The sequence below is a fragment of the Ruditapes philippinarum genome, unplaced genomic scaffold (assembly GCF_026571515.1).
Source record: "Ruditapes philippinarum isolate M1 unplaced genomic scaffold, ASM2657151v2 ctg5816_1_1_1_1, whole genome shotgun sequence".
Classification (NCBI taxonomy): Eukaryota; Metazoa; Mollusca; class Bivalvia; order Venerida; family Veneridae; genus Ruditapes; species Ruditapes philippinarum.
The window spans coordinates 1-55131 of record NW_026854333.1 but is presented as its reverse complement, the minus strand read 5'-3'; the positions used below and the strand labels follow the sequence as shown (position 1 = coordinate 55131).

Sequence of the window (55131 nt, the reverse complement as noted above, 5' to 3'; positions counted from 1 at the left end):
ATAATTTATTATTATATTTGATGATATAAACTTGAATTTGTTATCTTCATCAATACAGAAGAGATTATTTAAACGTTAATGGTGTTTCTTATTATTAGTTTTCACACTAGCTAAAAACCCTTAAAAGTCAGCCTTGTAAGCTTGGTGGCTTACACTTTTAAAAGGATATAAACAGCTTCATGCTATAAATTATTTATATAATTGTTGTTATTCTTCAAGGATGAGTATTTCAATGTGAGGTCACAAGGAACAATGAACACGATTTACATATTTTATTATTCAGGGTGGATTCAATCAAAAACATCATTTTATGCAAGATTGGTTTCATTCGAATGACAGATCTTTAACAAAAATGAACTCAGGAAAAAAGATGTACTACTTGCGGATTCAAGTCATACTGGTCGACGAGGGACAATGGTTCTCAGAAAAATCTTTGACGAGAAAACATCTCCTCTGGCAGCATGTCTGAAGCAACACCAGAAAATCTTAAAGAAGCTGTCATAGAGAAACATCATCAACAAACAACAATATGTTTTGCTGTCATCCAATGCCCCGACATCAGCAATTTTTTATATTTCCTTGCTATCTTGTTTACTAAGGAATATTTGTGGGTTGCAAAAAAGCAACGACCCATGCTGGTCAGCACCGCCAGCACCGACTGATACCTCCATTGAAGCAGACCTAGTGCGTTTCAAGGCATATCGTAATGAGGTAAAACCCCAAAATTTCATTTGATACAAGACTTTAGTATAAACTTTATAATTCACTTGTGTACTTAAACTGACGAATACAATGTAACTTTCAAATGATTTTTGATTGGGTTTTACGTCACACAGTATAGGTCATTTGACGACGTTCCAGCTTTCCTGGTGGAGGAAGACTTCAGGTGCCCTTCCGTGCATTATTTCAGGCACGAACGGGCACCTAAGTAGAACTACCGACGTTCCGTGAGCTAGCTGGCTAGCTTCCCCACATGAAAGAATCCAAAGTCCCTGTCGGGATTCGAACCCACAGCGGTGAGGGGCAAGTGGTTTGAAGTTAACGACCTTAACCAATCGGCCACGGACGCCCCAACTTTCAAATGAATGAACAGTTTAAAAACACTTAATAGCTTAGGGAAAGTAAATATAATTAATATTTTATAAGACAAATGTATTGCATTAAATTCAAATAAAAAGGGATTTTTCCAGTTTGCTCATACATCTTCAACATCTGCATTAACAGAAAACGACTTCAACACGAAATGGACAGACATAGTGCAGGTATGATCATTATCATTGTAAATAATAGCAATATTATAATACTTAAACAAAAATATCATAAATACTAGTTAAATCATCAACAAACAACAATATGATACATGATAGATTATTTCATTCAGCATATCATTTTAAGCAGATTATGAACATTAAAATACAAAATAAAACAGTGAAGATCCTTGAGTTGAGTGTGAGGCTTGCATTGTTTATGTGTGCAACGGGACCTGGCTTTAAATGAACAACTTTTCTATAATTCCATAAAGCTAAGATAGCGGCATAGTGTGACTTGAATGATAACAAAAACAGATAAACAAATAAAAAACTGAAACAAGTACAAATTATTTCTCATTATTACAAGAAAGTAGTCTCGTAAAAGTCAATTTTGTTACAAAATGATTATAATAATTACTTCCAAAACAATTCGGCTTTCGTACATAGCAATATATTATATTAACTCATTCAACTGTGATATAATAATGCTTCACAATAGACATAGACATTGCTGTGCAACCGACATCTCATAGAATGGAGAAAATAAGAATCACTAAGAATCACTAAAGAAAGCCCAAAACGGCAAAATTGAAAATGTTGCAACAGTACCCGACAAACGCGAACAGTACCCGATAACTTTATCATTATTCTAATGCTACTTACAGGTTCTGATAAGGCTTAATACTCATCTTCAAAACGGTGTACCAAATCTTCAATTAGAACTAGACAATATGAAAACAGCCCCATTGGATGAGGAAGCCGAAAAACGCTACCAGCAAGAGATAGATAGATGGCAGCAGATGGACAGTGCACAAACTAGAGATATAGAAATCATGGCAAACGAGTTAAAAGATCTTAGTGCAAACTTTAAGACCATCTCCGTAGAGAACAGACAACAATTGGCAGAAATGTCGGATAAACATGATGAAGTTATAAAGCATGTTAAAAGTATTCCCAAAAACAGTAAGTTATACTATCAAGTGATTCACATTGTTGTAGCTCCACTTCACGAGTGTAATATGAATTTATAAAAACAGATAAAGTCATAAAAATCCATGCTCATGCTAATAACGCGTTCGTGTAGTTATCAGACGCGGTTCATTCGGGGATGGGGTAAAGCCACCCCAAGACGCTCTGGCATGTAGATTTTTAAGATCAAAATATTAACATAAATAGTAGAATAACAGTGACAACTGGCTTACGATAAATGTACCATTTATAATTGCAGCCTGGATTCATACGGAACTTCCCGTCATAAAATAATGTATTACAAAGCATCTTGGGTCAATTTTGCTGTACATCTTTATATTTGTCTTGATAGGTGTAGATGCAGAATCAAGCATCTGCATGATGAAATACGCGATACTGATTAATAGAAATCTACTTTTAAGTTTCAGAACACTTCAGTTTGAGGATGACACCTGGACAGAAAAATCTTCATGGTATGGCTTTCTTGAAATATCTTTTTTAAAATATACATATATGTGAAGAGTGGTCGTGTTATTTGTGTGATTACGATATCATTCTTGTTTTGAAAGATTAGTCTCTTAGATATTTAATTATGACATCTACAACAAATTGAATGATCTATTGTCCTTCCTAATAATACTTCTTGTCTAAGAAAAATGTAATCCTAAAGATCGTCCAAAAACGGCAAAATTGTGAATGATGCAATCTCTGTTAAGGGACGGTAGGGTAGGTACAAGCTAATGTTCGCTCCTCCTATATACCAGCTTAAGCAGAACTAGCCATTTTAAACATGTAAATGGTAAAATGAATCCACAGTTCAAACGGCATCGAATATTGAACCTTAAATGGTCTATTCCACATAAAGCGCTGTAAGATCCCTAAGTGAAATAATGCATGAAGAACGAACTGAACCAAATAAATGATACTTTTAAGGGTATATAGACTATCCTCACAACACGAAATTGCCTTTGTCTATAGATATAATTAATTTATTTATTGTACCTAAATGTGTTTCTTATCATTGGACTGATACATTTTAGATTTTAGATGATTGAAGATTAGTAGATTTTGATGTTTACACTGCTGTGTTGATTGACGATATATTTGGAAATGCTGTACTGGACGAAAATCTGTTAAAAAAGTGGGAAGTTTTCCTTATTGACATACGTAATGCAGCCAATCAAAGAAAGTTGTCATTTGTGATAACTACTCGCCATTATATAATGCAAGAAGCAAAAGTAAAACTGCACGATCGAGCTGATATGTTCAATGGGAAAAATGTCACCATTCTATTTTCTTCCAGATTAACCCCAGAGGAGAAGTATTAAATTCTGAAAGCACATCTTATGAAAAACAAAAGGAAAATTGAAACGAATTCATACATGCATGAATCCATTGAAACACAGTGGGAAAGGGTCACCAGGACATCAAACAAAGTTCTCACTGTTGGATTTCCAGAATGCGCGTCCATGTTTGCATCATCAGACATTTGTTCGCCAAAGATATTGAATTCTTTTCCTCCCCTCTTGAGTTTTTTCAGAAATTTATTCAAGATATTTCCAAGGATGAAGACGAATTTATACCATTGGTTCTTGTTTGGTTGAAGACACCAGAAAAACTTGCGATAAACAATTTCAATATTGGTGATAACAGAAAACAATTACAGAAGCTAGAAGAAGAATTCGGGTATCCATTTCATAAGAAGGCAAAAGAAATAAAGAAATGCTTGGATAGCCATAGGGACGAATTCCTAGTGTTTAGTACTAAAACAGGTGAATACTCGTTCAGTCATAGTGTGATTAGTGATGTAGTCGGAATTGTTTGTGCCAGAGAATATGCTGATACCATTATAAAGCATGCATCTAAAGATTTCGTAATGAAATACGTCAAGACCACCCTACCTTGTTTCAAAGACGACCTGATCATTTATATTGAAGAGTACCAATTCAATGGGCTCATTGAGAAGTTTAACCAATTGTTACATATGGCAGAAGATGATACACAAGACTTCCCATTTGACAATGATTTCTTTATTAAACCTCGCGTGAAATATGGCGGGATCGGTAACACAAGAATATGCTCACACTTCCTAATGAACAATTCAGTACTTAAACATGACGCATTCTACAATAAGGATTTCATTAAAAAATTTGTCGAAAACTGGGTGAAAGGAGAAAAGGACAAACGTGTAAATAATTCACTAGTCTACGCATTTGAAATATTGAAGATTAAAACTTGCATCAAGGTTGAACGACATGAAATGGGAATGTGTCTGCCATCTATCCTTTTGGCAAAGAAAAATGAACTTTTGGTTCAAGAATGTCTAAACAAGTCAGTTCTGAATGAAAATGAAAAATATATATCTTTGCTGCTAGCTACGAGAGATAGAAACAAAGGTTTAGTACAGAAACTAGTTCTTCATGGTATGGGAGCAAATGAAGATGTCTTACAAATAGCAACGGTCAATGAAGATTTAGAACTGTTAGACTTTTTGTTACAGAACCAGAACGGATATGATTTCCCTTCACATATTCAACATGGAAATAGTCCATTAATCACAGCAGCTAAAAGAGGTTCTGTCGACCTTGCTGAATGCCTGCTCAGGAGTGGTGTTGATGTCAATTATAGAAACAAGAATAATGTATCTGCTCTTGACAAAGCTGTGATATGGAACCAAGTGGAAATGTGCCGCGTGCTTTTAAACCATGGCGCGGCTGTGAATGTAAAAGGTGGAAAGTTTCAGCGAACACCATTGAACATTGCAGCAGACATGGGGCGTAACGATTTAGTGCAACTATTACTTAACAATGGGGCAGATGTCAATAAACGCGACCATAAAAATGACTATCCGTGTCAATCAGCGGCTGTTCTTGGACATTCCAAAATATTGAAAGAAATTATTGAAAAGGACATTTCTTCCGGAGCTTCACAATGTCTCATAATTTTAAGCCCATTTCAAAAGGCATGTCTTTGTATCATATAGCTGTAGTTAAAGATAACCAAAGCATATTGCGAGTTCTGAAAGAGGTTGGTGTTGACCCTAACATGAAAGATAAATATGGAAGGACGGCCCTTTATCTTGCAGCAGTATATGGAAAAACTGCACTCGTTCAGTTGCTTCTCGATGTTGCAGATCCAAATGTATTTGAGAAAAATGGGTATACACCATTAAATGCGGCTGTTTACAAAGACGATTTGGAGATTGTCCAGCTACTGAGTAATCGGCAGCAAGTTATCGTCAATCTACCAGACAAACGCGGATACACCCCTCTTCACCTTGCATGCAAAACAGCAAATTATGATATCATCGTCGAACTATTGAAGATGCGGCAAGTAGATGTGCGTATGATGACGAAGAAAGGCGAGACAGTTCTACACATACTTAAAGCCTCGACAAGGAGAACCAAAAATTTGTCAAAGTGTTTAGAGGCAATACAACAAACGGACCCTTACTTTGTAGAACAATCTGGGATAGGGATATCCTTCGACAACTATGAGAACGAAAACTAAACATATGCAAATCGCAGGCTCAGTGTATGTGTATATTCGGATGTGCAGTGTATGTCAAGCCCGTAGCTGAGTACATCCTTACGGAGTACATAGTCTTCAACACTTTAAATATTTGTATCAATGATCATGAAGGACCAAACAAATATAAAAAACTGTGATTATAAAATGTAAATGTTTTAAAATCGTTAACGATAAACATTTGTTATTGGTAATCCATTTGTGGAGTTTGAAATTGATACATCCAAAACCATTTTAGATATGCCTCAGAAAAAGTAAATGTATAAAACATTATCAAGACAATTGCTAAAAAACATACTTTTATATTATGAAATGCACGTCTCCTAAATAAGAGCTATCCATTTGTGAAATTTTAGTACTATCTCAGGTCTTTCTTCCGTTGAAATAAGCCCCGAAGAAAATTTAGGTATGAACAATTTCGAAGGGCAACACTCTTCAAATGTGCAAAAGTTTTGATTTGTTGTCAAAGATTTGTGAACACTGCTCTTTTCACAATGTGATTTAACCACAAATAGAGCTGATACAGTTTAAGTTTAATGCCCAAACTTGTGACGTATGAACGTAAGGTCAACGGAAGAAAGGAACACGGCAAATAAATATCTTACAGCTTTCAGAGGTGATAAAAATTGTAGAAAACACATAATAAAAAACTTTGATTTTTTTATTTTCATGCAAAACAGGAAATTCACAAAATATAGCAAACGTCACATCTTTTGATATTTAAAATTATATTTTAATCAACAAAGTATGATCATCATCATCATCATCTGATTAATAACAAGCGTTTAAATTCCATCTAAATTAGAGAAAACTAAGTTCTTCTTACAAATGATAGGACAAAGATACCGTTGACTGTCAATTTCTTGTATACTAGAAACAAAAAGTCATCACATCTGCATGTGTTAATTGTAGGTTGATAGAAATAAATGGCAAAAAACTAGCTGTTCAATTATGGAATTATTGGAAACATTCATAAAAATAACTGGAAACAGCGTATATGGGCTACTACCAAAATTGAAAAGCTTATCAACACTATTCATCTTAATCTTAAACTTTGATCTTAAGATAATTTTCCTGAGTTATGGTGATAATCATCAATAAACATATCTAACAATTAGTTTTGACAAAAATATTATATGTACATGTATTTATCGTATTTATCTAAGCATAGTTCATAAAGTTATATCTTGGCTGTTCGTAATTTTCCTGATGAAAAATCATTGCTAAACGGTTAAAATCCTACTTAAAACTGAAGAATAGTATATGTCTCCGTAACATTTTATTATGTCTACATATAAAAACAGAATTATTATACATTCATTTCAGTAAATAACAGAAAAATTTACTTTAAGCTGCACACCCCACCCCATGAAGTATTAAAAAATAATTACAATTATAATGTTACAGTATTTTCTCTTCCATCTTAGAGTTTACCAAACAAATGAATACTTTTTTTGTATTGTTTAAGTCCACTTAATTTGAAGACTTTAATTTTTAGAACATGCAATTAATTTTCATAACACGGTATCTGCTGCCGTGGGGGGGGGAGAGATACAACCACTTCCTATTGTGTACAGACAGACTGACAGACAAACCCATACAATATGAAAGTTATCTGTCTGTCTGTCAGTCTGACATAAAACTAATCTTGTACAAAATTGCTGATATCTTATTTTCCTTAATTTTAACCAAAAAGGGGACACATATTGTCTTATTTTTAGCAATGATTTATGTGTGGTTAATGTCTACAAAAATTCTTAATCAAACTGAGGCTGTAAAATTTTCATTTTTTTTTCATATTGGTCAGACTTTAATGATTCTTTTTTCAATAATTTCTATATCTCAAAAGACTAACGTTTTCAGTTTTTGTCTGTAAGTGAAACTGTAATAAATATTATAATAGCTCTTTGTTTAATTTTGAGTCAGACCTCAATGGTCCCAGTTTTAAATAATTTACATCTTCAAATATGCCACATTTACAGTTATGTTCCAGTAAGTCAAACATAACTGGTTTCTTTCTCTCTATTTCTTTTTAGTAAATTTCAAATATGAATCATAGTGTGCAGGAGTTACAAAAAATATTTACTTTTCCATAGTAAAACCGATATAGAATTAGACAAGATACACTCAATACATATTGAGGTTTAAGTTACATATTATGCACTTAGTTATGTCAGACTCTGTTATATGTTACCATTATAAATCTTATCACAAATGTTATGCAAACAAACTGGTTGTTTAAACTTTGACACTGTCTCAAGTGACATTTTGACCATCCAAGGGTAAAACGTGAGTGAACAGGTGGAAGTCCAAATAGTTTTGAATTACATTTTGCCATAATTCCTTTTAGTTTTATAATTTGCTTCACATTAACGATACAAAACTTGTGTTACAAAGAGAAATTTCTAGAAGTATCAATCAAAATTTACCTAATAGATTTCATTTATAATAAATATTGGGGCAGTCTTTACATATTATACATATAGACAGATTTATACTTTTTCAACATTTTTCACTATTGGTGGTCAATTACCGCAATCATTGTCTTAGTGTAATAACAGAAAAAGTCCTTCTAAATTTAAAAGCAGTTAATCAGTTATTGCACTAAGGTGATGCTTAATACCATTATAACAGTCAATCTTTTGAAATATATAGTTATTCAGCGATTTACAACGAAAATATGAACATAATGTCACTTAAAGAACATACAATACAATACAATACATACGTACAATAGACAGACAATATCATTATCATTACCATTAATGTAAATATATCCTTTCACTTGAAATTTCAAACTGACACTTTACAAAATACTAAAAAGTCTACAATACTATACACAAATCATTAGAAAATATAATCAATACAAAGAGGTACATAATATATATTCACGGCTACTACATGTACTATTGTCTTAGCCTAAGAAACACGTACATTTATATTCTAATGTAATTACATACATAGTGTTACATCATGTGAACATTACACACACATTTATGTTTGACCATTAGTGCACAACAATCACACAGTGTTTACAAAGACAAATATAGTGAAAGCCCTACAGAGTAGCCATCTGTAGAACAAAAAATCACCTCTTAACAACAATAATATCAACTATTCCCAATATATGACTTCACAAATTATTTAAATCTCTACAACACATCTTAGCAACAACAAAAAAATTTTCTCTCAAAGGGTGTTGCTATGCAGAAATTGTACAGTATGCCAAAGGACAAACACTTTAACCCTCCCCTTCAGTATCTTTTGAGATAACAACTTACAAGCAAAAAACCAAAGAGTGGTGGTGATGCCAATGCCAAGGTAAGTACAGTAACTCTCCCTATTCTTTGAATAATGAAGCTTAGAATGTTGTTTCTTATAATAAACAGGCATAAAAAAAAAAAATCAAAACACTCTCATAATGCTAAATAAGAGAGGTACAATCAAAGGGAAGTTATATATGGAAACTGTTTTACTGGTATCACTTGTCTCCCTTTTCAGAAAAATATCAAGTCGAGTAACTTCTCCATTTACAACTTTGAAAGTCTCTGACACTGAAGCATAACCTTCATACTTGACCTGAAACATATGATATATATATATCAGAGTTTATATTCTTAAAGGCACAGCTGATTCAAGCCTTTAGAAATGCTATCATTTTTTATTTTTCAAAGACTTTTTATTTTTGGTGTCCTGATACCGTTTCCAAAAACTTACTTATTTGTCACACACAGCTCAGACATCTTTCGCTTCTTTTGCGTTTTAGCAGAGTACAATTATGGTAATTTAGTATTTTGTATGGAATTCAAAATACCGTTACTACTTTGTTTATATTTTGCAACCTTTATGACAAATTATATCCCATTCACTTTTTTTCAAGTAATGATAAGCATCTCACATGTTCTAAATCTATCATTGCAACATGTAAAAACATATATATGTCCTTTTTGCAGAAGGAAAAAATTAATTCATTTCAGAGGGCCTTTAAATTTTTTGTTGAATTATTGCAATGAATATTTTTATGTGCTGTGTATTATTAATTTACTTTTACATATAAATTTTCTTAATTATAAAGAAAGCGTCATCAGTCCCAACTACTTTACAAGCACCACCATTGACTTTGCTTAGTACTTTGTAGGAAAACAAAAGTCATGTACACATTTACAAAGGGTAGAGTTCATTAAAATTCTAGGCTTAAGTTATATATCTTCGTAAGTTACCAACCATTAAAACCACCATAAAGGCATTTAAATAGAATACCGTCTTTGGTAAATGAGATATTATCCAAATGTTATATACAACATACTTTTTCAATGTTTTTTGTGGATTTAATTTTTGGGTTGGGTTTTACATGTATGTCACACCATCACAGAATAGGTCATATTTGTAACTTTCCGGTTTTACTGGTAGAGGAAGACCTTAGGCCCCCTTCCATGCACTATATCCAGCACAAACAGGCACCTGAGTAAAACCACCAACGTTCCCTAAGCTAGCTCACATGAAATAATTCAAAGTCCCTGGCAGGATTTGAACTCACAATGGTGAGGGTCACATAGTTTAAAGAAGACAACCTTAACCACAGATGGCCAACTTCACATGTTGTCATCACAGGTAAGATTACCAGACCCATTATGGGGCATACTGTCAGACAATAGGACTCATACCAAAAGGCTAATTCACTTATTTTTCCCAATCTTTCAAAAAAACATTATCAAATGGAACAGCAATAACTAATGTGAAATGACAAATATGCTGTCATTCTAGAATAAAAACATACAGATTTTCCTCTCGTTTTATTGTCAAACTTTATTGTATTTGTTACATCTTTTTGTTTATATTTGTGTCGCATGGTAGGAAATAAAAATAGTTCACACCAATCAAAATATAATGCCAGAAGAGCCTGAAAGAAGGTTTAAAAAGGCATACATGCCATAACGTCCAGGATGTCTGGGACAGTCCCGGAAATAAGATGTCTGTCCCGCAGGTGTCCCGGAGATGATTAATGTCCCGGTAAAAAAAAAAACGAACGATTTTCCCCTTACAGCATTGCAATGGTGACACTTATCCTTCGAGTGCCCCTTCCAACAAACAATTATCAGCAATAATTTGGATCAATTAAAAGATAAATTGTTTACCCCCTGTGGCTTCCTGAGCGAAGGTGTCATACACTGTAATTAACAACTGGTCAGTATAAATCTTATCCGCCTGGAGGCAGTTATTAATGGTCAAACACCGTGAAAATTACCGCTAAATATGAGGTGATGAAATCTACAAGATTCAGCGAATGTTTCAGGTAAACGACAAGGCTTATTGTCTTTACTTAACATAGCTTTATTCTATTCTGTGACTGATTGAATTAATGATGCCTAAATACTAAAAACAAATCGAAAAACTGTTAATAATTATTGACATTCTGTCTTTTGTTTCTGGTGTCATTAAATTTGCACGTTGTAAATACCGGTAATATAGGTTGTATGCCACTATGTAAATTCTAAAAAAATACGTTTGCTGATCAATGCCCCACCTCCAAATGAAAAGTGTCCCGGAAATGAGTCTTAAAATTACGGCTTGTATGAAAAAGGTATCAAATATTTTTTCACAATTAAGCAATTTTATGACTCAACTTTCCCACATTGGACATTCTTCCTATGACACATATTACCAAATTTCATATATTTCAATTTTATTATTAATGAGCCGCGCCATGACAAAACCAACTTAATGCGTTTGTAAGCGAACAGCATGGATCCTGATCAGACTGCGCGGATGCGCAGGCTGGTCTGGATCTATGCTGGTCGCAAAAGCATTATGTTGATTTTGTCATGACACGGCTCATTTAATTAAAGGAATTACCAATTACTAAAAACCGACAGATATTTACCAGTATAGTGTGTGTGCCAGGCATAAGTATCCTGAAGTATTCACCACGGTTCCTCGACCTGAAAGAACAGATTTCCTCCCTTTGATAGCAAGCTCTACACCTTCAACTGGATTGCCATCTTCATCATAAACAATGCCTTTTACACCTACAAGCAGTGAGGGGCAAGTAGTTAAATTTTATTGTGAAATGTCGTGACAGGCAAGTGTGAAATAGATTAACACTTTAACCTAGGTCATTTTTAAACATAGTTAAGATACAATCATGCTGCCTGAATTAAAACTTAAAAAGCCTGATTATTCAGATAATAATTCTAGTCAGAAAATACTAAATACTTTTCACATTTTTATGTTCCTTTATAATTCTTTAAATATTGTGCCCCTAAACGACAATTAACAGATTAACATGTCAGATTATTTATTGAAGGTCAACCTCTATGATTGGCCCATACACACAAGAAAGGTATCAATGTGCTGCACAATAATTGATTTCTTTTGTTCCTCTGATATATGAATTCAAATTGCATTGGTATCTAGTATTTATTTTTTTGAAAATTGGAATAAAAACAGACGGTGATATAGACCAATTATCTCCCTCGTATTTCACAATGCAGCGTTCTGTTACAGAAGAGCAAACTACTAGTATAACTACATATGAGCCGCGTCACGACAAAACCAACATAGTCATGATAGTGGGTTTGCAACCAACATGGATCCAGACCAGCCTGCGCATCCGCGTTGTCTGATCAGGATCCATGCTGTTCGCTTACCAACTCTATAACAAGTAGAGAAACTGATAGCGAACAGCAAGGATCCTGATCAGACTGCGCGTGCTGGTCTGGATCCATGCTGGTCGCAAACGCACAATGTTGGTTTTGTCGTGACACGGTTCATATGAAGTGTTCGGGCAATAGGAATTGATGACGTTGATAAAGTAGACTTTGACATGCAGGTAACGACAGAGTGACCAAACGTTGACGTTGATGTGACCAATTTTGGGACCAAACATTTTCATTATTTACAAACAGACATATTCATAATATTTTGGAACAAAAATATTAATTTGCAAGACATTTCTTATTTAGAAATACTTGGCAAATAGATAAATCTAGTGATTTTAATTAAAAAACTTATGCATATTAGTATTATGAAAACGTGAGGTCTAAATGAGCCCTGGGTACTACTAAGTCCCCTATCACGCACGACCAGATTATTATATTCCTGTGCTTCGCTCATGCATAGCATATGTAATGAGGGTAATGATCGGGCTGTAATGATATGTACTTTTTATTTTTATTATAATATTCAGTTTATATTCAGTACTTTTGTGAACTTTAATGCACAAATACGTATGAAGAGCTTTCCCATATGTCTCTACAATGATCGTGCTGGAGTTAGTCGCTTTTTGTGACACCCTCCGATATGACTAATTACGCACACCAGACACTCCGGACCTCGGTAGAATAGTTTGTTTTAGCGGTATATATACCGTCGGGAGTTAATACTGACAATGCATTGGGATAAGATTTTGCATATATTGATTGCACATAATATCAAGTATATATTTAAATAATCAAAATTTTACTACCAAAAAGATAAGTAAAATCAAGTAAACTTTCTTTAGTTTTCTCATGATATATAAATATTCAAACCAAAAGACCAATTTTAATTTAAAATCATCAAAAATCGAAAAATTATAGCTGATATCTTAAATAAGATTTCTTTTTATAGACTTAAACTTAATTGCTTCAACACTATAATAAGAATACAAGTACATGTAACAATACAATGAGTTCACGGTGTTGCAACTTTGGGGATCAGATTTCAGTTTGGAAGAAGAAAAAAAAATAAAAGAACAACTTGGTTAGCAGAACTGTTTGCCAAAATACCATTTCAGTATGACCTTGAATGTATACAATAATGTACGCTATCAAATCAATCCAAACAACTTTAAACGAAAGACTTTATTTAAATATAACGACCGGATCAATGCAGTGTGCAATAGATTTTTGATTTACATGATTTAAATGGAATATAATAAAATATAATTAAATACATTTATACATTTTGGAATACAGATAGATATTTTATCTCATAGCTGACTTGATATTGTGATTTTCTGTTTACAGTAAAAACTATAAGACTGCTATCATTGTATTTAACGTACGTTGTAAAACATGCAATGCAATAAAAAAACGTTCGGCAGATAATAGGGGATTTCCTCGCTATCCACTGATAGAGTGTTAAAACAAACTAGGACAACAAATGGATTTATATATGAGACAATTTAGAGGTAATTATGAAATAAAAAAATATCGGTAACATTTGAAGATATATACGCTATATGATTAAAAATACACTATTTCAATAACGAAACTATAAATTTGGCTTCAGTTATAGAATTAAACATAAAATATTCTTCTTTATCATTTACGTCTATAGAAAATAGAAACTCTTCAATCCGTTGAAAACAGTTTTGTTTTACAATAAACTTTTTTTTTTAAAGAAATGTGTCTGCTTTGATAATAGGATATAAATAATTAAATATAATTTTCATATTTAAAATAACTGATTCTGAAAATTTGCCTGATTATTTTGGAAAAAATAGTCAATGTTTGCTAGCAAAGCGAACATAGCCTTGAATAAATTTTTTAAATGTTTAGTCTTGCAGCTTTATGGAAAATGTATTTGATGACGTTTCCGTTAGAATTCAAATTCTGTTTCATAAGCTTATGTCGTCTCATATAAATCTAATAAATAGTTTACCTAGAAACAAACGCTTTTTATTAGTCATTATGCAAACACAATTAATTTAGAAAAAATACTTCAATTTTTACGCGAAGGTCGATATGCCCGGGTGATTTATTACAAAGCATTTGAATGGTAACCGTGCATCAAATTATACTGCAATATAAAATGTACAAGTTAAATATTGATGCTGCACGTCAAATACGCCCCCAAATGATGTGAACGGTCACATGTAATGTTGACAATTATTTATTACACTTGAATATTCGAAGAACTAAGCAATTGTTCTTAGCATGTGCTCGTTCGTTAAATAAGTTGTAATTTTTTGTGAAAAAGTTAGAACCTTATGCATAAATTCACAAAGTAATATCATGCTTGATATTCTGATTAAATCAATATTTGTCTGTTGCGACAGATTCGCGTTAAATATTAACATAATCAACCTAGCCTAATCTGTCCACAAATGCGCTCCGACTGAGACTTAACACTGCATTAAACTCTTCAAATCAATCCCTTTTTACTTTAAAAATGTAAGTTTACACTTATTCGTGTTGGTTGTTCATTACAGATGTTCTATCTATAATGACTCTTAAAGACATGTAGTCAACAATCGGTTGAAAAATGAATAACGGTAAGTAACGGAACAGCGATGAATTATACCCTATACCTCTCTGGTTACCTGTCTAAATTTGGTTTCCGTCCTTAGACTATAGACTGGCTTATTGACACGTTGTTATTCATTAGGTAAATAAAAAAAATTGAAATAGAATCTGATATTTAAACATGGCACTATCACTCAAGTTAAACCTTTAAGCTCGGTTGCATGTTGGAGATCAGGAAAAGCTATTTTTATTAAAGAAAACAGACACTTGCAACTAGTCCCGCAAGTATTAATACTGGTCTTTGTTTGTTTTTCACCCGATGTTTTCGAATCATCTGCCGATGCCTTGTGCCTTCTCTGCAATCACGCTAAGGTTACGCTATAAAGAAACTAGAAACACTCTAAATTGTGAAGACACTTTTATAGAATGTTTTTTTTAAGAATTGATTAATTAATTAATTAATAAGTTGTTATAATGCTTTACTAAAGGATGATGGAATTTGGCATAATACAGAAAGAAATATAAGACAAATATATACTTATACAATATCTTACTTGTTTAATCAATTATTATAGTGTTACATACAACATTAAGTGTTTTGATACTTTCATTATCAGAAAAATATTACCTGATATCTATTGAAGTTTCGGGATGTAACTTCAAGATAACAAGGTTTAATAAATATTAGTAATAACTAATAAACCGTTAACATATATTTAAATTATAGTTTGGAAAACCCTGAACAATGCATGTAAAATATCGCAATATAAACAATAATTATAATCTGTAATGAAATCATACGAAAATGTTTGCTTATACAGAACAAATGAATGTAGACAATACAACATATCGAATTGGAATGGAACGCTTCAGCTGTTAAATCACCTTTCAATTTTTTTGCCTTTGGTACATTAGCATTCATTGGAAATTATTGGCGATGACCGGCATCAAACAAAATTCTGGGCCAATATTGACAGGTAAACATCAGGCTTATGTTATTATATTTTGCATTTAGAAATTTGTCTTGATTGCAAAAAAAAAACAACACGAAAATACACCACATCGTGTAGGCATTATGACCCATCTGCTTACTACATTGTCAATGTTATTTTTGTACAAACATGAAATAAAACATCCTAGCTTTATTGTCAACTAAAAATCAACAATTTACAATATTGTTAGCCTTATAAGATCATAGAAGTTCATACAATTTGACAATTTGAAGCAAGATTACTGATATTTCGATACAATATATCTATATTCTCTAATTCTGGAAATTCTAAGCATGGAAATGCATTACTGAAACACTTGTAATCACTACATTACGATGTGTCCATACAGGTACAAATGACTGAATAGTTTAAACCTAGGTAATGACTGCGGTGGATGCTTATTCTGTTTTCAATGTACAGAATATTCAAGCTGGATGTTCTAAATTGTAACTACTATAAAATTATTAATATATAACATCATTTTCTATACCTATACATACAAGGTTGCATTTTCTTTCAGAAAAGGCGGTTTGTTAATAATCTTTACTGTACACTTTTGTCAAATCTGTGCAGTTTTACTCTCAATTTTGTATGGGATCATGCAAACTGCAAGTGTACAATGTGTAAATTTCTGTACTTCAAGAAAACCGGCCATTTTTTACATGAAATAGCTTTAACACCCATTAACGAAATGAGAATGTAAATTTAAATAAGCTCTTAAAATTGTCTGTCATTTATATAAGATTACTATGTAAATTTCATATAAAAAACTTTATCAAATCTGTTGTTTGCATGACAATACCCGGTATTCGGAAAAGTGTACCCGGTATATTTTGAAAATCTTGCTTTAAACTGGATGAATGAATATGTTATTTGATGATTTTGAAATAATTATGATTTATATTTTCATTTGTAGGGTCTTGGGTTTGTGTAATAGCTTTTGTGGTAGCGTTAGTGGGAATATACATCACCGATTGGATAAAATGTAAATACTTACATTCACAAAAAAAAAGAGTTAACAAAAATCGTGTTGTCAAAAATAAATCGTACATTTCAGACATATATTATATAATAAATAAATGATGTGTTTGGAGTACATGTATCTTTGTAGATATTCTAATGTTGACTAGATATAAAGGAATATATATTCATACAGTGATTGTCATTCACTTTCTAAAATTGCCTCACATTTATATTTCTCATAATTTATTAAATTTATTACTCTATGTTTTATCCACTTCAGGCGCATTTCTACTTTTGGTTATTGTATCACTTTTTCTTGCATCAGGAGCAAGACAATGGGGTGAGTATTAGATTTTCATTGTAAACAATCGGTTACTTTCTAGTTAAGCATTTGATCAAATTACAATATAACATTTGTGAGTGTTTTATACAAGACTTCCAGGTAGACACTTGGAGATAAACATACTGAAACAATTGTAGTCACTACATTACGATGTGCCAAGACAGGTACGAATAATTCAAACCTAGGTAATAACATGGGTAGATTATTCTACTTTATTCAATATACACAATATTCAAGCAGGATGTTCTAAAATTGTAACCGCTTTATTTCTATCATGTTTAAAGATCCTGTAACTGAATGTTTATGGTTTTGTATCACAAGTATTATGCGCAAATGAAGATATATCAATATCGTTAAAGAGCATTATTGGTAAAAATATTAAGTAATTTACATTTCATGTAGATAAAGAGATGTAATTAGAAATTTATCTTTTTTAAAAGTCTTAGTTAGAAATGAATGCATATATTTAAATGATTACTTGTATTGTTTATGAACATTTGCAGTACATATTTAACATATTCTTGGATGTTTGGAAATTGTTTCAGAAGAATTATTGTATACATATATAAAATTTCACTGTTGTAACATCCATAATTACCACATACATGTACAGGATCTTTAATATCATTTTCTATATCCTATACATAGGCTGTAATCTTTACTCTTAAGGTAGTACACCCCTAATGCACTGTCTCCACTTTGAAGAGTATCCAAATAGGCTAAAATCACTGTAAAGTGTATAGAAGCTGAGGGGGCGTGGGTTCAAACCCCAGAAGGGGCAATTTTTTTTCTTTCTTTTTTTTCTTTTTTACATTTTTTATTAACCTATGGAAGAAAAAAGTGTTTTATTTTAATTATATAATTATTGTAGGTATTTATTTACTAAATAATGCCAAATTTAATAGCAAATATGATACCAGATATTTTCAAAGTTTAATAAAATAAAAACTAAACGGTAAAAGTATTTTATATTTTGCAAGACCAAGCAATATACATTAAAGAAAATTTAGGCAAACTTTGAAAATAGCCCCTCATTTTGGAAAATTTTAGGGATATTTTAAATAAAGCTTTTTACATAGGGAAATGGTCAAATTAGTGTTTAAAGTGGGTGGGGTAGGGTTACATTTTTATACATATTAAAAACATTTCGTTTAAAAACAATCATTTTGCTTGTTTAATTTGTTACCTATATGTCATTGTTTATTTCTTAACAATGAGCAAAAGGAAAACATTTTTCATAATGATGATATTATAGATTATTTAGAGTTTCCTCATTTCTGAAAAAAATCCCTTCTAATGGCAAAGTTTTAGTTCAGAAAAATGTCCATAACTCATAAACCACACGGTAAATTTTGTTTAAATTTTGCATACAGGTGACATTTAAGGCATATAACTGTCCTATGTTGTCAAATTTACAATTCCTTATAGTGCCCATTAGGGGTGTACTACCTTAAATAATCTTTGTTTCAAAAGCCGACATTTTGTATGTATTTTGCTTAATTGCCTGTACAGGTTTACTCATTTTGTGAAAAATCATGCAGACTGATAGTATATATTGTGTCAATTTCTGTACTTGAAGAAAATTCGGGCGTTTTTGTTTTACATGAAATCCCTTTAAAATTAACAAATAATAAGATTTGCTTTACTCCAGCGAATTTAAAAACAGAATGTTACCTCTAAATAAGCCTTTAAATCAATAATTATTGTCATCTATATATGTTCATTTTCTATAAAACTTTATCTGAAGTGTGCGTAACAATATTCGGAAAATTGAACAAGGATTTTTTTTTTGGAAATTGTGTTTGTAAAGGGAAAGTTGAAAATGTTATTTCATAATTTTGAATAAATTTTCTTTTTGTAGAAACTTGCGTCTGGATTATAGCGTTTGTGCTACTTACAGCGGGAATAAACATCACCTGTAATTACCTACCTTCTATTCACAAAAATGAATCTAAACAAAATATGTTTGTATGAGTGCCCCTATTGGCAGCCAATAAGTGATGTGGCCAGGTTATAGTGACTGACTTTTGACCTAGTGATCAAAAATCAATAAAGGTTATCTGCTGGTCATAACTTTTCACTTAGTCATTGTAACCGTAAAGGTTGTATGCAGCAATTTTATGCCAAAGTTATCGTAAATCTTACCAAAATATATATGCATAAATTTTATGAATCACGTAGGCTTCCTTAATTACAGCCAATTTACTATATTACATTCAACCTTGACATGTGTATACCAAAAGCATCTATTGTTTAATAAAATATCAACCGACTTAAGGCAAATACCTTTTTTACGTATAAGGTCAATGTTATTTTGACATCCAACTGTTGACTCTAAAATCCCTTGAGGTCATTTTGTGACAAAAAGCAATGCATTTGTGAAATTCGAAAGTCAATGGTCCATGGGTTATCAAGATATTGATAGGAAACTGTTTTGACATACATGGTCAATTTGACCTAATGTTTGACCCCCGGACTGCAAAATCAAAGGGTCATCTACTGACCAAACCACTGCACCTTCGCCGTTTGAGGGCCAGGGGCCAATTGGTGGTTAAGTGATTGACTGGAAACCTTTGTTACCTACAAAGTCAATAAGACCTATACCCTTGACCCCTTAACCCTAAATTCAGTAGTGGTCACTTATTTGCCTTCGAAGTTTGAGAGGCAACAGCCGATGGCTTGTCAAGTTATTAATCGAAAAGCATTTTTAGCTACAATGTCAATGTGACCTTGACTTGACCACTTGAAAAATTAATAGGGGTCATCTACTTGCCAAGACCAATGAACCTATGAAGTTTTAAGGCCAACAGCCTATGGGTTGTCAAGTTATTGACCAGTAACTGTTATACCTTATACCCCATATCTTTAAATTCAAATGTGGTCATCTGTTTGCCAATATCAATGCACCTACGACGTTTGAGGGCTAACAACTAAAGGGTTGTTAAGGTATTGATCAGAAACCGTTTTTACCTACAATGTGAGTTTGACCTTAACCTTTGATCCATTGACGCCAAAGATTAATGAACATACAACGTTTGAGGGCCAACATTCTATGTTTTGTCAAGTAATTGATCAGAACTTGTTTTACCTACACGGTCAATTTGGCATTGATGCTTAAATCAATGAGAATCATTGTAACCTTCACCTTTGACCTCTTTATCCCAAAATCTATATGGGTCATCTATTTGCCAATACCAATGCAGATATGCAGTTTGAGAGCCAAGGACTCATGAGTTGTCAAGTTAGTGATCAGAAAACGTTTTACCTACAAGGTCAAGATGACCTTGACTTTTGACCTCTTGATTCCAAAATTAATAGGGGTCATTTACTTGCCAAGAGCAATGCACCTACAAATTTAAGGGCCAACAGCCCATGGTTGTAAAGGTATTGATTGTGAACTTAACTCCTTGACCCCCGAAATCAATCCTCTTTTGGCTAATACTATATGAATCTTACACTGGCTGCCGGTACAGACCGGAATATCTAGCTCGAGGGTAACTGTTAACGGTGGTAACGAGGCTCTGCCGAGTTTCCGCTAAACAGTTACCCGAGAGCTAGATATTCCCGTGCGTACCGACAGCCGGTGTTTGGTTCTTTTTCTTGCATAAGATATCAATTGTTTGCAGAACAGAAATTATGAAAACTGATATTCTCATTGCGCACTTTTTTCTTAAAGTAGCGTATGAACTTACAACTTCATTCATAACGGTAAAATGACGTCATCCAAAGACGCAATTCATTCATAAATGGCGCGCGTCAATGACGTCATTTAAAGCACGCGACTTGTCTTACATGGGGTGTGTAAGAAAGAGCTTTCTAGCACCGGTGTAAACGGTAGATAATCCTGTCTGATATGCAAGAACAATGCATCTACCACGTTTGAGGGCCAACCGACCAATGGTTGTCAAGTTAATGATCGGGAACCGTTTTTGCTTTCAAGGTCAATGTGACCTAGAAAAGCATTTTTAGCTACAATGTCAATGTGACCTTGACTTGACCACTTGAAAAATTAATAGGGGTCATCTACTTGCCAAGACCAATGAACCTATGAAGTTTTAAGGCCAACAGCCTATGGGTTGTCAAGTTATTGACCAGTAACTGTTATACCTTCTTAACCTTTGATCCATTGACGCCAAAGATTAATGAACATACAACGTTTGAGGGCCAACATTCTATGTTTTGTCAAGTAATTGATCAGAACTTGTTTTACCTACACGGTCAATTTGGCATTGATGCTTAAATCAATGAGAATCATTGTAACCTTCACCTTTGACCCCTTGACCCAAAAATCATAATGGATCATTAATTGGCCAAGACCAATCCCAATATTAAGTTTGAAGTTCGTAGGCCTAAGCATTCTTTAGTTATTGAGCGGAAATCATTTGGTCTACGGACTGACCGAGCAACCGACACAAATACAAAGGAACACACCACCACTTCTTTGAAGGGAGGTATAAAATTTGTGCCATCAATCAACCTCAAAAATAAATCAAATATATTTTGAAATATATCTATGACAATTCAAGCGTATAAATCAAATATATGACGTGTTTTTAGTATTTCTTTATCCACAAGATATATTTAAACGATGTATTTATATATTAATTCTCATTCACTTTTTAAAAACACATTTATATTTCTTACAACTGATTTATGTAATATCTCATCTGTACATGTCTGTTTCAGGCACGTGTCTACTTTTGGTTTATGTATTACATTTTCTGACATCGAACCAATGGAGTGAGTATAAAAATAATATTTGATAAATTTGTTTATTTTTTAAGCTGTACAAATAATCTTATTACAATATTACATTTGTAAATTATCTTTAAATATGAAAGAAGACCGACAGGAAAGGGCGGTGTTCAATGAACGCAACCCCACACGGCCCAGCATCACCTGAAGACTTCATGTAATTACCTTGGATAAAACCAAATGTTCTACAGGAACCAGTATAAGCTTGATTTATTGCATTAGAAATAATTGTTCGCTTTTGCATAATTATCTACTAAGCGTAATCGTAAAGATAAAGCAACAATTGTATAAACTTCTTTTCCAAACAGCACCCTCAACATGTAGAGCTTAGAACCCTTTCAAACTCAATATTATAGCCTATACTGAATTCACAAACATTTTCTTACAAACAGTATTACACTATGTCGCCCCTTGTATATGTTCTACAGGTTTGTTACCATCAACCTGCGTTTCTTGAATATTCATCAAAATTATACAATACAAAATACAACAATGATTAAAACAATGTTTGAATGTATGTACTTTAAGAAGATTCGGCCGATTTTTACATGAAATCGTAATTAATCAATTAATTAATTAATTAATTATTTGACTTTGTTTTATGTCAGAGAAGAAAATTCCAGCATGTAACCTCTAAATAAGCTCCTTGAATCATCTGTCATTGATATAACATTATTATGTTAATTTCCACTAAACTTTACCATTTCTATTGTTTGCATAACAGTATTCGGAAAATTATACACGGGTAATTTGAACATGTGCTTGTAGAGCGAAGAATGAAATTGTTATTTTATTTCTAAACGAATATGATGTTGTTTTATTATTTGAAGGGTCTTTGATCTGGGTTCCAGCGGTTGTGGCAGCTTTAGCTGTAATATACATCACCTACCGGTTAACAGGTAAATACATACCTTCACAAAATTATAAATTAAAAATCGTATCAGTTACTAACCTTTGCTGTAAAATTTCGCATTTGCTGAAGAAACAGCAATCCTGAATGGCTGGACCCTGAGTTGTAAATAAAATAGAATTCATAACGTTCTTCACACTTATAGCCCTTTTTGTTAAACAGGTTGCTATTTTTTGCACAACTTTGTAGCCAAATAATTGTTTTAATTGTTGCTTACATGTATAAAAAAGAACCTATGTTTCGTCATTAGTGAACATTTGCAAAAGTACTTGCATAGTTATTTGGATACTGTCGAAGCACACGTGAGCATTTTCTGCTTATCTATCAAGAAAGGGGATTCAATCAAGCAGACCCTCATTCAAATCGGTTTGGGAATGGTATGAGCTGTTTAAGGCCGACGGCATGGTTTATATCTTCAGTCGAAATAAATCCACATTTGAATTTGTTAACCCAAAGAATAACTTACTGACGCATCATTTGGTCTTTATACGTACCATATTACATATAAAAGGCCTGTACATCATTTGCCTATTTTTTATATAAATCTGTAATTCAATGACATAATCTGATTTTATACCAATCATTTTCATATTACACTTTAAACATAGCTAAATAGAATAAGTTGTAATGAATATGGTATCAAGGTAAAGCTATCATATATGTGTACCTAGTTACCTGCAATTCCTCATGTTTGTTTTTCGCAATAAAAAAGCAAAATTACCTTCTAGATTCATTCATAATTGAAAAATTAAATAAATATTAAAGAAAAAACAAAAAAAAAAACAAAAAAAAAAAACGTTAAATATCCCAGATTTAGTTTCAACTACATGTACTATCCTTCCAAGTCCAAGTTCATAATGAAATTCATATAAAAACGGCGCCCACAAATAAAAAAAATATGATAGGAATAAATGCTCCAAATAAAACAACAACTGTATAAACTTCATTTCAAAACAGCACTCCCACCATGTCCGGCTTAGGGTCCTTTCAAACTCAAACTTAATTAGCTAATACTCAAATCAGGTAATGACCAACAAACAGCACAGCTATATCACGCTTTACCGCCCCTTTGAGCATGTTCTTCTGATTTATGACCATCAACCCAATCTTTTTAACATTCAGCATAATTAATGTAAATATTTTAAAGAAAGAGTCCTGATATTTCGATACAATACAGCTAGATTTTCTAATTCTGAGTTTGTTGATATTCGTGAGGCTCATGCAGGTTTATACCATACTGAAAACATTATCATCAGTACATTACGATGAGTCCGGATAATTTAACCCAACACATTTCTTGGTGGATTATTATTCTATTTTCAATGTGCACAATGTCAATATTCCAGCAGGATGTTCGGAAATTTTAACCACTATATTTTGTCAATATTTGATATCATTTTCTATACTCTTTACATATATACATAAAAAGGTTTCAATTTCCCTCACATAGGCTGGTTTGGTATTAATCTTCACTCTAAGATAATCTTTCTTTCAAAATGCAACATTTTGTCAGTTCTGTGCTATATGTACTACCTTTCTACTTATTCTCATTTGTTTTATAGGATCATGCAGACTGCAAGTGTACAATGTGTAATGCTCCGAACAATAAGAAAATTCAGCCGTTATCTTCTAACATCTAATTTAAATGTGTTTTCCGTCAGAGAAAACAAAAGCAGAATGCTCCCTCTAAATAAGCTCTCAAAATCATATGTCATTTAAATAATAATTATCATTATGATAATTTCCAATAAAAATTTATCATATATATTGATTGCATAACAGTATTCGGGAAACTTTACCCGGATTATTTGAACATTTGAAGAGAAAAATAAAATTGTAAATGAATATGATTTAGTTTCTTATTTGTAGGGTCTTGGATCTGGGTAACAGCTGTCGCGGCAGCTTTAGCTGGCATATACATCTCCTACCGGTTATTAGGTAAATACTCACCTTCACAAAAATGAATTTAAAAAATCGTATCAGTTACTCACCTTTTCAAAAATAATTCAAATATATTTTAGGATATATTCATGACATGTTAGGCATATATTAAATACATGGCGTGTTTGAAGTATTTCTGTACTCTAATGTCGACTAGATGAATATTAATGATAGATACATTAATTCTCATTCACTTTATGAAAATTGTTCTCACAATTATACTATTTTATTACCATTTTACATTTGTAAGTATTATGTTAAAGTCTTCTAGGTAGATACTTCGATTAAAACCAAATGTTCTTATGAAACTAGTTTGTGTTTGAATTGTTGAAAGAAAAATAATCTTTCGCCGTTAAAGTAAATATCAAACAAGTAGCCGGTGTCGCCCAATATAAAGAATGTTCAAATAAGAATCCATCTTAGTCTCCAGATACATACATATGTACAGGTGTACTAATTTTAACTCAAGATCATGCAGATTGCAATTGTACAATGTGTAATGTTCTGAACATTTCTGAAAATTCTGCCGCATTTTAAATGAAATTGCTTTGACACCTTTTCAATTTGTTTACTCCAGAGAAAACAAGACAAGAATGTTTCCTCAAAATAAGCACAATAAACAATTTATCAGTTATAAATGTATATTTCCTAGAAACAATTATCAACTCTGGTGCTTGCATAACAATGTTCGGAAAATATAACTACCCGGATTGTTTTGAAAATTATGCTTGTAAAGAGAAGAATGAAAATGTTATTTCATTATTCTAAATAAATATGATTTCGTTTGTTTTTTATTTGTAGGGTCTTGGAGTCGGGTAATATCGTCTGCGGTAGCTTTAGTGGAAATATGCAACAACAACTTGGAAAGATGTAAAAACTTACCATCACAAAAACTAATTTTAAAAAAATCATGTCAATAAGTACCCTTCTCGAAAGTTAATTGAATATATTTTGAAATGAATTATAACATTTAAGATTAGTTTTCAATATATGGCGTGTTATAAATATTTATGTATTTTCATGTCGACTATATATATTCAAATTATGTATTTATACATTAAATCTCATTCACGTTTTTGGAATATTTTCACATTTATATTAATCTATTTACCTTATTACATTTATGAGTAATATGTTGAAGACTTCTAGGTAGAGACAAATGTTATATAGATGGTTCTAGTTTATGCGCGGGTAATTGAATTAAAACACTTTTTTTGCTGTTGAAGTATAATCATAAAAGAACTGGTGCCGAGAATTGCGAATGGTGTTCAAATACAAATCAATCGTAGCTTGTAAAATGTGTTCACTGATTTTTTAATTAGTTCCCAAATAGTATTCACCTCTAACATATATCGGTTTCTGTCTCTGTATCCAGTCTTTCTAGGCATTCTATAGTCTAAAAGGTGTTTTATGAAAACGTTTGTTAGCGCTGATCAAATTTTCGATCGACCTGGAAGGGGAGTTTAGCTTTGAAACATAAGAAAAACAACAGGGACCAGGGCCAGGTTAAAGACGAGAATCGCAAAGCATGACGGTTTTTTCTTTTCAAGAAAGTCTTGCAGCAATCTGACATTGGCCAGACCTTTGACGGCTTTTCGCTTTTAAAAGTTTTTGTTTTTGAAGAACTTAAAACTGTGTTGTAAAGTTTTGCATTTTAGATTTGACTTTAGAAACATCAACCTGAATGGCAGGACCCTGAGTACTAAATGCCTTTACACGTATTATCTTCTTCAAACTGCCCCTCCGTTTTGAAAAAAAAAACTTTTAGCAAAACAAATATTGTGTTGGTTTTTTTCGTTTAGGCGCAATTAAATGAAACCATAATCCGTCATCAGTGTTGACATTTTGAAAAGAGTTGTAATAGATGTGTAATGTAAAACTGTCATGTATATCTAGCCGACTATCTTCGTTTAGTCATGTTTGTTTTTCGCATTAGTGAACAAAATAACTTTCTAGATACATTCATATTCACATCCCAGCTTCAGTTTCAACTAAAATGCAAAAATGCCACCGACAGAATGGTTATCCTTGCAAGACCCAGACAAAGTACAAATGAATTCGTATCCAAGAAACGCCCGATTTAAACGACAAATAAAATCTTTTATATAAGCGGAAAAAATTGTCAAAAATAAAACAACTGTATATACTTCTTTTCCAAACAGCACCCTAACCATGTCCAGCTTAGAAACTCAATGTAGCTTATACCACGAGGGAGAATCATGCCGTTCGTTACCCAAACAAACAAAATGTACGCAATATTCCAGCAAGAATGTCTGAAATTTTAACCACTATTTTTAGCAATTTTAAATATCATTTTCTATACCCTATGCATAAAGGGTTACATTTTCTTACAGTTAAGTTCGTTTGGCAGTAATCTTTTCTCTAAAATAATCTTTCTTGTCGACATTTTGTCAGTTTTTTTGTTGTTTTTTGTTTTTGCTTTACTACCTGTACATATTTACCCTAAATTGTTATGAGATCATACAGACTGCAAATGTATGTTGTGTTAATTTCTGTTCTGTAAGACAATTCGGTTGTTATTTACATGACATCGCTTTAACATCTATTAAATTTGTTTTACTTCAGAGCAATCAGAAAGCAGAAGGTAACCTCTAAAAAAACTCTTAAAATATATGTATATTCCCTATAAAACTTTATCGTATATGCTGTTTGCATAACAATATTCAGAAAAGTGTACCCGGACTAGTTTGAAAATTGTGTTTGTAAAGGCAAAGATTAAAAAACAAATTGATTTTTTTTTATTTGTAGGGTCTTGGATTTTGATTATAGCGTTTGCGGGAGCTTTTAGTAGGAATACACCTCATCTCCTGGAGAATATGTAAATATTTACCTTTTTGTTTTCAAAAATCGTATAAATAACTAACTTTCTCAAAAATTTATGAAATATATTTTGAAATATATTTCTAAACTAATATTACATCTGAAGTTTTTCTGTATTCCCAAGATAGATGTTCGACAAAGAATTTTTTTCAAAAATTTTTATTTTTTATTAGTTTTTTCTTTCCCGGGGCCCAAATTTGGGAAAAAATTCCCCCCAACTTTTTTGGTTTTTCCTTAAAAATTTTTTTTACTTTTAAATTTTAAAATTTGGTCCTAATTTTCCCCGGGGGGAATTTTTTTTTTTTATTTGAAAACCCCGTGGGGCCCTAAAAGGGCCAGGGCCCTAAACCAAAAAAATTTAAAACCCAAAATTGGGTAACCCCACTTAACATTAAAAAAATAAATTTTCGGTTTAATTTTATAAAAGGGTTAAAAAAATCAAAAACCTAGGAAAGGGGGATTTGGGGTTTTTTTAAAATTCTTTTTTTTTCAAATGTACAAAATTTTTTTTTCAAGAAGGGTTTTTGAAATTTTTTTCCCAAACCCATTTTTTTTTAATAATTTTTTAAAATTTTTTATTTATAATCCCTAGGAAACCAAAGGGTTTTAAAATTTTCCCTTTCCAAATAACCTGGTTTGGCAGAATTTTTTAATTTTTTAAGAAAAATCTTTTTTTTTTTAAAATCTAAATAAATTTTGCCCATTTTTTTGGAAACAAAATTTTTAAAAGGTTTTTCCCCCCCCACCAGAAAAGGGGGGGGGAAAGGGTTCCGCGATAAAAACCCCTTTTCCCTGGGGGCCCCCAAATTTTAAACGAAAAGCCCCCCCCCCCCCCAAAAAAATTAAAATTTCAATGGGGAAAAGGGAAAACCCAAAACCCTTCTTAGGGGTTTCCGGGCCCAAAACCTCCCAAGGGGAAATTTTTTTTTGGAATTTTTCCTGTTTTTTAAGAATTCCCCCCCCATTTTTTCCCAGGGAAATTTTGACAAAAATCCTTTTTAAATTTTAAAATTTTTAATTTTCAGAAAAAATAAAAAAAGTTTTTTACCTTTTTAATTTAACCCTTCCCAAAAATTTAAACCCTGTCATTTTAACAGGAATTTGTAAAGAAATTTTCCCCAAAGATAACGTTTTTAAATATCTTTTGGGTTTTCGCAAAAAACCAGAAACCCCGGGGTTTATTTTTAAAAAAATGGGGCTTTTAAAGGGAAAAAGGAAATTAAAAAACGTTTTTTTAAAAAATTTTTAAAAAAAATTTTTTAAAATTTTTTTTTTTTTTAATTTGTGGGGCCCCTTGGAATTTTTGGGGTTTTAAAATTTTAAAATTGGGCCCTGTTTAAAATTGTTTAAAACATAACAATTTCTGGAAAAAATTTGGTTAAACCCTTTTCCTTCCCCAAAAATTTAAATTTTTAAAAAAATCAAATTTCAAAATTTAAAAACCCTTTAAATTAAAATTTATAAATAAAAATATTTTTTTAAAAATATATTCATGACTTTTCCGGCATATATTAAATATATGGCGTGTTTGTAATACTTCTGTATTCTCGTGTCAACTAACTTTATTTACATGATGTATACATTATTCTCATTCACTATTTACAAAATAGTCTCACATTTATATTTCTAATAACTGATTCATGTTTTATGTCAGCTGTAAACGTCTACTTCAGGGACGTGTCTATTTTTGCTTTTTGTGTCAGGTTTTTTTTTTTGCATCAATATCAAAACATTAGATTTACATTTTATAACATTTGTTATTATTTAGTTTAGCAATTAATATTATAACAATATTACATTTGTAAGTAATAATGTAAATTCTTTTAGGTAGAAAATCAAAACAATATATTTTTTATAATTTTTCCAATCATATTTGTTCTGATACATACGTAATAGGAGTAATTCAGAACACAAGACTAGATGTACCAATAATGTACGTATTTGGATGCTACATTCCTTGTACAAAACAATGTAACAACAATGCATGGATGTTTTTTTTTATTTTGCATTCATAACAAGATCAAACATATGTTTTGTAAAATCAATGCGTCTGGCACCTTCGGGTCAATTGGCTCTAAAAGTAATTAATTTTTTATATTGATGCTTATTTATATATGTTTTGTTGTTTGGAGTTGTAATAATCAAATAGACTCACAAAATAGTGAAATAACATATGTATACTCTACAAAATGTAAATGTATTCATTGGGATGCTGGCTATGTTAATTATTGCGCATACGCAAAATGGATATATCATTAACAAGCTAATACCTGATAAAACAATTGTTTACAGTGGGTAAGGTCATAAAACTTTGCTTTTTATTAAGAAAATGTTTGTCTACATTCTTGACCAATGTTATCATTCTAAAAAAAATGTGCAACAACGGTGCGTGCTTGCTTAATTGTTTTATTCCTTGTTATGTTTTCCTCTCCGATAATGTTAAACCTGTCTGTGCAGACTTTATGCAAGAATGTAGGGTAACACTTCAATATTCACCTTTTATATCTAAATATACAAAAATGGGGTAATGTGTATGTTTGTTGTACTTAAAATACTACTTTGTAGATATAAATTTTATTCTTCTTAATCAAAAATGCATTTCGATTATGTTTAGAATAGCTAAATATGTTAATGGTCTTTGCATTTATGTGCTATTTATGTTTATGTAGTCTAAGAGATTAAACTGTAATAAAAAATAAACTGAAATTATATATAATATATATATAATTATAAGGTATGTTTATGTTTTTTGTATTTATGTTAATGTTCTGTACAAAATGAAACTGAAATAAAGAAATTAACTTAAAGTATTTCCAGGATATTAAATAATTTGTCCGTTTTTTTTTTACCAGTACCTGATTGAATACAAAAAAAACATCATTGATAATCTAAACCTTCACATGATGGGCTTGCAAAGTACTAGAATAAGTTTATGATATTTTCTACTCTTAAATCTCTTCCTTGGACTTTTCTAACAACCAAATTATGTTGAGCCCCGTCTTGAAAAAAACTATTTTGACGTGTCAGAGCAAAACACCGAGTTATGGTATCAAATATTTCAAGACTGCTTTCAAAGATTTATTTTCGAAAGTTAATATTTCTTCTTTGAAAGTTAATATTTCTTCTTGTTATAAAAAGAGTCGAGTTTAATCATACCGCTAGTTTTATACCTGCAGTTATAAAACTCGGAAAAACGTGCATTAAATATCCGTGATGGCTCATAAATGCTTTTATTTCTTATTTCTCAAAAACATTTTAACTTTGGTGTACTTTTATAATATACAAAAAAATACTCATTGGCCAATTAATGGAACGTTCTTTTTCATCTATTGCTTGTTGGCAATACGTACATAGAAAGGTACAAATTATTCTGTCAGCAGTTTCTAGATCAGGCTCAATATCACGTTTATCTGTTTCTTGATGTTTAAATAACAACATTTCTTCAGTACAAAACAATGGGTTACTTTGGAAAAAGTCATATTAAGTCTTAAAGTACGAGGGCTTCTCGATTTATTCTTAACAATTAAAAAACATTACTTCTTTATCAAAGCACATAAAAATTTATATAAATGTAAAAACGACTTATTTTCACTTTCAAGATAAGGGACATGAATGTAAATTTAAAGGAACTTAAAGTGTTTTCTTTTTTGTTTGTTTATTTTTACATGACGGGGCTTGAAATAATATTTCGAGACTATTATTCCATTTTATGTAGGTCTATTCCAATAATTTGTATCATTCGCTCACTCCGTTTTTCCAGAATAATAATTATTCTTAATGTGAAAATGTTAAATTATTTAAAAAATGTTGAGTTATATAAAATGTCTTAATTCATAAAATAAAAAAATAGTAAAATGCACCATTTCCTCGAGCCAACCGTAAAAACACAATTCGTCTGATTCCGTAGCAGATCCGTTTTTACATTAGTTTGGCGGGACTTCTTTACAGCAAAATAATACCCAATACCCAAACCCAAGCAAAATGTCCGAGAATTTTCCGCGTGTTATCACGTGTAGATTTTGACGTGTAGGTAAACGACAGGGTGGCTCAAAGTTGACGTCCGTCGGCGTGGCTCAAGTACTACATAACGTTGTTGTTCAACGTTCCTTGAAAACTTTTTGGTTCAATATCTATAATTAAATAATATTTGAGATATATATCCGTTTTGAGTCAACGTATCACGTGTTGTGTTTTGTACTTTCGCGTGTATCCCAGGTATTAGCAATAAAACAATTCTGCGAACTAATTATGTTCCCCTTGTACATTCACGGCTATAAAACACGTAAATATTAAGTTCTCATTACGCGTCAACTCAACAACAAAAAGAGAGAAAAAAAAAGAATAAAGTAACAATGTAAAAATAAAAAGGCAAAAGCAACGTTCACAGGACGCGGCCCCCGACACACTTAAAAACAAACTGGAGCGGACATAAGGGTGAAAGGAGTGAGACATGTAATGTGAAATAATATCAAACGTCATGTGATTCCAAGATATGTAATGATTTCATTTTTCTGTTAAGACAATTTGCTTCAGCATTGCATTTTTAAAAGCAAGGAGTACAATTTCATGGTTAGGTTTACCTTTTATTAGAATTGGACTAATAACAGAATTAAGGGATCCATTTTTTCCATGCAATAAGTATCAGTTTTTTACATAATAAAATCAAAATATTATAAAAAAAATATAGATTAAACTATGCAATTACTTGTAAATACTTGAAAAAAAAAGATATTAAAGAAATTAATGAAAATGTTTTTATTACATCTGTTACAGTATAAAACATATATGTATCTGTATTATGAAGTGAACCCTGATGTACTTTTAATAGTCCCCAATCACACACGACCGTGCTGCACAATCACTTAACATGTGCATTGACTTGTACACTGATCGCGCTAGAAAATATCGCTTTTTGTGACATTCTCCGATATGACTAAATTACGCACACCGAGCACTCCGGACCTCGCGAGATTGTCTTGTTTTAGCGATATAAATATCGTCGAAAGTTAATAATAACACTGCCTTGGTATTAGTTTTTGCTGCAAAGAATATCAAGTATATATTTAAATAATCAAATTTTTGCTACCAAAAATATAAGAAAATTATGTAATCTTTCTTTAATTTTCTCATAATATATAAATACTCAAACAAAAAGACTAATTTTAATTTAAAACATCATGAATTGGATAAATCGAAAACATATATAACTTGTCTCTTAAATAAGATTTCTTTTTATAAAACTAAGCGTAGTTGCATTAACACTATAATTAGAATACAAGAACATGTAACAATACCATGAGTGCACGGTTCTGCCCCCTTGGGGGTCAGATTTCAGTTTGGTAAAAAAGAAGAAAACAACATTGTCTTTAGTAAATGTCATAAATACTGATATACTATTGACATAACCTTATACAAATGCTGCCTAATTGTTTGATATATATTTTGGGCCGGAGGCCTTTGATTATGAAATAAAAGAGTTGAGTTGAGGTGAGTAATACTGTTTGCCAAAATACTATTTCAGTATGAAATTGAATTTATACAATAAAACACGAATGTACGCTATCAAATAAAGCCAAAACAACTTTAAAAACTAGGTCAATGTGTCTTAAATTCACAAAATGAAATAGTTTTTTTAATAAAAAAAGTTGAAATTTGAAAGGAGTATAATGAAAATATAATTTAACGGTATGTTTAGAAATACAGTGCATGATATTATATCTCTAAGCTGACTTGATATTGTGATTTATGTTTTATCATATAATAAAGTAATAAGACCACTATCATTGTATTTAACCTACGTTGTAAAAAACCAATCCAACCAAAAACGTTCGGCAGATAATAAGGGGTTTCCCCGCAAAATACTGATAAAATGTTGAACTGATAAAATAACAAACTAAAAGGACATAAGATGGATTAATCAAACAATCTAAAGGTATTTATGTTTATGAAATGAAATATATCGAATAATTATCGTTAATTGTATTGCACTGTGAAATAAAAAAATGCCCCAAATCAAAAAAGAAACTAGATTTTGCCATAGGATTGTTTAGTTAAGCGTTTATAAATGATTAGTCTGGGTGCAATGTATACGTCCTATTACACTGAATACCCTCATGATTCCTGTCTGTTTTTTTCTAATTGTTTTTCGTTTGGTAAGAAAACTGGACAATTTTTTAATAAAATGCTACTTTCCGTCATTTCTGTGTTTAATCGTGTATACTTCATGTATGTAACCGAAACGGTCAGGGATTGTTTACATAATATTGGCGGTGCAGTCGCCATTTTGTATTTTGAAATAGTCTGCTTTATCCTATGTATAACTCTTAATTTTGCTACCGCTTAAACCATAACTTTATTGGTCATATATAAAACAAGAATAACATTTCAGTATTCGTGACACTGGTAACAGAGAAAAGTTAAGAATAAATGATATTTATCATTTTAATTTTGCAAACTGTGTGTCTTTTTCCAGTGTAAACATAACATACATATAAGTAAAAAGTATATGCCTGATTTAACAATATCTCAAGAGATAGCTATACGAGTACTATATAACATAGCTTATCGGGTCTACCCATTATAAATCAATAACAAAGATAAAATATATATATATATATCTAAAAATGACTAGTATACGATAAACATGTTTCGCGTGATCTCTTATCAGATAAAGTTTTTGTCAAAATTGTTAAATTTATTATTTGTACAACTTGGCATTTTTATGTTGTGTTTTTATTGTACATGAAGTATAGGGAAATAACATTTTTTCTAGCATACACTAATATTTGTGTATACATTTTTACAACGAGATAAGTTTGCAAGTGTGTTTATTTTTTGATAAAGTCGTGTGGATTTTTCTGAATATCATAAAACAAACATTACATATACGTTGATATCTGAGTTCAAAATTGTGTTTAAATTATTTAATTATTTAGAAAAAAACGCAAATGATACACGTATAGCCTTTTAAAAGGACATGCATAGTTAGTGCATTTGTCCATGTTTAAAAAATAATTATTTATATAATTGTTGTTTTTCTTCAAGGATGAGTATTTCATTTTCAGATCACAAGGAAAACTGAACTCGAATTACATATTTCATTATTCAGGGTGGATGCCATCAAAATATTTATTAAATGCGAGATGGGTTTAATTCGAATGACAGATCTTCAATAAAAATGAACACAGGAAAAAAGATGTATTACTTGCGGATTCAAGCCTTACTGGTCGACGGCGGGACAATGGTTCTCAGAAAAATCTTTGACGAGAAAGCATCTCCTCTGGCAGCATGTCTGAAGCAACACCAGGGAACATTAGCGGTTCTGTCAAAGAGAAACATCATCAACAAACAATAATATTTGTTGCTGTCACCCAATGCCCCGACATCAGCAAGTTTTGATATTTCCTTACTATCTTGTTTGCTACGGAATATTTGTGGGTTAAAAAGTAGCACCGATCCATGCTGGTCAACACCGCCGGCACCGACTGATTTCTCCATTGAAGCAGACCTGGTGCGTTTCAGGGGATATCGTAATGAGGTAAAACCCCTAAATTTCATTTGATACAAGACTTTAGTATAAAATTTATAATTCACTTGTGTACTTAACTGATGAATACAATGTAACTTTCAAATGATTGTTTGATTGGGATTTACGTCACACCGACACAGTGTAGGTCATTTGGCGACGTTCCAGCTTTACTGGTGGAGGAATATATCAGGTGCCCTTCCGCTGGCTAGCTTCCTCACATGAAAGAATCCAAAGTCCCTGTCGGGATTCGAACCCACAGCGGTGTGGGGCAAGTGGTTTGAAGTCAAAGACCTTAACCAATCGGCCATGGACGCCCCAACTTTCAAATGAATGAACAGTTTAAAAACACTTAATAGTTTAGGGAAAGTAAATATAATTAATATTCTATAAGACACATGTGTTGCATTACAAATAAATAAAAAGGGATTTCTTTTTAGTTCGCTCATACAGCTTCAACATCTGCATTAACAGAAAACGACTTCAACACGAAATGGACAGACATAGTGCAGGTATATTCATTATCATTGTAAATAATTGTAATATTATACTTAAACAAAAATATCCATAAATACTAGTTACATGATAGAACATTTCATTTAGCATATCATTTTTAGCAGATTCTGAACATTAAAATACAAAATAATACAGTCATAATTATGAAGATCCTTGAGTTGAGCAGAAATGTGTGAGGCTTGCATTGTTTAAGTGTGCAACGAGACCTGGCTTTAAATGAACAACTTTTCTATTATTCCATAAAGCTAAGACAGCGGCATAGTGTCACTTGAATAATAAAAAAAACAACAGATAAACAAATAAAAAAACTGAAACAAGTACAAATTATTTCTCATTATTACAAGAAAGTAGTCTCGTAAAAGTCAATATTGTTACAAAAGAATTATAATAATTACTTCCAAAACAATTCGGCTTTCGTATATAGCAATATATTATATTAACTCATTTAACTGTGAAATAATATCGCTTTACAATAGACATCGACATTGCTGTGCAACCGACATGATCTTATTGAATAGAGAAATAAGAATCCCTAAAGAAAGCCCAAAACGGCAAAATTGAAAATGTTGCAACAGTACCCGACAAACGTGATAACTTTATAATTATTCTTATGCTACTTACAGGTTCTGATAAGGCTTAATTCTCATCTTCAAAATGGTGTACCAAATCTTCAATTAGAACTGGACAATATGAAAACAGCCCCACTGGATGAGGAAGCCGATAAACGCTACCAGCAAGAGATAGATAAATGGCAGCAGATGGACAGTGCACAAACTAGAGATATAGAAATCATGGCAAACGAAATAAAAGATCTTAGTGCAAACATTGAAACCCTCTCCGTAGAGAACAGGCAACAATGGACAGAAATGTTGGATAAACAGGATGAAGTTATCAAGGAAGTAAAAAACGTTCCTCAAAACAGTAAGTTATACTATCATTTATTGTGGTAAATTACAATACTTACATTAAAGCCATTTTCAAAATGTATGTCGTAGCTTCACTTTTTAAGTGTAGTATGAATTTATAAAAACAGATAAAGCAATGTAGTTCCATTTTCGTGCTAATAACTTGTTAGTATAGTTATAAACTCAGCTGCAGTTCATCGGGGATGTACTAAGGGAGCTAAAGCCACAGCCCCGCCTCAAGACGCTCTGGCAAGATGACTTTTTAGCTCACCTGTCACAAAGTGACAGGGTGAGCTTTTGTGATCGCTTTTCGTCCGGTGTCCGTCTGTCCGTCCGGCGTCCGTCCGTAAACTTTTGCTTTAAATGACATCTCCTCATAAACCACTGAGCCAATTTCATCCAAACTTCACAGGAATGTTCCTTTGGTGGTCACCTTTAAAAATTGTTCAAAGAATTTAATTCCATGCAGAACTCTGGTTGCCATGGCAACCGAAAAAAAATCTTAGATATTTGGCATGAAACATCTTCTAGTGAGTGTCTACCAAGTTTGTTCAAATAAAAGCCCTGGGGTCAAAATTGGCCCCGCCCCAGGGGGTCATTGATTTTCCCTATATGCATATAGTAAAAACTTAAAAAATCTTCTTTTAAAGAACCCAAAGAGCTAGAGCTAAGATATTTAGCATGAAACATCTTCTAGTGAGTGTCTACCAAGTTTGTTCAAATAAAAGCCCTGGGGTCAAAATTGGCCCCGCCCCGGGGGTCATGGATTTTCCCTATATGCATATAGTAAAAACTTAAAAATCTTCTTTTAAAGAACCGTTAGAGCTAGAGCTTAGATATTAAGCATGAAACATCTTCTAGTGAATGTCTACCAAGTTTGTTCAAATAAAAGCCCTGGGGTCAAAATTGGCCCCGCCCCAGGGGGTCATTGATTTTCCCTATATGCATATAGTAAAAACTTAAAAATTCTTCTTTTAAAGAACCCAAAGAGCTAGAGCTAAGATATTAAGCATGAAACATCTTCTAGTGAGTGTCTACCAAGTTTGTTCAAATTAAAGCCCTGTGGTCAAAATTGGCCCAACCCCGGGGGGTCATTGATTTTCCCTATATGCATATAGTAAAAACTTAAAAAATCTTCTTTTAAAGAACCATAAGAGCTAGAGCATAGATATTTGGCATGAAACATCTTCTAGTGAATGTCTACCAAGTTTGTTCAAATAAAAGCCCTGGGGTCATCGATTTTCCTTATATGTGTATAGCAAAAACTTAAAAATCTTCTTTGAAAAAACCCAAATAGCTAGAGTTTAGATATTAAGCATGAAACATCTTTAAGTAAATATCTACAAAGTTTGTTCAAATAAAAGCCCGGGGGTCAAAACTGGCCCTGCCCCAGGGGTGTCATTGTTTTTAACTATATGTGTATAGTAAAAACTTTAAAAATCTTCTTTTAAAAAACCCAATGAGCTAGAACTTAGATGTTTAGCATGAAACATCTTCTTATGGGTGTCTACCAAGTCTGTTCAAATAAACAAATAAAAGCCCTTGGGTAAAAATTGGCCCGGGGGTGGGGGGGCCTATATACAGGTGAGCGACCTCAGGGCCATCATGGCCCTCTTGTTCTTTTAAAATATCAACATAAATTAGTAGAATAACAGTAACACAACTGGCTTAAAAGAAATGTAGAATTATTATTTGTCATAAAACAATGTAAGCACAATAAACCTGCATAACTTGAGGCAATTTGCTGTACATGTTATACATAGTGTCATGCGGACGCTTTTTGTTTTTACATCAGTCTTGGTAATTAAGCATCTGCATGATGAGTTATGCGATACTGATTAAAAAGAAATTTCCTTTTTCAGAACACTTCAGTTCACCTGAACAGAAACATCTTCATGGTATGACCTTCTTTGTAATATCTGCTATAAAATTAACAGTTTGTATTATTTTTCTAATTGTGCATATATGTGGTACATGCATACTGTGTCATGAATAGTGTCAATTTTGTGATTATGATATCATCCTTGTATAGACAAAGACTATTTTCTTATATATTTAATTCTCACATCTGTAACAAACTAAATGATCTTTTGTCCTTCCTAAAAATACTTCATGTTATAAAAAATGTAATCCTGAAGATCGTCCAAAAACGGCAAATTTAAGAATGATGCAATCTCTGTTAATTGACGGTAGGGGTAGGTAGAAGCTAATGTTCGCTCCTCCTAATACCAGCTTAAGCAGAACTGAACATTTAAATATGAAAATGGTGGAATGAATCCACAATTCAAACGGCATTGATCATTAAACATTAAATGGTCCATTCCATGAAAAGCGGCCTGAGTGAAATAATGCATGAAGAACGAACTGAACCAAATAAATGATATGCTTAAGGGTATATAGAATGCGATCACAAACCACATTTGCCTTTGTCTATAGAGATAATTAATTTATTGTACCTAAATTTGTTTCTAATCATTGGACTGATACATTTTAGATTCATCACAGATGTATTTTGATGATGCGAAAGGCAAAATGGAATATTATGTTAGAACTAATATTTACAAAGAAGCCAGCCAACAACTTCAAACATCGGGAATAGCTATACTTAGTGGTCATCCAGGAGATGGAAAAACTGTAATGGCGAACTGTCTGTTAATGGAAATGGCTCATGAAAGTAAACTCTTACGGTTAACTAGCCCGAAAGATTGGAGATTAGTAGATTTAGGTGTTTACACAGCTGTGTTGATTGACGATATATTTGGAAATGCTGTACTGGACGAAACTCTGTTTAAAAAGTGGCAATATTTCCTTAGTGACATACGAAGTGCAGCTAATAAAAAAAAGTGTCATTTGTGATAACTACTCGCCATTATATAATGCAAGAAGCGAAAGAAAAAATACATAATCAAGCTGATATGTTCAATGAGGAAAATGTCACCATTCTATTTTCTTCCAGATTATCTCCCGAGGAGAAGTACGACATTCTGAAATCACATCTTATAAAAAACGAAAGGGAAATTGAAATGAATTCATACATGTATGAATCAATTGAAACACAGTGGAAAAGGGTTACCAGGACATCAAACAAAGTGCTCACTGTTGGATTTCCAGAATGCGCGTCCATTTTTGCATCTTCAGATATTTTGTTCAACAAGGGTATTGAATTCTTTTCCTCCCCTCTCGAGTTTTTCCAAAAATGTATTCGAGACATTTCCAAGGATGAAGACGAATTTATGCCATTGGTTCTTGTTTGGGTAAAGACACCAGGGAAATTAGCGATAAACAATTTCAATATTGGTGATAATAAAAAAACAATTACAGGAGCTAGGAGAAGAATTTGGGTATCCGTTTCATAAGAAGACAAAAGAAATAAAGAAATGCTTGGAGAGCCATAGGGACGAATTTCTAGTGTTTAGTACTAAGACAGGTGAATACTCGTTCAGTCATAGTGTGATAAGTGATGTAGTTGGAATTGTTTGTGCAAGAGAATATGTTGACGCGATTTTAAAGCATGCATCTAAAGATTTCATAATGAAATACGTCAAGACCTTACCTTGTTGCAAAGACGACCTGATCATTTATATTGAAGAATACCAATTCAATGGGCTCGTTGAGAAGTTTTACCAATTGTTACATATGGCAGAAGATGATACACAAGAATTCCTATTTGGCAATGATTTCTTTATTAAACCTCTCGTTAAATATGACGGGATCGAAAATACAAAGATGTGCTCACACTTCCTGATGAACAATTCAGTACTTAAACATGACGCATTCTACAATATGGATTTCATTAAAAAGTTTGTCGAAAACTTATGGGTGAAAGGAGGAAAGGACAAACGTGTAAATAATTCACTAGTCTACGCATTTGAAATATTGAAGACTAAATTTTGCATCAAGTTTGACGAACATGAAATGGGAATGTGTCTGCCATCTATCCTTTTGGCAAGTAGAAATGATCTTTTGGTTCAAGAATGTCTAAATAGGTCAGTTCTGAATGAAAATGAAAAATATATATCTTTGCTGCTAGCTACGAGAGATAGAAACAAAGGTTTAGTACAGAAACTAGTTCGTCATAGTATGAAAGGAAATGAGGATGCCTTACAAATAGCAACGGTCAATGAAGATTTAGAAATGTTAGACTTTTTGTTACAGAACCAGAACGGATCTGATTTCCCTTCACATATTCAACATGGAAATAGTCCATTAATCACAGCAGCTAAAAGAGGTTATGTCGACCTTGCGGAATGCCTGCTCAGGAGTGGTGTTGCTGTCAATTATAGAAACAAGAATAATGTATCTGCTCTTGATAAAGCTGTGATATGGAACCAAGTAGAAATATGCCGCGTGCTTTTAAACCATGGGGCGGTTGTGAATGTAAACGGTGGAAAGTTTCAGCGAACACCTTTGCACATTGCAGCAGACATGGGACATACCGATTTAGTGCAACTATTACTTAACAAGGGGGCAGATGTCAATATACGCGACCATAAAAATGACTATCCGTGTCAATCAGCGGCTGTTCTTGGACATTCCAAAATATTGAAAGAAATTCTTGAAAAGGACATTTCTTCCGGAGCTTCACAAATGTCTCATAATTTTAAGCCCATTTCAAAGGGCATGTCTTTGTATCATATAGCTGTAGTTAAAGATAACCAAAACATATTGCAAGTTCTGAAAGAGGTTGGTGTTGACCCTAATATGAAAGATAAATATGGAAGGACGGCCCTTTATCTTGCAGCAGTATATGGAAAAACTGCACTCGTTCAGTTGCTTCTGGATGTTGCAGATCCAAATGTATCTGAGAAAAATGGGTATACACCATTACATGCGGCTGTTTACAAAGAAGATTTGGAGATTGTCCAGCTACTGAGTAATCGGCAACAAGTTATCGTCAATCTACCAGACAAAAGCGGATACACCCCGCTTCACCTTGCATGCAAAACAGCAAATTATGATATCATCGTCGAACTATTGAAGATGCAGCAAATAGATGTGCGTATGATGACGAAGAAAGGCGATACAGTTCTACAGATACTTAAAGCCTCGACAAGGAGAACCAAAAATTTGTCAAAGTGTTTAGAGGCAATACAACAAACGGACCCTTACTTTGTAGAACAATCTGGGATAGGGATATCCTTTGACAACTATGAGAACGAAAACTAAACATATGCAAATCGCAGGCTCAGTTTATGTGTATATTCGGATTTGCAGCGTATGTCAAGCCCGTAGCTGGGTACATCCTTACGGAGTACTCAGTCTTCAACACTTTGTATAAATGATCATGAAGGACCAAACAAATATAAAATACTGTGATTATAAACTGTTAAGTGTTTTAAAATCGTTAACGATAAACATTTCTTATTGGTTATCCATTTGTGGGGTTAATAATTGATTAATTGATACATCCAAAACATTTTAGATATGCCTCAGAAAAAGGAAATGTATAAAACATTATCAAAGACAATTGCTAAAAACATACTTTTATAATATATATTGTTCTTATGAAATGCACGTCTCCTAAATAAGAGCTATCCATTTGTGAAATTTTAGTACTATCTCAGTTCTTTCTGCATTTGAATTAAGCCCCGAAGAAAATTTAGGTATGAAAAATTTCGAAGGGCAACACTCTTAAATTGTGCAAGAGTTATGATTTGTTGTCAAAGATTTGTGGACACTGCTATTTTCACAATGTGATTTAACCACAAATAGAGCTGATACAGTTTTAGTTTAATGCCCAAACTTGTGACGTATGAACGTAAGATCAACGGAAGAAAGGAACACGGCAAATAAATATCTTACAGCTTTCATAGGGGATAAAAATTGGAGAAAACACATAATAAAAAACTTTGATTTTTTAATTTCCATGCAAAACAAGAAATTCACAAAATATAGCAAACGTCACATCTTTTGATATTTCAAAATATACTTTATAATTATATTTTAATCAACAAAGTATGATCATCATCATCATCTGATTAATAACAAGCGTTTAAATTCCATCTAAAGTAGAGAAAACTAAGTTCTCCTGATGATAGGACAAAGACACCGTTGACTGTCAATTTCTTGTAAACTAGAAACAACAAGAGCTGTCAGTAGGACAGCAACGCTCGACTATTCTTAGTGCTTGATAGTAAAAAAAATGCTTGATACAGTTACCTCCTCCTGTTTACAGGTTGGGGTCATGATGTTGAACAAGTGTGCAAAGTTTCAAAGCCATATGTCAATGGACTTTGAAAATATTTGAACTATTACAAAAACTTTAACGTAAATTCTAAGTCGAAAAAGGGGCATAATTCTGTCAAAATGCTTGATAGAGTTACCTCCTCCTGTTTACAGGTTGGGGTCATGATGGTGAACAAGTGTGCAAAGTTTCAAAGCCATATGTCAATGGACTTTGAAAATATTTGAACTATTACAAAAAAATTAACGTAAATTCTAAGTCGAAAAAGGGGCATAATTCTGTCAAAATGCTTGATAGAGTTACCTCCTCCTGTCAACAGGTTGGGGTCATGATGGTGAACAAGTGTGCAAAGTTTCAAAGCCATATGTCTATGGACTTTGAAAATATTTGAACTATTACAAAAACTTTAACGTAAATTCTAAGTCGAAAAAGGGGCATAATTCTGTCAAAATGCTTGATAGAGTTACCTTCTCCTGTCTACAGGTTGGGGTCATGATGGTGAACAAGTGTGCAAAGTTTCAAAGCCATATGTCAATGGACTTTGAAAATATTTGAACTATTACAAAAACTTTAACATAAGTGGTTACGCCGACGCTCCGGTGACTGCAATAGCTCTACTTATTCTTATCGAATAGTCGAGCTAAAAACTATTCACATATGCATCGAACATAATTATCTGTTAGTTGTAGTTTGATAAAAAGAAATGGCAAAAAGTAGCTGTTCAATTATGGAATTATTCATTTGAAAACATTCATAAAATAACTCGAGACAGCGTATGTGGGCTACTACCAAAATTGAAAAGCTTATCAACACTATTCAAGTTAATCTTAGATTTTGATCTTTAGGTAATTTTCCTGAGTTATGGCGATAATCAATGAACATATCTCACAATTAGTTTTCACAAAAATATTATATACACATACAATATTTATCGTATTTATCTAAGCATTCAGTTAATAAAGCTATATCTTGGCTGTTCGTAATTTTCCTGATGAAATATCATTGCTAAACGGTTAAAATCCTACTTAAAATTGAAGAATAGTATATGTTTCCGTAACATTTTATTATGTCTACATATAAAAACATATTTATTATACATTCATTTCAGTAAATAACAGAAAAATTTACTTTAAGCTGCACGCCCCCCTAAAGCATTTAAAAATAATTACAATTATAACAGTATTTTCTCTTTTAAGAGTTTACCAAACAAATGAATACTTTTTTGTATTGTTTAAGTCCACTAATTTGAAGACTTTAATTTTGAGAACATGCAATTAATTTTCATAACAAGATATCTGCTGCCTTGGGGGATACACCCACTTCCTATTGTGTACTGACAGACAAACCCATACAATATGAAAGTTATCTGTCTGTCTATCAGTCTGACATAAAACTTATCTTGTACAAAATTGCTGATATATTTTGTTTGTAAGTGAAATTGTAATAAATATTATAATACATGTAATAGCTCTTTGTTTAATTTTGAGTCAGACCTCAATGGTTCCCGTTTTAAATAATTTACATCTTCAAATATGCAACATTTACAGTTATGTTCCTGTACATAGTCAATATTCATAACGAGGTTTTCCTCCTCATCATATGGTCTGTTTAGTAAATGGGAGAAGAGGAGTGCAGAGCCCAGAGTTACAATATTTATTTATCCACAGTAAAACCGATATAATGGAGAGCGGAGGAAGTGACAGCGCCAGAAAGGTGAGTGAGTGTTTAGTTAGGATATTTTTTTTTTGATATTCATCTCTGTTTTGTCTATGTACTCTCTTTGTGAGCGAGGACCGGAGAGAGAGGAGAGGAGAGTGTGTTATCGCAAATCAACATACGTAGTTGTTTAAAACTTTGAGAATGTTTAGTAAGTGTTTTATTGAGATGCCAAAGGGTATAGGGGAGATGTGTTTGGTACGGAAGTCTTCGAAATTAAAGTTTTGAATTACATTTTGCCATAATTGCCTTTGACAGTATTTATAATTTTGCTTCACATTAACATTAAGGGAGAAGAGCAAACTTGATTTGTAACTAACCACCGCGGGAAATTTTCTGGAAATATCCATTTATTACTATTTTATTTTATAATAGAGATACTTGGAGAGGCTAGTACATATTTACATTTATTTACATGTAGAATCTATAAGATTTACAGAGACTACTATTCTCAACATTTTTTACATATTTAAGGGTGTAATCGGTATTGTTAGTGAATAACTAAGTTAAAAGCCTCTAAATCATGGGTTAATCAGTTAATTAGACATATGGTTGATGCTTAATACCATTATAACAGTCAATCTTTTGAAATATTTAGTTAATTCAGCTATTTACAACGAAAATATGAACATAATGCCACTTAAAGAACATACAATACAATACATGCGTACAATAGACAGACAAAATCATTATCATTAATGTAAATATATCCTTTCACTTGAAATTTCAAACTGACACTTAAGTTACAAAAATACAAGTCTAACAATACTATATACAAATCATTAGAAAATATTCTTTTTTATACAAAGAGTAAATAATAATATATATTCCACGGCTACTATTGTCTTAGCCTTAGAAACACGTACAAATTATATTCTAGTACACTTAAATACATATGCTACATCATGTTGAACATTACACACACATTTATTTTTGACCATTAGTGCAAAACAATCACACACAGTGTTAAAAAAGACAAATAAAGTGAAAGCCCTACAGAGTAGCAATCTGTAGAACAATTAATCACCTCTTAACAACAATAATATCAACTATTCCCAACACATGACTTCACAAAATATTTGACCTCTCTACAACACCTCTTAGCATCAACAAAAACATTTTCTCCAAAAAAGTGTTGCTCTGCAGAGATTGTACAGTATGCCAAAGGACAATAATTTTAGAACTAACATATACATAAAACAAAATCACCATTGTGTATCAAGACATTATTTCTAAAATGCTTACGGCAAATTAATAGAAATTGCTCAACAATAGAACAAATTTTGTCTATTTTTGTGCCGAAATAGCTCAGTATTTATTAAATAAATCGTTATTTTTGTTATTTTTTGGGGAGGGGGGGGTGAGGGGACATTTGGCAACTATGAGCGGATACCAGTACATAGTAAGTGCAGCTTTAACAATCAACCTGAAATTGCCTCCCCCCCCCCCCGCCAAAAATATAACAAAAGTGTATTGGTTCGCTCAATGCAACACTCTCAGATGATAATTTCGAGTTCATGTTGATTATGAGAAAAATTCACATGATAAGAGCACTGGTAAAAAACAAGATTCCTAACAACAGGCAATTTGTAATGACTTTGTTCAATTAACTGTCCATGTTATTTGGAGTTTTTTTTGGTAGATATAAAAATGTTTTTCGTTGGCGAATTCCCGTATCTTTGTTCTTGTACCGTGCATATTTAAGATTTCAGCACAAATGGACAAATTGGAAACCATATACTTGGGTAAGCGATTCGCAATATCAATCTATTACAAAAGTATCAGCAGTTTGGTTATTGCTGTTTGCCATTTCAAAATCGTTCTCATATTATTATTTTATTATGAATATGTAGCAATAACTCCAAAAATAAAGCTTTTAGAATTGCGCCCTTTGTCTAACAACTGCATTTAATCGTGACAAGAAAGCGTTCTTAGTTTTATATTGACATCTTGAAAACTCTTTCGAGTTATGGGCTACATTCGAGAGTTGCATGACGTAAATGCTGACACAACAGGGATCATAAAAACTTGACTTTTTGTTCAAAACAGACGAGCTAATAAACACACAATTACATCTTAAATGAAACAAATTTTTGACAACTTATGCACAAAAGATAAATAATAACATATTGACTTCTTAGTTTAGAACAATTGCAGCATTCTTTGTAAACTTGAACTGAGATATTTTTGTACTCTGTCATAACAACCACACCATACAAAAAGTACACAATTTATGATAAAAAAATTTACACCTTCAGTCATTTCACACAATAACAACTATCTAACTACCTTAATATCTACTTGCATTTGTGCAAGGTTAAATCAACAATCAAAGAAATAGTAAAATATTTATCGGTAAAATGGCACCATGGTTGAGGTGAGGTAAGAATTCAAAAATGTAAAAATTAGAAAAGGTAAACTGCTTCTTAATTTTAAATGTGTATAATTTACCAAAAAAGTTAAGAAAAAGTGCAGTCTGACTAGAATAAAAATAACATTTAGGATTTTTTGTAAAGCGATTTTTTTAAACAACAAACATTAACTTGGCATGAAAGTTGTAAATACATCAATGCAGGACAAATTATACACAATATGTTATATTGCAGGAGTCTTTGTTCCACTATATGAGGAGCTTTGTAATAGAGACAGAGATATGGTCTATTCAACTATAAAATTAAATACAGAATATTCTAGAAACAATATATTATTGTCCACATATTGAGAGATCACATCTAGCGCAAATTGCATCCAAGACCAATTTGCCCAATAAAGTATTGTGGTTTAACTTTTCTTTTATGCCTTGTTTAATTATCATAGTACTGCAAGTTTACAAAGAAAGCAGAATAGTAAGAATTATTAATTTGTAATAAACATTAAATAGCATTCACGCTGAAAAGAGTTAGAATACCCTGTTGAAAATAAGTTCAGCTCAGCTTTTTTACAACACATGGTCAGGAATGTATTTAGTTTTGTGCACATTTTCGAGTGTCTGACAGTATGTAATTAGGTTCCTTGCATAACTCGCGATGCACTAATGGTTTACACTGGTAATATACTCAGGCTCAATTTGGACGCTTGCCTATCAATATTACGATAACGTGAATCGGAAAAGAATACGTAGTGTGTAGAACTACTTAAACCCTCCCTTCAGTATCTATTGAGATAACATCAGACCGAGTTTCTGGTGGCGAGATGCCTAGTCGGTGTTATGTGATATAGAGTCGAGCACGCACTCTATTTGTTCTCTATTCAAGGGAGGGACATCAAAAAATAATCAAAACTATCTAATGCTATGGAGGTAATCAAAGGGATGTTAATAATGGATGTTTTAACTAGACCCTCACTTGTCTTCCCTTTTAGAAAAATATCAGTCGAGTAACTCTTTCATTTTACAACTTTGAAAGTCTCTGACACTGAAGCTTATTTGTAAAACGATATGATATATAGGGTCAGAAAATTTGTTTAAACAATATTATTAGGAGCCTTCGACATTGCGAATATTCTTAGCGCTATTATGATTAATCAATTTCCGGCGTCTGACTTCCTGCAACCAACCGTGTGTAGCTGGTGGCATTTTGAAGAAACATGTTCGTGACCTGATAGGGCTCTATATCTTCCTGTTTTAGAGGAGACACGCTATCACTAGGCGTATGCTGGGAGGGTCTTATGTCATAGAGTTTTTTTATAACCCTGCAAGAATGCTCTATCTATTTATAAATTTTTAGAAACATTTAAATTTCCTTGGTGTCCTGGTACATGGTTGCTCACTCAAAAGTTATATTTGTCACACACTAGCTCTAGATTCGTGTTGTAATCTTTTGGACGTCTTTGCCATATTTACACATGAGTAGCAATTAATGTGATTAGTGATTATTTTTGTAAGGAAGTCAAAAATATTATGTTTACATATATTGCAACTCTGCAGTAACACGCTGCTTATGACAATTTATGTTCAATGGAGATTTATCTTTTCTTGCATAAGCATCTCACACTATCGAAATGAAGCATAATAGTAAATTAAAAAAGCACTCTACTTGTTTCCTTATCTAGTAAGCTTAGCAAAAAGAAAAAATTTATGAGTATTATCTCATTGAGGGAACACATGTACTTCTTACATCCTTGTGTTTAATTATTTCGCAATAACATATGTTCGTATGTGCTTGTGTATTAATTCATTACGACTTTTACATAATAAAGCTTTCACATTTTATTGGAAAGCAAGCATCATTCCACAACTTACTGCTAATGCACTAGACACCAACGTGATGTGACGATCATATCATTTATTATCCAAATGTATAACAACATGTTTTTATCAAATGTTTTTGTGCTCTTAAGGAATATAGGACTTATACGCGAAAGGCCATAATACACTTATTTTCCCCTTTCAAAAAGATAATTTTTTTATCCAATCTAACAGGAATAACTGATGTCAAATGAACATGATTTGCTAAAAGGTCATTCTAGTATCAAAACCAGACAGATCTTTCCTCTCATTGCATTGTCAACTTATTGTATTTTGTATTTACATTGTTTTTGATTGATATTTTTATTGATGTTGGCATGGTAGGTAAATAAAAGATTTTTCCCAAATCAAAATACAATGCCCAGAAGAAACTATGGTAATAGCTAGAGTTTTTAAAAAGTATCAAATTAGTTTTTTGTTTGCCCAATTAAGCAATTTTTATGACACAAAATTTCACTCACAATTGCGCTGTGAGCATCTGGACATTCATTTCCTAATGACACATTTAGCTAAAATTTAAATATACAATATGAAGTTTCTGATATTAAATTGAGGCCAGCGCACCATGACAAAACGCAACGTTAATACGTTTGCGACCTAGCATGGACTCCCTGCTGCTTTGACTATCCTAGGTCTACTTTGTAATAGGGTTTGTAGAGAGGAGACAGCATGGATCCTGATCAGACTATGTGGATGCGCAGGCTGGTCTGGATCCATGCTGGTCGCAAACGCATTATGTTGATTTTGTCATGATGCGGCTTATTTATTTAAAGGAATTACCGATTACTAAAAACGGACAGATATTTACCAGTATAGTGTATGTGCCTAGGCATAAGTATCCTGAAGTATTCAACGCAACGGTTTCCTCGACCGGAACGGTACAGGGATTCCATCTCGCTTATACTAATAGCAAAGCTTCTACACTCTTCAAACGTGGATTTCCATCTTTCATCATAAACAAACCTTTTACAACTAGAAGCACGGAAAATAGGGCAAGGTAGTTAAATGTTTTATTTCGAGTTAAAGTGTGTTCGCGACATCAAGGACAAGGTGATGAAATAGATTAACACTCTTAAGCGCCAGGATCCATTCGTATTAAAACATAATAAATAAATTGCTGCAGTGATTAAAACTAAAAAAATCCTAGTGCTTAGATTAGTCAAAACTCTAAACTATGAAGAGATACCACGAAAATACTATTAGATTTTTTAAAATGTTCCCTCATAATTCTTTACACAGTATTTGCCAGCTTAACGCCAATAATGTGCAAGGTTATGTCTCATTGGTTACACTTTCATTTATCTCTTATATAGGTCTAACCCTATTAGTTGGCACATTACACGACAACACAAAGGTGTGTCAATGGGCTTGAGCAATCAATAATTGATTATTTTTTTGTTTCTTTGATACTTGAATTCAAATTGCATTGATATCTAGTATTTATTTTTTTGAAAATTGAAAATGCCGAAATTTAAGACCAAAGAACTTACTTTTTATGTCATTTGTGCAAAATTTCATGGCAGCAAAACTAAATGATTTCAGTGTTATGCAAATTTTATAAAAGTCAAGTATTTTAATTACACTGTATATAACAAACTGCGGCTTATGCCATGTATTTTCAAGTCCATATTATAATAATAACGTATCAAGTGGCTTGACCTTTGACGCTATATGTAATCACATCAACATCAAAATAATGGTCACGAAAATCAAGCCTTGCTGTGGGTAACTGAAGGCAATATCCACTACCATTTTACATAAAGCGATTGGCTTATTCCTTTCTTCAATAATAATAATGAGAAGCAAGAATGTATGCGACGGATGGACAAATCATCTCCAATAACAAAATGACCTCTCAAGTGAGAGCATTAATCAAAATCTTACCTTTCTATGCACTTCCTAGCTCATGATTTTATAAAGCCCATTTATTTGGTGTACCTATCCAGGATAAGTATTTAATTTCTGAAGGCATTTGGATTATTTACGAAGCGAGAAATTTATACTATCAAAGTAAGTTCGAATACCATGTTCTCTCAGATGTAATGTCGATAGTCTTGCATTGCCACTCAGCTGCAAACAAAAAATATAGAGTTTTAATATGTAGCCACTATAAATGTATAAACATTGAGAAATATTGCTAAAATAAAAGCATATTTTTATTTTCTGTATTTTCATTGTAAAAATTTATATTTCACTGCAGTAAAACGTATTTTCTGTATTTTCACTGGTGTCTTACCAGACTTCTTTCTTCTAAATTCGGCCAATACACATAATAAAATGGGAATTTTCTTTCTTCTAAATTCAGCAATAACATAAGACACACTATGGAAGAATTCATCCTATGAAAATTAGGTTAAACACAGAGGGCATGATGGCCCCTAGATGCTGGCTCAGCTCATGCTGACTCCCAACTATGTAAACTCATTCCGAAAGCTCAATTATACGCTAGACAATCATTCTGACTCAAGTTTCATGACAAGGTGAGTCAAAAATGGTGACCACATACAGTGTTAACAAGGAATATCCCCATATTTGTTGTGGCAGTGTGACCTAGTTTTTTTACCGCAGGTGACCCATATATGCAAACGTTATAGACCTAAAGAAATCATACAAAACAAACTTTCTAGAACCTAATATTCCAGGATACTGGATCAAGTACATGTTGCTAACATAGGAAGATGTTAAACTAAATTTTAGGATCCGGTAGTCACATGACGCTTTCACGATGGTGCGATTTCGTAACTCGATTTCTCATAAAGCAATTACCGTGATAAGAGAAGCATCCCTCTCTGACAAGTTGAATTGATAACTGAGTCGAGATTTATACTGTGGACGCACTAGAGTGGTTAACAAGGTTTTTACCATATTTGGGCGGTGGTGACCTAGTTCATCGAGATGACCCATGTTCAATTATCTAAACTTAGAATATCATCAAAAACAAACTTTTCAAGAACGCAAATTTGAGCACACAGGTTATTTCGAATAACAACAGTAGTAACTCTATGTAGTGTTTAACAGCAAGAATTTTTATACTCTTATATTTAAGCTCACACTGTGTGTAACCTAGTTTTTTCATGTCCGAGATGGAATTCACATGTTGAACTATGCTGTAGCAAGTACCTAGACAAGACATGTACCTGATCAAGTTGGATGAACTTGTGTCCAAAATGTGACCGCAGGCGCTAGAGTGTTTAACCAAAAAGATTTATTCTAATTTTAATAGCTCCTAGTGCAACGCTAGTTTTATCATCGAGTATGACCCATTGTTTCTCTGAGACAACTCAAAGCTCATCCTTCAAACTAAATCACCATTTGTATAAGTAACAAGCATCCTGACCAAGTTTGATTGGAAATGATTAAGGCAAAAATGTGACGGCTAGAAGGCGCTTTAAATAAGGTTTTTCTATTTAAGCTCCGGTGAACTAGTTTTTTTCAATGCAGGATGACCAATGTTCGAACTCATCCAGAACTATCACCTAGACAAGCATACTTGATACAAAATGTTTTGTAAGCACTCTTTGATTATGATTGCAAAAATGTGACCTATACGCTAGATAGTGTTAACAAGGGTTTATTACAATTTTTAGCATTCCGGTGACCCCAATAGTTTTTCAATCCGAGATGAACACCATGTTCGAACTTACACATACCGAGCTATGCAACGCTAGACAAGCATCCTGACTAAGATATTTAGAGTAATTGATGGATTGAGGTAAAATGAGTTGACTGCTAAGAGGTGTTAACAAAGTGTTTTCTCTTTCTATTTTTAGCTCTGGTCGTATCTCTATTCGGTATTTCTCCGAGATGACACACATATCGTTCGAACTCAATTATTCCGAGCCTAAGACACTCTTAGACACAAACATCCTAGATCAATTAGTTTAGTAATAAAAAAATGTGACTGGCTAAGAGAGATAACCAAGTGTTTTTTTCTATTTTTAGCTCCGGTGAACATAAGATTTGCTGAATTACGTCTGTAGTTTTTCTTTCCGAGGATGACCCATGTTCAGACTCACCAAGCTATCAACCCTCTTGACAAGCATCCTGAACACTTTGAATGATGATTGAGGCCAGCAAATTTGTGACCTCTAGAGTGGTTAACAGGTGTTCTATTTTAGCCTCTGTGTACCTATATGTTTTTCTCTAATCACCAGAGATGTAGTCTCCATGTTCGACACTCATTGTCCAAGCTATCAACTAGATAAGGCATCCTGGACCAAAGTTTGATTGACTGGGATCAAGAGTGACAAAAATAGTGACGCTGTTAGAGTGCTTAATCAGAACAAAGTAGTGGACGCCGACGGAGTCGTCGATCCGCATAAAAGCTCAACCCTAGATGCTCAGGTGAGCTAAAAAATGAAAAAGTAATATGTTATCATATGAAAATTTCAAGTTTTTTTTCATTAATAGCAAGTAATTATAATTTTCATCTTTGGTATGTGAAAATTATTCATAATTCACTCGTGGCTACTAACAGTCGTAAAATATTTATTTTATACGCACTGGTGATGCGAAATAAATCCCTGTATAGTATCTAGAAGAAACTTGAATCTAATCCTCTATGTATTATATAATATTCATTGTATTATACAAAAAGATACATTAAACACACTATACTAAAACCACTTATGGTCGTCTTTAGGTACATAAAGCCTCAGAAATAAAAAAAAGCTTTCACTCTGTAGAAACGGTAAGCATATGTCATGTAATGCTTTTAATAATGGAATGAGAACATGTACGATGTTTATTACCTGAAGAAACTAACACTGAATGTGAAATTTTTTTTTATAAAGATAGAAAAACGTAAACAAACTGGTATTGACTTTCAAACTAAATACTTTATCTCTATACATGTAAATGCAATAACTACCTTAATGTACAAGAACACAAGATTGCTCAGCTATAAGGCAAATATGTATCTTTTTGGAAACTGTATCTGGACACCAAAAATTAAAAGTCTTTTTAGTATGAAGAGATCAAGTTTGTGTTTATTTGTATTTGGTTTTTTTATCACATCCCTGTAAAAATACATGAATTTTTAATTTGAAGCAACACACCTTCAAATGAATAAAATATTTTAACTAAAGTAATGTATAAACCTCCACAATCCAAGTAAATTATGCAAAACCTGACAAAATTTACTCTTTTTATCACCATGGCCTTGACTTTAAAAGCTCATCCAACTAGGGAATGTTTTGGTGTACAAAACCCAGAAATAAGATTTGGTGTGGAGGTTGGTTGGTCATGACTAGTGGATGACCTTTATTGGTTTTAACACCACAAGGTCAAAGGTCAACATCCCCATGAACCTGAGCACTATAAAACCTAAGATTTGGTAAGGGATTGTCATAAATAGTAAATAACCCCTATTTAATCTGAAGTTATTAGGTCAAAGTTCAAGGCCACCTTACAATTGTGACCAATAAAAAAATTTTTGGGGCCATGATATAAATACCCCTTCAGGTCGTAGGTCATTTTGTTTATGATGGTCATTGGTTTTAAATTAAAAACAGTTTTGGCCCGTATCTCGAGAAAACTATGATTAGTCTGAGATAAAAATTGGCATTGCTAGTAAAACGTGATTTAGGGGTCAAGGTCACAGTAAAATGTTTTAAAAGTTTTTTGTTTTCCAATAATTTGAGGATTATAATAAGTTTGTTAAATTAGCAATCCTCTTTCAATAAGGCAATGGGGTCAAAGGTATGGCCCAAATTAAAGAAAAAAATTAAAAAATTTATTACATAAATTTCCCCCATGAAAAAAAATTTTTTTTGAACCTAAACCCCTACCCCCACATAAAAAAACAATTTAGAATTGAAAATTTTCAAACTTTCCAGGGGGAAAAGAGCCCTTTTAAATTTTTGAAAGGTTTTTTTACAAAAAATCCCAAAATTTGTGGTTTTTGTGTGACTAATTGTGTTTGTATTTGTTAATTTTACGCCACCCAACACAGAAGGGTTAAAGGGGAACTTCTTGGGCTTAATGGTGGGCAAAATTTAAAAGCTCGTCCTCTTTAAATTTCAACAAATAAAACCCCTGACTGTCAGTTTGTAAGCGGATAATTTTCCCCACATAAAAATTTTTGAAGTTCCTGCAGAATTTTCACCTGATTTGAGGGGCAAGTGGTTTTAAGTAGCCCCTTCACTTGCCCCGAACCCCCCCGTACCCAAAAATGAAATATTTTAAATGCAGCATGGGATTTTTGTATTGGCCAATGAGAACGGATAACTTTTACTTTCCCTATGTTATTCAATCAGAAATAACCAAAAAAGAAATATCATACATCCAAAATGCATACTCCCCCAGCTCCGTTTATTTAT

General features: G+C 32.5%; 4 protein-coding genes and 1 pseudogene across 4 annotated transcripts; all 5 read left to right on the top strand.

The window, feature by feature from the left end:
- Positions 1–504: 504 nt before the first annotated feature.
- Positions 505–2376, top strand: LOC132739844 (uncharacterized; the record flags this gene model as incomplete). The annotated part of the gene is made up of 3 exons (XM_060727659.1): positions 505–711; positions 1191–1262; positions 1916–2376. Coding segments are annotated over 3 exons (645 nt in total), but the record flags the coding sequence as incomplete, so codon positions are not given.
- Positions 2377–3271: 895 nt separating this feature from the next.
- On the top strand, positions 3272–6020 carry LOC132739843 (ankyrin-3-like). The gene is made up of 2 exons (XM_060727657.1): positions 3272–5146; positions 5182–6020. Exons 1-2 carry the CDS (start codon positions 3679–3681, stop codon positions 5727–5729), a joined length of 2016 nt encoding a protein of 671 aa, XP_060583640.1. The 5' UTR covers positions 3272–3678; the 3' UTR covers positions 5730–6020.
- Positions 6021–14917: 8897 nt separating this feature from the next.
- Positions 14918–27721, top strand: LOC132739847 (uncharacterized). The gene is made up of 10 exons (XM_060727661.1): positions 14918–15003; positions 15796–15951; positions 16883–16951; positions 17210–17269; positions 19134–19190; positions 21959–22012; positions 22858–22926; positions 24807–24875; positions 25680–25748; positions 27648–27721. The coding sequence occupies exons 2-10, from the start codon at positions 15912–15914 to the stop codon at positions 27719–27721; spliced, it is 561 nt and encodes a 186-aa protein (XP_060583644.1). The 5' UTR covers positions 14918–15003; positions 15796–15911.
- Positions 27722–35073: 7352 nt separating this feature from the next.
- On the top strand, positions 35074–39521 carry LOC132739845 (uncharacterized). Its single transcript, XM_060727660.1, has 5 exons — positions 35074–35256; positions 35685–35756; positions 36384–36681; positions 38528–38563; positions 39160–39521. The coding sequence occupies exons 3-5, from the start codon at positions 36450–36452 to the stop codon at positions 39519–39521; spliced, it is 630 nt and encodes a 209-aa protein (XP_060583643.1). The 5' UTR covers positions 35074–35256; positions 35685–35756; positions 36384–36449.
- A 20-nt stretch (positions 39522–39541) lies between these two features.
- On the top strand, positions 39542–41938 carry LOC132739846 (uncharacterized; annotated as a pseudogene).
- The last annotated feature ends 13193 nt before the right edge of the window (positions 41939–55131 follow it).

Excerpts from the sequence above, each read along its gene's own strand:
- LOC132739843 (XM_060727657.1), top strand. The coding sequence starts at position 3,679 with ATGCGCGTCCATGTTTGCATCATCAGACATTTGTTCGCCAAAGATATT. Across the intron at positions 5,147-5,181 it reads GGACATTTCTTCCGGAGCTT|GCATGTCTTTGTATCATATA; the intron begins CACAATGTCTCA and ends CCATTTCAAAAG.
- LOC132739847 (XM_060727661.1), top strand. The coding sequence starts at position 15,912 with ATGACCGGCATCAAACAAAATTCTGGGCCAATATTGACAG. Across the intron at positions 24,876-25,679 it reads CATCTCCTACCGGTTATTAG|GGTCTTGGAGTCGGGTAATA; the intron begins GTAAATACTCAC and ends TTTTATTTGTAG. Across the intron at positions 25,749-27,647 it reads CAACAACAACTTGGAAAGAT|GGTCTTGGATTTTGATTATA; the intron begins GTAAAAACTTAC and ends TTTTATTTGTAG.
- LOC132739845 (XM_060727660.1), top strand. The coding sequence starts at position 36,450 with ATGAAAACAGCCCCACTGGATGAGGAAGCCGATAAACGCTACCAGCAA. Across the intron at positions 36,682-38,527 it reads AAAAAACGTTCCTCAAAACA|AACACTTCAGTTCACCTGAA; the intron begins GTAAGTTATACT and ends TTCCTTTTTCAG. Across the intron at positions 38,564-39,159 it reads TGAACAGAAACATCTTCATG|ATTCATCACAGATGTATTTT; the intron begins GTATGACCTTCT and ends GATACATTTTAG.